This window comes from Capsicum annuum, chromosome 6, assembly GCF_002878395.1.
Source record: "Capsicum annuum cultivar UCD-10X-F1 chromosome 6, UCD10Xv1.1, whole genome shotgun sequence".
NCBI classification, from domain to species: Eukaryota; Viridiplantae; Streptophyta; class Magnoliopsida; order Solanales; family Solanaceae; genus Capsicum; species Capsicum annuum.
In genome coordinates, this window is record NC_061116.1 from 217,219,201 (window position 1) to 217,291,289 (window position 72,089).

At 32.6% G+C, this 72,089-nt stretch overlaps 3 protein-coding genes across 4 annotated transcripts; 2 read left to right on the forward strand and 1 right to left on the reverse strand.

Annotated features, from left to right (window-relative positions):
• Positions 1–3,385: 3,385 nt before the first annotated feature.
• On the forward strand, positions 3,386–8,051 carry LOC107875747 (succinate dehydrogenase subunit 7A, mitochondrial). Its single transcript, XM_016722572.2, has 4 exons — positions 3,386–3,626; positions 3,740–3,808; positions 5,585–5,687; positions 7,671–8,051. The coding sequence occupies exons 1-4, from the start codon at positions 3,573–3,575 to the stop codon at positions 7,742–7,744; spliced, it is 300 nt and encodes a 99-aa protein (XP_016578058.1). The 5' UTR covers positions 3,386–3,572; the 3' UTR covers positions 7,745–8,051.
• Positions 8,052–8,962: 911 nt separating this feature from the next.
• Positions 8,963–11,123, forward strand: LOC107875746 (40S ribosomal protein S18; the record flags this gene model as incomplete). The annotated part of the gene is given in 4 exon segments (XM_016722570.1): positions 8,963–9,044; positions 9,125–9,285; positions 10,449–10,637; positions 10,773–11,123. Coding segments are annotated over 4 exon segments (459 nt in total). The 3' UTR covers positions 10,879–11,123.
• Positions 11,124–16,097: 4,974 nt separating this feature from the next.
• Positions 16,098–26,458, reverse strand: LOC107875744 (histidine protein methyltransferase 1 homolog). 2 transcript variants are annotated; one of them, XM_016722568.2, is made up of 9 exons: positions 26,362–26,458; positions 26,230–26,270; positions 20,847–21,021; positions 20,700–20,762; positions 19,805–19,871; positions 19,575–19,675; positions 18,321–18,365; positions 16,614–17,084; positions 16,098–16,519 (listed from the first exon to the last, which is right to left on the reverse strand). In XM_016722568.2, the coding sequence occupies exons 3-9, from the start codon at positions 20,976–20,978 to the stop codon at positions 16,349–16,351; spliced, it is 1,050 nt and encodes a 349-aa protein (XP_016578054.1). In that variant the 5' UTR covers positions 20,979–21,021; positions 26,230–26,270; positions 26,362–26,458; the 3' UTR covers positions 16,098–16,348. The 2 variants fall into 2 exon arrangements, with proteins under 2 accessions (XP_016578054.1, XP_016578055.1); XM_016722569.2 differs by having other exon boundaries at positions 26,094–26,384.
• Between the last annotated feature and the right edge of the window lie 45,631 nt (positions 26,459–72,089).

Sequence of the window (72,089 nt, forward strand, 5' to 3'; positions counted from 1 at the left end):
CATCACAAACTCTTGGGCCAAGTTTGAAGTATCTAGATTTGCACTCTCAAAATTGAAGTGCACTTGCCAGTTTAGGCCGAGTTGACTGTTTGCTTAGGTATTATGCCTAATATCTATGCTGAAATGATTTGTGATTATTATTATTATTATTATTATTATTATTATTATTATTATTATTATTATTATTATGTGTTACATTGGTTAATTACAGTAGTCACTACATTAAAGGAGAAATTTGTTGGCATGATGATGAAAAATGATGTTAAACTATTGTTTTAGTTGGTATGGTAGGTGTCATTGTTTTCTGGGGAGACACTATTGGAGCTGTTCATATATGTTAAAGTCTTGAAAAGTGGTCAGAATTATATGGTAAATTCTTCAAGTCATCAAAATTCTTGAAGGAGAGAGAAGCAAAGTCCATTCCATTGGTAAGAATCAGCATGTATATACAATATACAGTTGATAGAACTATTGTTACTTTTAATATATTATTCACAAAATTAAAATTATAATGCATCATCCATAGTTATAAGCTTCAACTCTCAGCAAAGAATAGAAAATAGAGATATTAGTTTTGGCTTATTCTTACCATCATAGTAATTTAGTTCAGTTTGTGGGGACTCTTAGTTATAAGTACGGATCCAGTATTTCGACAATATGGTGCATTGTTATGAAGAGGTGGATCCAAGATATAAATTTGAACATTTTAATCTATAATTTAAAAAATGTAATGGTTGTAAGAGCGAAAAGATTAAACTGTTCAAATGAAACGCATGGAACGCATTAGTTGTTGCTCTTACTTTGGGAAGTCAGGGTCGGTGAAGGACAATGATTCATTGACTATATACTATGGGAAGTCAGGGTCAGCGAAGGACAATGACTCATTGACTATATACTGTATCATCAACTATTACTAATCTTGAGTTCTTTTGTGATAGTTCTTTATTGATTAATTTCATCACCATCTGTTCAACTTGGGACTACTTATAACTGTCTGTTGGCAATTGTGTGCACATTTTGAAGTCTGATAGCTTTCTGCTTGTTTGTTTGTTTTCGTAACTGAGAACATCATTTATTGTTGTTTTCTTTTATAATTTTTGTTGGTTATATTATTATCTGTCCTAAGTCGGAGGTATATCGAAAACAGTCTCTATACTTCATATGAGGTAGTGTTATGGACTACATACACTTTACCCTCCCCAAACCTCACTTTGTGAGAATATACTGGGTATATTGTTGTTGCAGAGTGCTCCTAGTTCTACATCATCAGCGTCAAGTGCACGCGTGTGAGTGATGCATTTGCAACTTTAGATACTGAGGAAACAATAACTTGATTGACCCTTGTGAATGAATCTCGCTAGGGGGTGCCCTTGTAAAGACTAAAACCGCGTAATACTGAAAATAGTAAGGGTGCGACAATTACTTATTTTGATATCAAAATTAACCTACCAACTTTAGGTATACCAAATTACGTAGCATATTTTGTGCAGTCATATATTCACCTCCAACCATCTTAATGCGTCCAACAGATTAGAGTACTTTTCTCTTTATTTTTATTCTATATTTCTATTGTTTAACTGAAAGACTTTGCATAAGAGTTCAAATAGTTAGAAGGTAATCTTAATGGTTATTGCCCTCTTTGAGTTAAAATGGAGTTATGAGATACTCTTTGAGGTGATCTCAGTTTGGTTGCAGGTGATGCTAAAACTGGAAAGTCTAGCTTGATTCTGACAGACGCTATTGAAGCTTCTCCACCCAGTGCTCATCCGGTGTTTCCACCTACCAGTCTTCCTGATGATATTTGTCCTGATAAAGTACCTGTAACTATTATTGATACATCTTCTAGGTGCTCAAACAAATTCCTTTCTTTTAACTATAGTTCTTTGAAAAAGTCTATCTTTTAACTACTGTGTCTTGTTAACTTGTATTTGTCTCTAACTATTATTGATACGTCTTTTAGGTGTGGTAACAGATTCCTTTTTTTTGAACTTCGTTATTGTTGGTTCGTTGGCTAGTAATTGTGCCTGTGATACTTGTTAACTTGCATAAACATTGTGTCTATAGTTTTGTGAAAAGATGTTTATTTTAACTGCTCAAAATATGTTCTTTTTATTTTTCATGGTTTTGTATATGTTATCCTTTGTTTTGATCCAGTTGTCGTCTATCAGACATGGCTAATTCAAGCCTCAAGCAGTAGCCATTAACTGAGAAAACTTGAGCAGTAGTCATTAACTGAGAAAATTTGATAAGGTGGTTATCAAAATAAAGAAAAAACAATTAACAACATCAATTGAAAAAAAAAATGAGGTCAATCAATAAATCAAAAGAAAATTCATCTGAAACCCTAGATCATCATCAATTGTAAAACATATAAAACTTTTCTGTGTATTGACAACTGTGTATCGGTGTGCTAACAGTGGTGAAATAATTTTTGAATTGCAATTAAGATAAAGATAAAGAGTTAGAATAACTTAATTTTAAATTCAAATTCAAATTAGATTAGGATAAATACTAAGAGATGAGATAACATTCCATTTCAATTTTCATTCAAATTCAAATAATATTTCAATTTGTTGAAAGAAGATAAGTTCTTCATTATCTTTAATTTTTAAAATATAATGCATATTTATCTTCTAATATTATATTTAAATTAAAAAATTATTTGAAATCAAATCATATTACTTACCATTTACGTATGTACTACTACTGCCATTTTTATTATTATTATTATTATTATTATTATTATTATTATTATTATTATTATTATCACAATTGTCAACACTACTACAACTAATTATTATTATAGATATAGATTCCCTAATATGTAAATAAATTATATTTAAATATATTTTATAACATTTAAATTTTATAAAAGATAAGTTTGAAATAGTATATATCTATTAGAACTCTTTAATTATTAATTTCTATTTTTAAGATAATGAAAATCTTTTTTGTAAAAGAATAATTTATTCAAATTCAAATACTTAATTTTTCAATTCAAATTTTTTATTACAGTATTTTTAACTTTGTTTTAAAATATTTTTTAATATTATCTTAAAAATTACCACATGGCTATTTTAATAGCTTGACACATGACATCTTGTCTTGCTTATGTTTTGCTTTTATATATATATATATATATATATTTTTATTTTTTTTTCTAAATTTTGCTAATGAGATATATCTAAATGCAACAATTTTTTTTTTCTAATGAAGGTATGGGAAGGGAAATAGAGGATGAAATTACGAATTAAATCTTCACCAATAAAATGAAATAGATAATCAATTAACTGAGCTACAAATATTATCGATAGTAATTACTTGCTTTGAGAAAAGAATCTAACTACATGAGTTACTTTCAGGATTATTCTGTACAAATTGAAACATCAAGGGTCTTAATAACCCTTTTATTAAAAGTCAAGTAGTTCTCCGTAAATTGCATTCTCCTCCAAAACCCCCAAATTCACAAAAAATACAGCAATTTCCTCTTTTGTGCTTGTATCGGGTGACCCGAATCATCATCTTCTTCATCTACATTTGCTCTCTAAGCTCTGTTCCATTCGTGAAGAACAATGGCGTTTTTGCTAAACAAGACATCCTTGTCTAAGCTTCGACTCAATGCTCAGGTATCTGTCATTTCTCATTTTGAGTTTTTTTTTTTGTATTTATTTTATGTGTTTATCAAGTGTTCGACGATTTGTGCCAATGAAATAAATCTCTGTTTTAAATCATACTGTAGAAGACTGATGAATCATTGATGCTGTCACGACGTGGGATCCATATCGAACCTGGCGCTCGCGAGAAGGCTGTGAGTACTTGCACTTTCCCAATCGACCTTGCTTTTTTTTTTTTTTTTTTTTTTTCACTTCAAATATCTAATTTCACATTTAATTTAGATTTGAATGAAGCCTTACTTCGGATGGACAATCTCTGTTTTTTTTAGTATGAACCTATCCAGGACAAGGTGGGTGGTAGTGGCTTTGATAGAGGACAAAATGTGGGAGGTGAGACTGAGATTGTTCAGTCATGTGAAGAGGAGGTTCATGGATGGCCCATTGTGTAGCTGTGAGAAGTTGGCCATGGATGGTTTCAGGAGAGGTTGAGGTAGAGGTAGACCGAAGAAGTATTGTGGAGAAGGGATTAGTCACGGCATAACCCAGCTGTAGATTACGTAGTACGTGACCTTAGTCAGAGATTATGAGGGAATGGGTTAGGGTAGAATGTTAGTGGGTAGTTAGAGTGTTGTGTAGCTTATCATGTCGTACTGGTAGTAGTATTCTTTAGTTTCATTTATTTGATTTTTTGTTTCTTGTACTTTGATTTTTGTCCTATTTATAGTTACTGTTCCTTTTAAGAATGCTTTGTCATGTTTTTGGTATTATACTATGGCTTCTTCCTTTTTGTTGAACTGTTTTGTTATGCTTTCTCTTGAATTGAGGGTCTATGGGAAATAGCTTCCCTACCTTCCAAGGTAAGGGTAAGGTCTGCATACATACTGTCCTCTCCAGACCCCACTTGTGGGATCAGACCGGGGTATGTTGTTGTTTGGGGAGCCCATGATTTTTTTTGGTAGGGTTTGAGTGCTTTTTGAAGATTATTGTATTTTGTTTAGGTTCTCCTTTTTCTGTGTAAACCACTTATATTGAAAATCTTTCCCACCACATCTAACTATAAAAAGAAAAAAAGGAATTCTGGGATAGCTGTGTGTGTTTTTTTTTAAGAAAGAAGCTGGACATATATTTATAGAAGATCTGAAAAAAATTTGAACCGATAAAGAGATAATGGGAGCTGTCTTCTAATTGTTCTATGTATAAGTAGAACCAGTCTAGCTGATTGATTGATACTTTGTTGTAGCCTCAAGGTTGATGGGGGGCACAGATTTACTGTATCCCAGTTAACACTGTGCTGATAACCATCAAAGTTCCAAAGTAGCTGATTTGTTCAAATCACCTTATCAGAAAATATCTGATCTGTTAAAATCGTTTGGTGTAGTTTCTGTTAAGTGAGATGCTTATGAATTTTAAATATCATTGTGAATCATTTTAAGATAAGAGGTTGTTTGTCTATTTATCAAGGGCACAAGGTGTTGCAATGGTAGTAATGAGAAAACTACAGTTACATTCTTTCTTAGTGTAGTGGAATGCTAAGAAGAAAAAAGAATGTGCAACATGACATTACACAGAATGTCTTCCATGTTACAGCATGTTAAAGAAGTATCAGGTGTATTTCCTATAGCATGGTCTACAATGTTTTCTTTTGGGGGGTTTTTCTCATAAATAGACTTTTCATGAGACAATCTATATTTTATCTACTCGTGTGTATGTTGCTTGTGATGGGGTTGTTTGTCAAATCCAACAGTGCATTAGTGCCTCCAGGCGTGCTTGAGAGGTGTACACACGTTAGAATGAGCATGAGCTTTAATATTTCCATGTGCATGATTTATCCTGGGCAAAATGTTGTAAGCTGCTGTTTCCATTAGTAGGATTTCCTTTATTTGAACTTGCTTAATTGTTTCCATCAGTATCTTTTTCTTTTGCTCATTCTGGTTTCCCCACCTGCTTTATCCATTCTTATATTTTGGCAGCTCTTGGCAGCGGATCCCTCCTTGAAACGCTTTAAATCTCATAAACAGAGTGTGCGAACTCTCAAAAGGGTGGGAGATGTTCTAACTATTGTTGTAGTAGCAGGTTTGCTAATCTCTTCACCAAATATGTATTCACTTTATTTATTTTCTGTGCATGTAGCTGTAAAGGGAGTAAAGGTATATACTGCAGAGTGGTGAATTTATTACAGTATTTTCTTCATGCCATCCCCTTGGCCGAGCATGCTCTTCAAATTGAGACATGCAGGCCAACATTGGCTTGAGTTCCCGTTTCTTTTGGGGTTGGGAGCATAGTATCCGTATTAATGTCACAGAATCTATTGCACATGCAGTAATCTGTCATCTCTGACAAATTTTGGTACTATGGAACCCAAAATTTATACCGTGATTATTTCATCCAATCGTCAAACCAAACGAGTTCTAAGAGCTATTTCATTTATTAAGTTTGTTCCTCCTGCACTATGTGCTGAACTTCCTTCTTTTTTGAAAATAATTTTTTTTGAAAGTTATGCTGGCTTCCCTTCTTTTATAAGATAGTAGAAAGATTGCTGTCTTCTCCTTGCCCTTTTGAGATGGCCTATGTGGCCTATACATGAATTTTGTGCTTGATAGGGACATAAATAAGAGAAGTGCAGGACAAGAATTTTGTGCTTGATAGGGACATAAATAAGAGAAGTGCAGGACATGATAATCTGGAAGCATCGTAAAGTTCCGACTCTAAATTATCAAAAGAAAAAAAATTAGGGAGACAACTCTGTCCTTCCAATTTAATTTCTGACTAGACTGTGCCTCGGGGGCTTGGGGCACTTTTCAAGGCACTGAATATATGAGACATAAAATGTGATTGTAAAGAAATAGTCAATGTAGGTTTTAGAAGCAGAAGAAGGTGGTTAAAATATATTCCATTTCAGTCCCATGGAATAACAGCTGGAGGATTTTGAAAAGCAGTGCAGCTTTCGGTCACCAGCTAGCGACTGTTGCTGCCTCTTTTTTTCCTTTTTCAAGAATATGGTGGTTGGAATGTTTGAATATAGTGCTTCAGATTCTAGTGTTTATTTTTCTTTTTTTCTGGAGAGGAGGAAGGAGGGAAACTTGGAAAGGAATGTGTGATTGTTCTGAAGGGCACAATGTATTTATCATGTCAATTCAATATGATTCTTTTCAAAAGACTGTGAATCTCCTTGTACATTTCTAATGAAGTAAGGTTTCTTATGCCCTTCTTTTCTCCAACTTCTAGAAATGAAAATATGAAATGATCGTAGGTGTTGGGATAACACAATGGGTTTTGCTTATTGTTAACTTGTGGCTTGTTATAGATGTCAGAGCCTCTAAACAAGTTGGCATGAGTATAATACCTGTCACTAATAGTTTTACTACTCTGCATTAGTCTTTAGTTGTTGAATGTCAACGATAATCAGATTCATCTCATTGGTTTCTCAGTCATATACGTGAAAGCCATCGAAAATGCTTTAGAACCTTCTGCTATTACCTATTATCCCCCAACAAAGGAAAAAAAGAAAACTTTAAAGCCTTCTGCTATGTTGAGTTTACATCCAGATCTTGTTCAGACTTCAAAGGCTGTATGGTCTATGCAACATCTGATAGCCGTCTCCCTTTGCTGCCCGTAAGGCTACATGATCAACGCTGTTCTTGATATAATTTGCTATGATCAGTATCCAGCCTTCATAAGTATTGGCTTCTCTTTCATATTTGAAGCTATTGATAGAATATTGGAAGCTTCTGCACTGTTGATTCATATCCAACTCGTGTTATTCACAGGCTATTAATTACGTTCTTTGCTGCATCTTTTTACTGTTTAATTTGCTGCTATTTTCTAACTTCTGAATCCGGAAAAAACGGTCGTACTTGCTTTTGTATTGAATACTATTATTATCTTTGGAGCAGGGTAATTCCTGCTTCGAGGGATGTCTTGTGTAACCTTATAACTTCCTGCTGGCTTATTTTGCCTGCAATTTATATATTCTTCTTCTTATAAGTTTCACCATTTTCTATTGATTGCAAATACTTCTGAAACCACCATTCTGATATTCCTAATCTATATTTTCAGGATGTTGTTATGAGATATATGTGAGAGCTGTTATGCGGGAAGAAGCAAGGAAGCAGGCAGAAGGAAGCGCATAATGCAAGATCATTCTGTTTTTGCTTATCTTCACTGCCTTCAATTCTTCGAAACATGGGAGAGAATGGGATAATGGTGGACTATCTAGATACTAAGTACATGAAACTTGTGTTTTGATTTTTGTTTGGGTTGGTGGTATGAAAATAAGATAGCTCCAAACAGTCGAGGCTGCATTCAACACCAAGAACTTTGCATGCAAATTTTGCTTATATTTTAACTTAGTGATCGAATGCTCTAAAATGTATGTGATTCCTGGTGAGATTTTCTCACCTTCAATTATGATGTTACTTTAATGTTTCTGTCACAAAAGATGGACCTTCAGATCCGGGAAGTAACTTTGGTTTTTAGATGCACTAAGGCAACTGCCATGTATTAGTTTTGTTCCGCTAATTGTAGTGTCCGTCACATCTATGCTGGTGAATGATGCTAAATACATGGTAGATCTCTGGGGGAGATAATCTGATTGCTAAATGAGATTGGTCCCAAATCAAGTAAATATTGGTGATGAGTATATGCCAACAAGTCCCTCTTGACATCCAACTAATCAAAGATTTATAGAGAAGCATATCTCAAGGATTAAATCTTTGATAATTGTTGGGAAGTGGATAGTAATTTCTTATCCTTAATAAGATTTTTCAAGTTTGAGCTTCTTTATCTCTAATGTGGGATTTCTTGGCATGACTCGGTTGGGAAAGTGAAAGAGTAGATGTGTCACTTGTGGAAAAATAACGATACTTGAAACTATATCTTTGTGAGCTCAATGTAAATGGCAGGAGGAAAATCTAATAAACGTTTTACATGTGATTGTTATAAAACTAAATGAATAACCTTATAGATCAGAAGCGGTATTTTATTCTGAGTGATTATATTTTCTAAAACTTTGAAGGTGAATTGAATATCATTCCATTGTTGTTACACAAAAATCTTTAAGTTTAACTCATTATTATTCTTATGATTTTCAGGTTTTTCGTTTAAGCATTTCCTAATTTTAGAAGGGAAATTACTCTCATCATTGCTAATTCATCCCATGAAGGATTTTAATGCCACCTCAATTTCTATGGTGCAAAAGTGAAATTCCTCGAACTTAAGAGACTCAACTGTCACTATTCCAAAACCTAATGCACTTAAAATGCAAATCACCAAATAGCATCACTAAATGTCAATTACCAAACTGTCCTTTTCCGCCTATATATAAGCTGAAACTGTTCTACCATCGCTAGGGTTTTCTTAGAAGTTCTGCATCTCTTCACCAGCGAACATAGCAGCCGCACCGCTGAGCAGGAATTTGAAACCCTTATCATGGTAAAATACATATGTATTCTCATTGAAATCTGTATGTTTGTGTGTTTAGTTTGTTGAATTGTTTTTGATTTTGTGTGCAGTCGCTGGTTGCAAATGAAGATTTTCAGCACATACTTCGTGTGCAAAACACGAATGTGGATGGTAAGCAGAAGATCATGTTCGCTATGACATCAATCAAAGGTATCGGCCGTCGTTTTGCTAACATTGCCTGTAAGAAAGCCGATATCGACATGAGCAAGAGGTTAATATTTTCTCCTTCCTTGATTTGTTCCTTATATATTATGTAGTATTCGCTCCTTATTTATTATGTAGTAACTCACTTTGAAGTTATACTTTCCAATTTGATAATGTAATGAAGCTCTAATTTTGATCTCATTGTATTTTTGGGGGTATATATTAGCTTTTAATCGTGATGTTTATGTATTATTGGTGTTTTCTGTATTGTTATTTTTTGTCTGTAATTTTGGATTGATCTGTCATTTTATCTCTCTCTTTGATTATATATTTTCATTATAGATGATGCTCCCCAAAGCTTTTGGTAATGCATTTTTTTCTCGCTATTTGTTGTTGCTACATTTGATCTGTTTATCTTTCTACTTTGTTGTTTGTCTACACTTATTTTGAGCTGAGGGTCGACCCTTCAAAGGTAGTGGTAATGTCTTACCCTGTTCGCACCCCCTACGTGTGGGATTACACTGGGTATGTTGTTGTAGGATGCTCCCTTCTTAAATGAAAGTGAAAGTGGATGCTTAAGGAATCTTGATTGTAATATGGTTCTGGATTCTGAAATTGATGATGAGGAAGATAGCTGATTGTCTTTTTGTTATGTATTTAGTGGAGGGAGCCATTCATCTACTGCGGGTAGACAGATAAATTACAACATAACCTGGAGGATGGATTCACTCGGTTGCCACTAAACCCTGGCACTGATATAGTAACTGGACTTTACGTTAGCCTAAGTAGACATATTAGGGATTTTGTTCTGTCCGGAGGACATTTATTATGCTGTCACTACTGCTTGTCAATTTGAATTGCATCAAAGCTCTCGTTCGAACTTCATCTACAAGAATTCTAAACAAGAATGCTATTATTTTACAGTGTTGAGGAAGGATGAGTATGCTTATTGTCTAGGAGAGAGCATGTTTTTATTAAGCAGTAGAAAAATTATGTTCACATATATAGATGTCTCGAGTAATGTACAGACCTATTAAACTAGTACACAGGTTTAAATGATACAGCAATAAGTTTAATCAGTAGTTGTGAATTCTAAGTGCCCTTTGAATCTTTTGTCACGTAATGTTTTGCAGCCAACTTTTTAAAATCTTTTGTGCTGTAATATATTTTCCTGCTTTGATATGGTAGTTGTTGAAAGTTTATCTTCTTCTACCACTCTCTTTTCTCTAGGGCTGGTGAACTTTCTGCTGCTGAACTCGACAGCTTGATGGTGGTTGTCGCTAATCCTCGTCAATTCAAGATCCCTGATTGGTTTTTGAATAGGCAGAAGGATTACAAGGATGGGAAGTTTTCCCAAGTCACATCGAATGCTCTGGACATGAAGCTTAGGGATGATCTGGAACGCCTGAAGAAGATCAGGTTTGTCTTCTCTACTTTTGTTGTTTTCATAGCATTCATTATATTTGAAATTCTTAATCAGCTACTTCAGTACAAGTATCGGAAAACGTTCTTTTCCGTGCTTATCCCTGATATCTTACTATCGTATGGTGGCAGGAATCATCGTGGTTTACGTCACTACTGGGGTCTTCGCGTGCGTGGTCAGCATACAAAGACCACTGGTCGCCGGGGAAAGACTGTTGGTGTCTCCAAGAAGCGATAATCACCTTCGCCTGAGCCAATTTTGCATGTTTTATGCATATTTCTATTTGATATGTGATGAGATGTGGTTTAAATGGAACTTAGCTTTATGATTTTGTTGAATGTAATGGATTTTTGAGTTCTATAGAGAGCAGCATAGCATTGCTTTTGTAAGAATGTATTGTCTGCACTTGTCCTTGTTGGCAACGAATGAAGTTCATTTTTCAGACATTTTAATCTTTTATTTGCTATGAATTTTTTCTTCCATCTGCTTGACTAGTTTTGCCATCGGATGTGCATTGTTGTGTGGAAAATTTTCAATTTTATGTACTCTATTTTATGTGAACCGCGGTGAAGACTTATAAGAATGAGGAGTTGGGAGGGTGCATACTGTGTATGATATGGATCAACTCCTTTTATTTTGGAAATATTATTTTTTTTAAAAAAAAATAATTTAGATTAATTTCCTTAAAAAGCTAGAAATCCCATTCAACTTTGCTGTTTCTATAATAGAATGGTGGGTTGAAAGCAACTCCAAAGTAATGCAGTTTTGTCATTCGAGAAGATTAGTTATTGAGACTATTCTATGCTTTTCCAGCCGAGGGCTAATCGGAACAACCTCTAGGTAGGTCTAAAATCTTCACACGCCTCCCCATACTGCATTTGTGGGAGTACACTTGACAATGCCATACTTGACCATGAAATAAAGGTCTTCTTTCGAACCAATCAAAGAAATTATAGAATATAGATTAGTGAGCCATTTCAATCAGGCAAAATTCAGAAATAGCATACTTATCCTCTTAATTATGAGATTTATAACAACAGTTTTATAATTATATAATATAGCAAGTTGTATTTTGTATTTTTGCAAACTGTTGCTACAAAAATACAAATACATATGATTTTTACTGCCCTTATGATTGATACGTATTTTGTATTTTTGCAAACTGTTGCTACAAAACTACAAATACATATGCTACAAAATGTAATTTGATAAAAATATCGTTATTTTTTGTAATTTAATACTTAAGTATGCTACTTTATGTATTTTTTCCAATTAAGTATACTATTTTTATAAGCCCATATAGCTTCTTGAGGGAGGACACTCAGTAGGGAGCACTCTAGATAACACCAATTTGGCATATTTTGTGTTAGAAATGCTACGAAGAGGACCATAAAAAGCAAACAAAGGAGACACTCTCTGATTTTGTTTTGTACCCAAAATTACGATGAAGAAACAATATGATTAAAATACCGTGCTAATTGAACTACATCAAAGATACTAGAACTGTAGCCGATGACATAACCATGTTGTCACTAATATGCAATAATTCTTTCCATATTTTACTTAAAAAAATACATGCTAAACTTTGTGCTAAAATACAAATTAGTGAAAAACCCAAGGTATGGCCTCTCCCCCACGTTGTACCCCACAATTTGGTGCTATCTAACTTTCTAGTCATCTTATTTATCCTCTTGATATCTGAGGCATTAGGCATATTACAGCTTATTAGTAAAGAAATAAAATTATCTTTACTCGTCTGTTGCTTGGAGACGTTATGAAGAGTTTTTGTTTTACCCGGCTTTCCTAGGAGTTTTCACTCTTTGCAATCGAAAGTGAGGGGAGCTTATCATCGAAGCAATCTTTTTTGTCTTATGAAGAGTATATATTTAGACAACATCAAAATATAAATATTAGTATGCACAATTTTATGTGTACACTACGTTTGATTTAATTGAGTACGCATATATCTTAGGACAAATCAATAATGTGCTTGTTTGATTGAATAGGTGAGCCAGATGGAAGCTGGACTTTTGACTGCTAACGTGAAAAATCACAATTTTGTTGGGGCCAAATTCTGAACCAAAAGGGGTCAAAGCTAACACTTGTCGTAGTTCCGTTTGCTAGCTAATAGATGTATCAAACTAGTAACATTATGTTTTTTTTACTTTTGCAGTAGTTGAGTTTTGGAAGCTTTAGAACTACAGAATTAGAAATGTAATGTAGAATAAAAGAAAAAGATTATTCAATTAGACCCAATAGGGGAAAAAAGTAAAATAATAAGTGAATGTCGAAAAAGATCATGCGAAATAGTTTAGTGTGTTGGGTACTAATATGTGGCAATTTGATTTATGTTTCAACAATTAGGGTTTTGACATGGAGCAACTCCAGTTTACTGAGGATATGATCCTGAATAGAAAGTTATAGAGGAGACGAATTAGGATAGAAGGTTGGTTTGAGTTTAGAATGTTGTATCTTTGGTTGTGTTAGTTACTTTGGAGAAACTTTTTTTTATGGAATTATTGGATATGTTAATTTCTAATGTATCTTGTTCTTTTGTTATTCCTTATATAGATTATTTTATTTTGAGTCGGAGGTCTATCGAAAACAACCTCTCTATCTCACATCTGAGGCAGTGATATGGACTGCTTACACTTACCCTCCTCAGACCCCATTTGATGAAAATATACTAAGTAAGTATGTTGTTCCTGTTGTTTTCTAACATATAGGGTTTGGGGTCCCTCTATTGTAATCATGAACTTTGCATTTTCTTCATCTTTTTCATATCACCATGATTACTGGCGTGTTCATGAATTACATACTATAAAAAAGGGATTTCCACTAGACACCCTTGTATGCACTTGCATTTGTCTAGCTAGCCTTTTCTTCGTTTTGATAGAATTTTTACTTCTTCATTTCCTTTTCAATGAAAACCAAAGCCAGTCTGATGTTGTTCTTGTTCCTTTTACTTTTGGGGGCTGAAGCTCGAGATGGGGCTTGGACTAGTCCTGTCACAAGAGGATTTAGAACAAAGTTAACTGAACAAATTTCAGGGGAAAGTAAGACAACTGAGGATTATGCTGGAAACCACAATGTTTTTGATGATGTCTATAGACAACATGAAGATATTCCAAGTCCTGGTGTGGGAAACTGATCAACTCTAATCATCCCAACCTTCAGACAACCTTTGGTCTTATTAGTACAACAACAGTAATAATATACCCAGTATATTCCTACCGTTTGGTCTTATTAGTACATATACATATATATACTTTTTTTGATGTTTGTTTCATGTACATTACATTAGTCCATATGGTGTATTGTACTTGGTGCTTGTTTTTTTTACTGGGCTAATCTATTATATTTGCCATGTATCACTTAATACATTTGAATGTTTTTCCTCTTATGTACATTTTTACAGAAATATATATTATATATATAATGGTACTCATGCTGATGGTTCATTTGAGCTCTTACATTATTCATCCTACTTTTATACTACTACTACTTCCTTGGGATCATTGAAAGATACACCATTTCTCTTTGCAACTCTATATTATGTTTTGGTTGAATGTAGGTTTGTTTAATATATACTTACTCCGTCTCATTTACTCGTCCCAAATTTTTTAATTTGATTTCTCATTTTACTTGTCATTTTTCATTAATCAAGACAAGATAAATTTTTTTTCCTTTTTTACCCTTAGTATTAATTGTTTTTTTCCTCAAATTAAAATGTAACCATCATTTAATAGGGATATATGATAAAATAACCATTAATTGTTTTTCTTAATCAATGTACAATGTCAAATTGGGACGAATAAAATGGGACGGAGGGAATATAATATTTGAAGCAAATCCAGATTTGAAGATAGGGGTGGCATTGTTATTTTTAACATAGTCATGTCAATTATTAACTACATAATTTGACATACAACTCTTTTAAACTTAAAAATTGTAAAAAAGAAATATGAGCAAAGTAAAAACTTCAAAATGATCAAATGACATTAATATGGTACCAATCTCTATATATAATAAAGGAGAATAGTCTAACATGAACTTATGTCAAGTGGCATTTTGAAAACTAGCATTTAACAACAAAAAATTATTTTTTGTTTATTTAGTTATTTTATGTTAATTCTATATTTATTACATCTCTCTATATTTAATAATGGAGAATAGTCTACCATGATGTCATGGGAAGTAACATCTTAAGAACTAATATTTTACAACAAAAAACTATTTCATAGATTATTTAATTATCTTATGTTAATTTTATATTTATTTCATATCTCTATATATAACAAAGAAGAATAGTCTAACATGCGCATATATATATATATATATATATATATATAATATTAAAAGTGTGAAGAACTTTAAAAAGGTGATTTAAATTTTTTACTCTTCATTAAAACACTTTACAATAGACAAAATCGTGTTTTCACATTTTTTCTCCAATTATTATTTAATTATATATATAATTTTGAATCCTAGAATATATAAGTTAGGACTTTAAAATATGGTAATGGATTAGGACTTTAAAATATGGTAAATTTTTTCTTAAATCAGGACTCCTATTTGTTTTGTAATTTATATAAGTTTAATTTTCAACATTTTTATATTAATATATATTGTCCCATCCCATGCATGTATTTTATGTTTTCTTCAACCATTGTAATTGTCATCCTCCAGGTTAGTATGTTATTCTCTCTCTTTAATTTTTTTTGAGTTGTTTTTTCTTTGTATAAATAACATAAATACCAACCTTTTAAAAGTAATTACACTCTCTCCCACTTTTTTAATTACTTTACTCACTCTCCCTATTAATATACATAACATAACCGACATATACGACATATACATAACATTGTGTGTATATGTTGGAATTTTTGTAATATGTTTAGGGAGTTGAGTGATTTTAAGTTTAATACATTATGCATTATCACATTTATTTTGTTTGTGGATTTTGATTTCTAGGTTTGATATTCTCATATGTTCGAATCTAACAACGTAATTATTTTTCTCATATACATATATATATATATGCTTATAATAAAATATCTATTTTAAAATTTTTACACTTTATTAAAAATCTTCTTAATAGATAAAATCGTTTAATTTTAAATAAGCAAAAATTACACGTGCAAGGCACATACAGCTAAACTAGTATATATATATATATATATAAAACAAAGGAGGAGAATAGTCTAAGAGCTCATGCGACATCTTAAGAACTAGTCTATAATAGAATGGTGGGTTCAAACTGTAATTTGAGAAAGTTAATTATTGAAACTATTATATGCTTTTCCATTCGAGGGCTAATCGGAAACAACCTCTAGGTAGGACTAAAATCTGCAAACACGCGATCACAGGAAGCTAAAGCTACATACTTGACCATGAAATAAAGGCATTCTTTCAAACCAATCAAAGAAATTATAGATTAATGAGCCATTTCAATCTAAAACCAAAATGCAGGATCATTACACCCATGTACAAACAACCAAGATATAATGTACATTTAATTTACACCTTCAAAATAAGGAAGAAAAGAAGGTCCACAAGCAAAATTAACTACACATAGGTAGACCAGCAGGACTCGAATCCACAGATAACTTGACTATCGTAAGTAACATAGTGCGTAAAAATAAACATTAGACAAATAAAATTTAGGCTGCTGAGGAAATGCACTGGTAGTGAAGTTGACGGTCCTTTATTTGAAAAAGAATTTCCAAATCTCTCTGTCTGTTAGCTCTTTCACTAAATGGGCACCAAAAACACCTTCCTCGTCGACCACACTTCTCAAATGCCGTGCTGCACTGTTAAAGCTCACATAATTCCTCTTCGCGGCAAGGTATATTACTCCATAGGGAGGCCTCAGACACTGGTAGGTTAAAGAAGTTGAGACCCGTTAAATGAACAAAATACAGGAAGCAGCAAGAAAATTCATTGGCATGTTTAAAGAGTTAAATGTATACCTTTTTTATAAGCCCATATAGCTTCTTGAGGGAGGACACTGAGTAGGGAAGTTCAGTTATTAAAATTACATCATACCCACCTTCGCCAGTGTCTGCATCATTAGCCCTCTCCCATGCTCTGCTTCCTGAGAGCTTCCTAGATCTCCTTAAGGAAGACTCCAGCCCCAGTATGCTCCCGTCTTGGCTACTACAACCATCCATGAAATCCTCCTCTGACAAGCTAAGGCTCTTTCCTGTTGGTACCTCAGATATATCAATCCTCACCACAGATAAGACTGTGGGGAGTTCCTCCCACTCCCCAGCATAGAATTGCACCACTGGAGCAAGAATTTGTCTTGAAGGAGTCAAAGGGCTCTCAGGTTGGCGGCTCTGCCTATCACGGGCTTGCTCAAGGTTTGCTAAAACATTAGGAATGGTGGTGCATCTTATAGTTTCTGCACTGAGGTCTTGAAAATGCACCGTTGAAGCTCCCTAACAAGAGGTTACGTTACATCAGTTTATTCGAGTTAAATTGAAAGCAAAGTTCCATGGAGCTATACCCATCAACGCTCACTAGAATTGAACTTGTGGTACCATGTCTGTATACAATAAATTTGTAAATGTTCCTCTAAGGTCCATATCTATGAGATGGATGTCACATAAATGTAAATGTTAAGATGGATGTACAGTTATAAATAATTATTCAACAAATGAAATAAACGCATTCTGCAGTAAGTGCAAGTAGCACATATAGAGAATAAAACATGAAAAGATTGCTCGACATGATTTGGTTAATTCCAACACCGCAGTATAAGTGTATAAATGTAACCATGATGATTGAAAGGCCTTATAAAGGAAGGAAACAGAACTAAAGTCTCTTAAAGGCCATGCAGAATAAACAGACGGTTGAATATAGAAAATAATACATATAGATGAGGAGAGTCAGCGATTTGTTTGCTTAAGTTAGGTTTATTAATTGCTATGAGTCTTCGAATCTTGTTAGAGATTCGTACCCAAATAGTAAAGTGGAGAAGTTGTAGTGTCAAGAGAACCTAAATTAATGATTATTAGAATCAAATGAGCGCAAATGGAGTATAATAGATAGTGATGATTCTTATAGCAGACTCTCCAACTAGCTTGAGATTCAGACTCATGATATGCTAGATTTGAACATATAGCCAAATTTCACCAAAGAAAAGAGGGGTCATAAAAGGAACAAGAAAGGAATAACAAGAAGGATCCCAGGATACTGACAAATGTGGGATTAAGAGATGAACATAACAACTAGTCCTGGTTTAAGAAAGGAATAATAAGTGAAATTTGGCCTGGTTTGAAGAAAGGAATAATAAGTGATATTTGTCCTGATTTGAAGAAAGGATTAAGAGATGAACATAGCAATTAGTCCTGGTTTCAATACACTCAAGAAAGGAATAATAAGAAGGATCCCGGGATATTCTATTGAGTTATGAAAATCCTGGTTTGAAGAGATGAACATAGTTTGGTGATGATTAGTGACGAATAGGATAATCAAGACACAACTTGTCAGAAATCAACTGATTTATTTCCAGCAGTTGACACCCTTCGTGCGCCTAGATTCAGTTTTAGAAATACTTCCTGAAAACTTTACACCAACACAACAACCTACCCAGCGCAAACACTTTATAACAATGAAATTCAAAATTATATTTGTCATAGATTTCTGCACAAAGACTACATTAAAGTTGTTACCTTCAAACAAGCGAAAATTCCAGGAAGCCCATAACTGCAACCAAGCTGAAAGAAAGAAGTCCATAAAAGAAAACAGAGTTAACTTCCACTATTTGAAGGGGGGGATACTGGGAATACAATTTTGAAGGGTTACTTTATCCTACAGCTATGAGGAGAGATGATGGACCGAATGACAAGCAAAGCTGCAATTTAAGCAAATGCTAAAGGCACAAACATGTCATTTAAACATCAAATCACCAAGAAATGTATCACAAGATCATAGATAAATATTTCAAGCAACACTAATGACGGTACCAAAATATATGATGGACTAAGACCCTATTCAGTACCAGCACTACCACCATTAACCAACAACAATCACCAGTTATTTCAACATGCTTTGGGGCTTTGTGGAAAAGTTTCGAAATGTTAGGCATGCAAGCCACATTGTAGGTGATTATGTGCAGAATATCACGTGCATAAATCTTTTGATGAAATAAGAACAATTCAAAAGGCACCAACTAAGTATGCAGTGCAGGGCCCCTAATATCTTGGAGGAAAATTATTATCTTTCCGAAAAGACTAATGCTAAGGTTCATTGGCACAAAAAGGATACCCTTGAACCAAGCTTTATGATCTTCTGCTTGCTCTAATCTTGTCCCATAATCAAGGTCCTCTAAGGTAATTTAAAACGCTTATACCAAATTCCAAAGGATCCACTTCTTTTGATAACCATGGTGTCCGGGCCAGCTTGCGCGCACCTCGACTAAATCCACAGGATACCTGCCACCTCCCACCAGCAACAGGTACCAGGTAACTCTGTCCATCAAGGCTAGAACAGATGGGAAGAAAACACCTAGTGTTTGTCTCTGCTAGGAATTGAACCTGAGACCTCATGGTGCTCATCCCAACTTCATTGAACAACTGCAAAAGATCCACTTTTGCAGTGACCATTTTGACGGAAGTCTGTGCAACAGTTAAGTTGATGGTATCCAAATGGAAACATAAAGATAATTTTCTTCTACTCTCTAACACATATTTCATAGAATATGTTGATACCAAGTCCAAAAACGTGCTACTAAACGATATTACATTTATCACATACTTCTTTGCTTAGCCACAATGCTCCCTGGATTTTGAACAGAACTCTTATGTAGATTGATCTAGATTCATCTAAATATGCATGCTAATTCATTGTTATACAACAATAGTGAAGTTGAGGTAATAAATGGTCAAAATGCATGTAAATCACACGAATAATTTCAGATGAAGTACCTCAAGTATCCTTTTGCCTCTTAAGCTTAATTGTCCATCCCGAATTTCATGCTTGAGAACATTAACAAGATCAATTGAGGTGTCCCAAGATTTCAAATGTCCTGTCGTGCAACAGATTCACTTTTGGTGTTAAACTAAATATCAATGCCCTTTTACAGGTTCTGACACCAAAACCTGTTATGAATTGTGTATAACATTTGGCCTATGCAGAAACCAGCAAGTGTACCTACCATCTGACTTTGAGGATGTTGTTTCTGAACCAGCGAATCCAATTATATCGGCGACACTGACTCTACCCTGCATAACATACAAACAAGTGCATTTCAAGTTACATATTAAAATCTTTTCGCAGCTGAACACTCAGGAAAAAATAGAAGAGATTTTATGCATATATATATTTAACCTCCTGATAGTGCAATAGCGATGCATGAATTTCTTGTCAAAAACAGATCCGACTATAGAACTATAATCTCTCAATTTCAAGAGAGACGGCCTATTTTGTAATATGAGGATCAAATTGACTGCATTTGAGATTCTTGGACATTGTTAATTCTTTTTTAAAAAAAGTGGTGTCTGGGACACCTTTTTCGCGTACCTCGACTAAATCCAAGGGATACCTGCCACCTGCCACCAGCAACAACAACAGCAACAACAACAACAACAGATGGCAAGCAACAACAACAGATGGCAAGTAATCTGTCCACCAAGGCTAGGACAAATGGGAAGAATCACCCAGTGTTTTTTTGTCTATGCTAGGATTTGAACCCGAGACCTCAGGTTCTTAATCCACTTCACTGACTACTAGGCCACACCCTTGGGTGCAATTCTTTTTCATAATTTGTTTTTACATATTTAGGAAACAATCAGGTATACAAAGACTTCCCAAAAGAAGATAACAATTTTTAGAACTACAAATTCCTAGATTGTTTCCTGTCATTTCACTATGTCAGACACCTTCTCAAAGACTAAGTACCGCTCTCGGAATTCAAATAAGGAAAGAGTTATGAGTCCTCATTTAAAGAGTAAGGAAAGAGTTAAGAATAGCCACCCATCCTTCAGACATATGGCCAAAAATTTCACTTGAAACAATTTGTATCGACAGAAAAATAAGTGAACCGTTTTTACCTTGAAGACATCGATTCCTTGCAAATCTGCAGTCTCGCTAACATATTTGTAGGGATGAGTGGCCTACCCAATTTAATGCACATGTTAGACTCAAGAAACCTGAAAAACAAAAAGGAAACTTTTTGAAACCATCTAAAGAAGGCATACCTTTGATGGAACTATCTCTACAGCCGGTGAGGGAAGATGGACATCTTTGTCGGATATGACTGACATGTGACACCCTCGGTCTTGAGCTATGAAACCAGGCAAGCATTGAGCAAGAAGTGATCGTGTACGCATTATAAACAATACTCGGTTTAATTAAACTCGCTGAAGAGAGAACCTGTAAATGGAGCCATCAAAATAAATAACAGTTCTAAACTTATCTTTTTTCTTTTCCAACTAAAGAGAATTCAATTTGGATTTGCTGGCCTATGGTAGAATTCATCCTGAATCCATGCATGGATAACAAAGCAAAGAGTGAAACTAGTACATTATATCATAAATCTTCTATAAGACTCTAGCTGTACGAGTATAGAGTGTTTGTATTTTTTTCAGAGAATTTCTTAGCCAGTAATACCTATCTTAAAAAGAAATGACACAATCTCAATGTGAAGAATGAAAATAAAATAAGTGTTTGCCTCTGCTGAGGATACTAGATAATAACATAAAGTCAAGGAAAAAGAAACCTTGTATGTTGATGATTTAGAACTTTTAACTAGAAACAATGGTGTTCTGGTTTATAAAGAAGAAGGATTGAGGATACAAGATCTTAGACTTCATAACAAATGTTGATAAGTCGCATTTATATGTGTATTTAGGCCTTTTCTCATGTTTGAGTTATTGAATTTTTAGTAAATTCCTTGCATATTTGTGTTGTTTTTGGTGATATATATATGCAATGGAGACGAAAAGAAATACACAAGATTTTAGCGATATATATGCAATAAATGAAGAAAAATTGCTGAAGAACAATTGGGTACGAAAAAGCCCCGACCATCGCAGTGGTCAAGTTTTGGTCGCTACGACGCTCCTTTAGAATTTGTTAGGCAGCCCTAACCATCACAGCGGTCAAATTTGACGGTGCAACTTCAGTACAAAATTCCAGCCCTTTTATTTTAGGGTGGCAGAAGGGGATATTAAAAGGGACTTTGGAGGCTACGAATTGGGGGAGGCCAAAAATATAAATAGACGCAACTTTAGGAAGAAAGAGGAGAGAAAAGAAGAGAAAACTCAAGATTTTCAAGGAGGATTCAAGAGATTTAGAGTTTCTTCTAAACCTTCTTCTTCTCTAAAACCTTCATTTATTTTAGGGTGAACATGATGATTTAACTTTTCTATGATTTTTCTGTGATGAAGAGGGGCGCGGATGCCCAGTGCGGACGTGTGAGAGGTGGGCTAGGTATGGATTCAAGCGAGGTAGAGGTAGACAGAAGAAATATTGGAGGGAGATGATTAGACATGACATGGAGCAACTTCAACTTACCGAGGACATGACCCTAGATAGGAAATTGTGGAGAAGGCCGATTAGATAGAAGGTTCACATTATTTCAGGATGTTGTATCCTTTGTTGTATTACTTGGTGAATCTTGTCTATGGTATTATTGGGTATGGTAATTTCTATTGTATCTTGTCCTTTTACAATTCCTTGTCTAGATTGTTTTATCTTGAGTCGGAGATCTATCAAAAACAGCCTCTCTATCTCACCTCTGAGGTAGTGGTCACCTCTGAAGTAGTGGTCTGAGGTAGTGGTATAGATTGCGAACACTTAACCTCCCTAGACCCCACTTGGTGGGAATATACTAGGTATGTTGTTGTAGCTGTTGTTTTCTTACTCCATTATGGAGTAACTTTCTCGTAGTGAATTTTGATGAAACCTATGATTTAATTAGTGAGTAATCTACATTTCATCTCATGTGTTTAATGGATTCCTTGAGCAGTTTATTGATTTATTAATCGCAAGAGATATATCAATTTCTTCATTGCTTTGATTGGGCTTAGGATAGTCCTTTATTGAATATTGATTCTATTCGTGCGAAGGGATTAGTATTTTGACTTTAGAATTGTCACATAGATATTCGAGAGAAATCTATTTTTCCTATCTATAGGGAATCGTTCAACACTACTTCGCATCTTTACACATCTTTTTCTTTCTATTAACTATATAACTGGAAGAATACAATGAATAGAAAGGATTAGAGGGATTGAATGTATTCACGCGGAACGTTCATACTTTAAAGAGGGTTGATGAAAGGTATTGAAACTCGTTAGTTTTTACATAGATGGATTCGTGACTCAACTCACTGATCTCCCTGATTTATAAACATTTTCTCTTATGGTGTCGGTACTTCTCTTTCCCGTCATTATTAAGTTTAAAATCAAATTTCCAAAATTATCAAATGTCTCAAAGAGTAACCAACCAATACTAGTTAGCATATTATAAGCCTAATCCTCATGAGAGCGACATTACCTAAAATATCTTTAACAAGCACGGGTTTTAGTGTTAATACACGTGTTTTGAGCTCGTCAAATGCCTTTTAAGTAAATGGTGGTGGAGATTAAATGGCAATAGGTAGGAGTTATAGAAGGAAATTATCATGACCAAGTATGGGAAAAAGGATCTTTGGGCCCCTGAAACAGTGATAACACCAAATAACATAGAATTTCACATTTAAGCTAGGAAATGGGAGAAGCATTGAAAATGGAAGACTGATGAATATCTTCCTTAGCCTACTCAACACCAGGTTATTCTTCCTATCTGTCCTAACCTTGGTGGTCAAAGTTACTTGATATTTGTTGTTAGTAGGGGGTGGTAGGTATCCTGTGGATTTAGTCAAGCTGCGCGAAAGCTAGCTCAGGCACAACGGTTATCTAAAAAAAATATGCGCTTAAATAAAGAGTCATGGCGGATGATTGCTTCACGTATATAGGATGGATTATGCGATTCAGAAGAGATATGATGATGGGGAGTTAGATGAAATTACTCAACCATTAAATTTTGTGCAGCCTATTTCCCTTGATGTTAAGGGGAAGAATTCTCAAATTTGGCTAGCGAACAAAATGGATACTCAACCGTGAAGAGTTACTACACTCTTCTAAAGTAGCAAGAAGAGAACTAGGAGTTCAATTGACCCTGGAAAATGCTTTGGAGAACAAGAGCACTAAGCAGTCTGTTTTGAATGGATAACTGCAAAGAGGATTGTCTAGCTCAAGCTGCTCTTCAAGAAAGAGGTTTATCTATCTGCAATAAATGTTTCTTATGTGAAGACTCATTGGAAACGAACAATCATCTTCTACTTCACTGTAAATTCCCTTGGCAGACATGGTCATGCATTCTTAACATTTTTGGAGTCAGCTGGGGAAAGCCCCTGAATGTGAAACCTTCTTATCTTGCTGGCAAGGAAAGTGGATTGAAAAGAGGAAGAAGAAGACTGCCAAAATATGCATCACGTGGACACTATGGTTGGAGAGAAACATTAGACGTTTTGAAGGCAAGAAATTGTATTCAGCCTTTGTGAAGTATAGATGCTTACAAACATTATATGTGTGGTGCAAGACTAGTCCAAAGGAAAGCCCCACTCTTATATTGGAGTATTTAGTCTTTGATGTTCTACCTGTGCCTGTGAACTTGTGGATTTCTTTGGTACTTTTTTATTGGATAACCGTGGTCGCATGGGATACCTGCCACCTCCCACCAACATCAGATATCAAGTAACTCTGTCTTAGGACAAATGGGAATAGTCACCTAGTGTTTTTTTGTCTCTACTGGGATTTGAAGCTGAGACCTCAAGTTCTCAACCCACTCCATAGACCACACCCTTGGGTGCAAATCTTTTCGGCACCTCTAGTTAGCTTATTGGTACTAGTTATCAATAAAATCCTTTATCTTATTAAAAAATGGTGTTCTAATTCATAAACTTGGCCATAAGATTCGAGATCAACGTATGGTTACATATGACTTCAATAGTATGGAATTCAAATGACACTAAAATTGAAGGATCACAAATAAAATAATGACAAAAAAGTTTAAAATTATAGAGGAACACTTAGAGATTAACAATTATAGTTGCAATTCATGTTAATTATATATGTAAAGTAAAATTTGTGCCTATGTATGGACTTGGTATTTTTTTTTTTGAATGACGTAAGTTGCTTCATTACCAGCATCAAGAAGATGCAAAGAGTACAAAAGTAGATACGCTAGCTCCAATACATGATAAAAGTTAAGACTCGGGAGCCCGCCACATGTATGGACTCAATTGTTTTGTTTCCAAATGAGCCATATTGTACCAATCAGAAGTATCCATTCCAATTCATTGTAATAATAGGAGAAAACAAAGAGTTGATAGGCGAAAAGGTTGCAAATGAGGACATTTCTGCTGTTCTACAGTAATAGTACATGTGCAGATATTAACAAATTAACTCAGCCCTTCTCTTGGATCGCAAGGACATAGAAGCAAAGTTGCAACCAAGTGTATCCTAGCAGTTAATGAAGTGGGTTGAGAACCATAAGATTTCAGTTCAAATCCCAAAAGAAGCAAAAACACAAATGGTGGGAGATAACAAGTACCACATAGAACTAGTCGAGGTACGTGCAACTGACCGATACACCACAGTTATCACAAGGAAAGAAAAAAATAAAGACTTAAAAGTAGAGTTGATTAAAGGCAAATGACAACATCTCCATCATACAAATCCTTAAGTTTCCAACACTTACCGAATTACACAATAAGTTCAAAGTCGAATCCAAAAAAAGAAGATCTTTTTCTTCTCTTTCTTTATCTTTTTCGAAAAGGTATATATTATCCTTTCTATCTTCCTTTCTAATTGCACAATGTACTATAGAGGAAACTTCTACAGCTCCTTAATTTTTTCCAATACTAAGAGATCATTTGGTACGAGGAGTAACGGTTAACTAATCTAGAATTAAATTTAGGATGAGCTCATCTCATGTTTGATTGGGTTAAAATTGTTGGGGTAACTTCTCCTGGATTAGTTAAATATCCCGGGAGTTGGATAACTTATCCGAGATCATTTGTTCCCCAACCAAACGAGCCATGAGAGGTAAAAACAAGCAACAACTGAAAGAACATAGCAAAACCAAGTCAAAACCAAAAATAGTTAAAGCCCTTTTTAGTCCTAATTGCACAATGCAAGACTACACAATTATACTATTCACCTCCAATAACACTAGGAACTCTATATGAAAACCCAAATGTAATCAAGAATCTACAAGGCACCAGCATATATGCTAACTACCCATATCTCCATTTTCATCCAATTTAGCGCAAAACTATTACCACCAAATAAAATTCCTAAAATTTCATTTCTAGAAAATTAAAAAAACTACAACAACATACACGATAAAATCCTACAAGTGAGGTCTAAGTAGGATAGAGTATACGCAGACCTTACCATTAGCTCGTAGATTTTGAAGCAACTACCAAACCCAAAAAAGCAAGAAACCCAAGACCCAAAATCCCAAACAACATCAAAATCAGCAAGCAAAAAAAAAAAAAGTAAATGCCGATTAAGAGAAATGGAAACATACCACAGTGAATTTCAAGAATAATCTGAATGAAGAAAAAAAATCTGAATAATCAAAGATCACAGTTCTGTTAAAATATATGAATCAAATAAAGGAAAAAAAAAAATACTAATACGGCAATTTCAGGGAATATACCATTAAGCTATAAATAAATAAATTTCCAAGTCAAAATAGGAGAAAATTCTATATATATAGTGTGTGAGAAAATAAAGAAGCTTCGATTTTCAGATTGAAGAGTCAGTGAAAGTGAATGTGCCGATTTAACCCTTGTTGATGTTTCTATTTACGGATATGACCCCTGGTCGGTGCTAATCTGTAACTGAAAGTTTTGGTAGTACAACGTGGCATTGAATTGAACACATGGATGACACGTGTGGGACTATTGTTTTAATGTTTTTTCCTTTTTCTCAAAAGATTTAATTTAAATTATTTTCTATAAAAGTAAGTGTAGGGGTCTAAATTTAATTTTAATATATATACTAATGGAACAAAATGTTTTTACCTAAAATAATTTAATCAACTATAATATCTCTCTTATTATCTTTTAGAGATTAACTTTTTATGCTTTTGATACTAAGGAAAAAAATTGTGTTCAGTTTGCAATTGAATTATAAGTGATTAAATATTGCAAAAAAAGAAAATGAAACTTTAAAAGTAAATATAAACAGATCAAATACTGTGAGTTATGGAATAGTAATTTTTTTTTACAACAAAAATATATTAGCGAAATTTTATGGATGAGTTTAAAGAAAATAGAGTAAGCATAAATTTTGCTAAAAATTACATAAATATACAACTTATGTTTTCAATATTACAAAAAATTCCAACTCCCTAAACATGTTACAAAAATTCCATCATATACATAGAATGTTATGTATATATCAGCTAAGTTATGTATATTAATAGGGAGAGAGAGTAAAGTAATTAAAAAAGTGAAAGAAAGTATAATTACTTCTAAAATAATTAATATTTATGTTATTTATATTAAATTGTGTCGTTTAGTCGAAGAAAAATTGTATCAATAATATATAGCATATGCAATGAAATTCCATAGATGAGACATAGGGAGGATTTGTAATCATCATGGTGTACTAATTTTTGTAAATTGTGATCCAAGCTTGTCGTATCAATGTTAGTTTCAGCTTCTTCTATTACCATGTTTTGTTGATTATTAATTTTTGTTCGTCCTTTAATGTCAATTACTTTTTACACCTTCAATTTCAAAATAAATGAATTATTAAACTATTTTTCAATATTTAAAATAAATGAATTGTTTATTCTTCTAGAGATATATTGAAAGTTTCTTTCAATTTTATCATTTTGATATAAAATTATATTCAAAGAAAGGAATAGAAATTATACGTGATATGAAATATATTATAAGAAAGGAATAGAAACTATGGGTAAGCCTTTTATTAATTTTTTCTTGTTTTCTGCACATTTTCATGCTTAACAAGGCTATTTATAGCCTAATTTACCTAATAAATTATTCAATAAGTGGAGAATTGAACCACTTAAAAAGGAGAACAAATGCATTCTGATTAGTTATCCATTTATAACAAAATGGATAGTGAGAGGGCATCCACTTTGCAACACTCCCCCTTGGATGACCATGTAAAGCAAAATTTCTTGAATACGCATTTAAGTGCTGTCTCATTAAAAACCTTACCAGGAAAAATTCAGTGAGATAAAAACCTTGGTTAAGGAAAAAAGAGTACAGCGCGTATTCTCACTCCCCCTAATGAAAACCCCGATTCAACTTATTCAGTCTTTGCATTCCAATCTTATGTACCATCTTCTCAAAGGTTGAAGTTGGTAAAGATTTGGTGAATAAATTTGTTGGATTGTTACAGGAACGGATGTGTTGTACATCAATATCACCATTCTTCTAAAGATCGTGTGTGAAGAATAACTTTGGTGAAATGTGTTTCGTTCTATCTCCCTTTATAAAGCCTCCTTTTAGTTAAGCTATGCAGCTGCATTATCTTCAAATATGACTGTAGGTACCTTGATATCAAACTTCAGGCCACATCTCTCTTTGATGGAATGTACCACTGATCTCAGCCATATGCATTCTCTACTTGCTTCATGGATAGCAATTATCTCAGCATGATTAGAAAAAGTAGCAACGATGGACTACTTTATCGATCGCCGTGATATTGCAGTACCTCCATATGTAAATACATAGCCTGTTTGAGATCGTGCTTTATGTGGGTCAGATAAATAACCTGCATCTGCATAACCAACAAGATCTGGACAAGCTTTGTTAGTATAAAACAGACACATATCAACAGTCCCCTTTAGGTACCTCAATATATGCTTAACTCCGTTCCAGTGTCTTCGCGTAGGGGAAGAATTATACCTCGCTAGCAAATTAACAGAAAATGCTATATCCTGCCTTGTAGCATTAGCGAGGTACATAAGTGCACCAATACCACTGAGATATGGTACTTCGAGACCAAGAATCTCTCCACCCTCTTCTAGAGGTCGGAATGGATCTTTACTTACATCAAGTGATCGAACAACCATTGGAGTACTTAATGGATATGCTTTGTCCATGTAAAAACGTTTTAATACCTTCTGGGTATAGACAGTTTGGTGGATGAATACTCTGTCTGCTAAATGTTCAATTTGCAGACCAAGACAAAGTTTTATCTTTCCAAGATCTTTTATTTCGAATTCTTTCTTTAGATATTCGATTGTCTTTTGGACCTCTTCTGGAGTCCCGATGAGATTTATATCATCCTCATAAACGGCGAGTATAACAAATCCCGACGCTATTTTCTTAATGAAAATACAAGGACAAATAACATCATTTATGTATCCTTCATTTTTCAAGTACTCACTTAGGCGATTATACCACATCCGCCTTGATTGTTTTAAACTGTACAACGATCTTTGTAATCTGATTGAATATAATTCCCGAGACTTTGAACTATATTTGAACTATATACTTCAGGCAATTTTAATCCTTCTGGAATTTTCATGTAAAGATCATTATCAAGTGAACCATAAAGATAAGCTGTAACCACATCCATTAGATGGATTTCAAGATTTTCGTGTAAAGCTATACCGATGAGGTATCTAAACATTATTCCATCCATGACAGGTGAATATGTTTCTTCATAGTCAATACAGGGTCTTTGAGAAAATCCTTGTGCAACAAGGTGTGCCTTGTATTTACAATTTTATTTTTCTTATTTCTTTTACGTACGAAGACCCATTTATAGCCAATTGGTTTTACACCATTTGGGGTTTGGACTATAGGTCCAAAAACCTCCCGTTTAGTAAGTGAGTTCAATTCAAATTGAATCGCCTCTTGCCATTTTGGCCAATCTTTTCTTTGTTGACATTCCTCGACAGATAGAGGTTCAAGGTCCTCATTGTCTTGCATAATATTTAGTGCAACATTATATGCAAAAACATTATTCACCATAATTTTTGATCGATCTAAATTTACCTCATTATTAGTAGAACTTATTAAAAGTTCTTCATTCACTTGAGTCTCGGGTTTATTGATTTCTTCAGGAATATCAGGATTAATCAGATTTTGAGTCTCTTCAGGTGAATCTTTTATAATACCATCTTTATCATTTTTCGCATTTCTTTTTCTAGGATTTTTATCCTTTGAACCCAATGGTCTGCCACGCTTTAGGTGTGCTTGGGATTCAAAAGCTATGACATTAGAAGATGGTTCTTTGGGAACTTCAATTCAAACAGGCTCATTCACTGCAGGGATATGTGACTTGGTTATCCTTTTCAAATCAGTAAATGCATCTGGCATTTGATTTGCTAATTTTTGTAAGTGAATGATCTTCCGAATCTCACTTTCACATATGGGGGTACGTGGATCAAAATGAGATAATTATGAAACTTTTCACGCAATTTCTCTTTTAAGTTCATGCTTTTCTCCTCCTAATTGAGGGAAATTTGTTTCATCAAATCGACAATCTGCAAATTGAGCAGTAAATAAATCTCCCATCAATGGTTCAAGATAGCGAATTATAGAGGGTGACTCAAACCCAACATATATTCCTAACCTTCTCTGGGGGCCCATCTTAGTACGCTAAGGTGGTGCAATTGACACATATACAGCACATCCAAAGATTCGTAAATGAAAAATATTTGGTTCATGGCCCAGAACCAATTAAAATGGGGAGTATTTATTATAATGAGTTGGCCTGAGACGAACAAGTGATGCAGCATGTAAAATAACATGACCCCAAATAGTAGTAGGCAATTTTGTTTTCATAAGCAGTGGTCTTGCTATCAATTGTAGGCGCTTAATAAATGACTCGGCAAGGTCATTTTGAGTATGAACAAGAGCAACAGGATGTTCAACTTTTATCCCAACTGACATACAATAATCATAAAAAACTTGGGAATGTAAATTCTCCAGCATTATCGAGGCGAATAACTTTAATAGGATAATCTGAAAATTGCGCCCTTAATCGTATTATTTGTGCCAATAATTTCGTAAACGCCAGGTTACGAGATGATAAGAGGCACACATGCGACCATCTTGAAGATGCGTCTAGGACTATAAAATATCTAAATATCCCACTAGGTGGGTGAATAGGCCCACTAGAAATTGAGGGGATTCGACGCTAACTTTCAATGGCAATGGCCTAGTTATCAATTTGCCTTAATAACAAGCAGCACATGAAAATTCATCTGGTTTAAGAATCTTCAGGTTCTTTAAAGGATGCCCTTTTGAATTTTCAATGATTCGTCTCATCATTATTGAGCCAGGATGGCCTACTCGATCATGCCAAAGCACAAATGTATTTATATTAGTAAACTTCTGGTTTACGATAGAGTGTGCTTCAATTGTACTAATTTCGGCATAGTATAAGCCGAAAGACAAAGCTGGTAATTTCTCCAACAGTTGTTTTTGACCTGAGAAATTCTTTGTAATGCCAAGATATTTGGCATTCATTTCATTTACTGTCTCAACATGATATCCATTTCTGCGAATATCTTTAAAACTCAATAAGTTTCTTGAGGATTTAGAAGTGAACAATGCATCTTCTATAATTAATTTTGTCCCCTTAGGCAGAAATATAATAGCTCTTCCGGAGCCTTCGATCAATTTTGAATTACCAGCAATTGTTGTAACATTTGCTCTTCTTCTGAGTAAGTGGGAAAAGTATTTCTCATCTTTAAATATTGCATGTGTTGTCCCACTATCAATTATACAGATATCGTCATGATCGATTATTAATCCAAATAAGATTTGAGGAGTATCCATATTTTCTTCAAAATAAAAATATAAATAAGATAAACATTATAATATAACTAGCACAAATTATATAATATCTCAATATATACCAAATTTTGATATGGCGAAAAATGGATTAGTACTATTATACTGTTAACTAGTGGGATATACAATATATGTACTTACATAACCTATAATTTATTAAAAATTAGTTAATTACCAGAAAATACACGTACTACAGGACTAATTACTACTACCCATGTTTGGAAAGAAATTTAATAAACAATATTTGAGGTTAAATTCTCTTTTCGAAATTAATTCGATCAATGTTACTTTTGTATATTAATCATAGTACTATACTATCACTAGCACATAATATATTATATAAATTTTATAAGATTAGTAAAATATTAATAGTAGAAACGTAAATTAATTTAACTTAAACAAACAAGAGAAAATAAACAAACTTAACAGAAAATTAACATAATCGGATTATATCATTATTGTCACCTATAGGGTGATTTACTTGTCCTTTAGGAATGAAATCTGAAACATCCAAGTCCATCGGTTCAATGTTATCTTCTAGGAGGAAGTTTGTTTCAACATCATTTTCTGGCCTTTTCAGGGACGCCTGATATAGTTTTACCAGATGCTTAGGCGTACGACAGGCACGCTCCCAGTGCCCCTTTCCTCTACATCGATAACATCTACTTTCAGGGTTCGTCCTTGGTGCTACTTCAGGAGCTTTACCCCTCTTTTTGCACAGTTGGTGCTGAGGGTTATTGTTTATTGCAAGACGATTACCCTGATTGAAATACCTGCCACGACCATGACCTCTCAGGATGTCTTTCACGCCAAGTCGGGTGAAAATTTGCAGCATTCACCTCTGGGAATGGAGCAATACCAGGAGATCGAGTTTCATTATTTTTAATTAAAAGATCATTGTATTGTTCAGCAACAAAAAGATAACCAATTAATTCAGAATATTTTTTGAAACCCATTTCTCGGTACAGCTGTTGCAGGATCATATTTGAGGAGTGAAAAGTAGAAAGTGTCTTTTCTATCATGTCGTGATCTGTGATCTTTTCCCCGCATAAGTCATACTTTAAATACATTCGGAAGGAAATTGCAGAGACTCGTGCTGATAATGTGTTATAAAAAAAAATTGGTTTAAACCATCCGGTATCCGGTACCCGCTTTTTAGGAGTCCGACTATATCCGGATTCGCCCCTCGTCGGGCCCCATTTGGGGGGAAGAGCTCCCAACATAGTGTTTGCCATGTGTTATAAAATTATATTCAAAGAAAGGAATAGAAACTATACATGATATGAAATATATTATAAGAAAGGAATAAAAACTATGGGTGAGCCTTTTATTAATCTTTTCTTATTTTTTGCACATTTTCATGCTTAACAAGAGAGGCTATTTATAGTCTAATTTACCTAATAAATTATTCAATAAGTGGAGAGTTGGTCCACTTAAAAAGGAGAACAAATGCATTCTAATTAGTTAATCATTTATAACAAAATGGATAGTGAGAGGGTATCCACTTTGCAACACATTTCATTTAATGAGGTTCTTAAGTACTTCATATTTTTTAGGAGAGTAATTTAAGAACAATTAAAAAGAAAATAGTGGGAAAGTAACCTACAATTATGTCCTAAAAGATTTTTCTTAAGGGCTATATAGTGTGTCATATCCCAATAATTTAATTATTTTGGAATAAAAGAGTAGTATTTTACCATTTGCTATCATGCTATTTTTGCGTGCAAAATCAATTTTTTTTGTCTCATACTTCTTCATTGCAATATTCCCCATTAAAATTAATTTTTTGACCATCATTTGATAACAATAGAAAAACTGGGATAGTAAACTCAATATAGTATCAGAGCCATAAAGGTTTATACTTCTGCATTCATCACTCAACTTTTCTCTATCAAAATTCACTCTTTATCACATGGTTCTTCATTTTTCTTGCAATTTCTCACAACAATTTGTTACTGTTTCATCCTTTCTCTGGTTTTTCTTATTTTGATTTCAAAATTATCACACCCACGTCTATGGCAGATAACAATTCAATTCCATCAATAAATTCTAGCGCATAAACTCACAAAGCTATCAATTCAACGAATCCCTTCTACATACACAGATCTAATAATACTGGAACATCAATCATTTTTGTAGTTTTCAACAACACCGACTATAGATCCTAGCATCATAGAGTTCTTATGGATTTATCAATGAAGAATAAAATTAGGTTTATCAGTCATCCACATTCAATTTTACCTCATTATAGTTAGGGGTGGGCATTCGATTTGTTTGGATTGATTATTTAATATCGATTCAATTTTTTGATTTTCAAATTTACGAAATTGACAACCATAATCAAACCAAAATAAATTCGATTTGGTTCAATTTCTACAAATTCAGTTCGGTTATTTCAAATTTTTATTTTAGTTTTGAAGAGTAAAGTAGTCGTTGAAATTTATCGAAAAATGATCAGTTGAACTGGCTAAATGATCACCCAACTGATTAGAAAAATGGTATTCGACGCCAAAATTTGTTGAAATTTATCAGAATACCTGATCAAAATTTCATCAAAAACTGACCTGGCAACTGATTGTCGGTTAGTTGAACCTTGTAAGACTGGTTGTCGTTCGCCGGATCGCCACCTTCACCCTTTGGTGGATTAACAGACTTCAATCGAGTGACTTGCACTCGTTATGTGGGTCCCTGGCGGTCATCATCTCCAATGTAGAGTTGTAGGGCTGACCACATTAGTCTGTCGTAGTGTTGTCGTCTCGTCTCCAAGACTCTAACAGCGGCAGTTGTGACTGAGTTGTTTATATAGTGTTGAATGAATAGATTAGGGTAATACTGTAGACACGTGATTTTGACCCTCCCCGAGTTTAATATATATATTTTTCGATATTAAATATTTATATTTGATCCGATATTATGTCAACTCTTATTTATTTTAATAAATTTTTAGTTAAAAATAAATGACTAAAATAAAGTTAATTTTGGAATATTTTCTTTTTATTTAATTTTTAAAAATAATACAAAAATTAAAAAATATTTTTCTTTTAAAATTTTAAACAAATAAGCTAGTAGTTTAGGCACTATCTTAATAATATTTATTTTTGGCTATTTTATAAAGTTTTATTGTATTTTCATAAATATAAAAATTAATTAGTTATTATTATATTATTTTTATTATTATTTTTATTTGTTATTATTAATTTTCTATATAAAAAAGAAGAAAAAGAAAAAGATTCAAAATTTAAAACAAATCCCATCCTATCAGACAGTAACTATTCCCCCTAAAAAATTCTATATTTAAGGATTTTCCCCACCCACATCCTACATAATTCTACTACATTCTATTCCTACAGACTATCATCATCAGATACTGCATAAAACAGAAAACCAGAGAAAAGAAAAAACAGTAGAAGAAAAGAAAGAGAGAAGGAAGAAAAGGAGAAAATAACGAGTGAAAAATTGAGTTTGGGTTCCTATTCGAGTTTTTGGACGACGCTAGAGGTTCTCTTTTAGTTAGTTTATCACACAGGTTCTAACTATGATCCTTTTTATTTATTTCAGTATAATTTATTATGAATGAAAGTATGAACCAATGTGTTTAAATAGTTTCGTGTAATCTTTGATGTAAACGAAGGTGTGACTTTGTTTTGCCCCTTGTTTCAGTCATAGTATTGTGTTGTTTTATTCAACATCATTCTCCATTTTTTTTATAGATATGTTTAGCTTTATCCTCTTAGAATTTCTCTCCATATAGGATTAAGATTTTGTTTGTATTTCCCCATTGTATATTGCATATAATAAGGAAAAATAATTTTTAATTTTTGATGAAGTTGGATGTCAAGCTAATGGTCTTGTATGCGATTTCAATTTTTCTGTGGCTTGGTTCAATTTAATTTTATGATAGAGATTTATTTAGTGGCTATTTAATTTGGATTTAAAATTATGAAAATAAATAAGATTTTTCTTTTTTTTTTAATATTTTCAGTAGCATAATAATCTTTCTAATTGTAAGGATCATGGTAATTTATTATATTTTAGAGTTAGATGATAAACTCTCTTCTCAAGAATTCGGGAAAGATATAGCAACATATTATACTTGTAGTTAGTTTAGAATTGTTTTATTATTACTTGATATAAGTGACTTAAAATTTTAATGAGCCTTAGATGTTTGAATTACGTGATAGATTTTTTATTTTTGTTAAATAATGAATCATCTTAAGATTGATTGACCATATTTTTAAAGTTGTTCGTTATTGATTTTATATCTTTAAAGCTTTGCAATCTGGAAATATTGTGGTTGATTTATTAAATCTGAAAAATGTTTTGGGCCTAAACACCATGTAGAGCCTATTATGTATAAATAACATAAATACCAACCCTTTTGAAAGTAAATACCTTATTAATGCAAGGTAAAATAAGATAGGTTACGAGAATTTATTCAAAATCCGTCTCAATAAAAAAAAAAAAAGAGGAGAAAAATTCATTTGTAATGGTGCGAGGCAAGTTACGGATTAATCCAAAACTTGTTATGATTTATTTTATTTTATTTTTTCTAAGAAAAAGTAAGTTTAGATGTCTTGAATTTATAATAGACTAACACTTTTAATGCTAGGCAAGTTTTAGGCGCGTTTAAAATATTCGTCTTAATAAAGAATGCGGTGTACGCATCTTTTTGAGACATTTAAAAATAATTCAAGGATGCAATAATGCACTTTGGTAAGGATTTTTAAAAAATTAATTTTCACCAATTTAATACAAAAAGTATAGACAGAAAATTTAGATATAAAAAAAATGAGTGATCCTAGGACCTAACATAATTTATCAAAATAGTTTAAGTCAAGATAAGTCAATGAAACCGACCGTGCTAGAACCACGGGACTCGAGGGGTGCCTCACACCTTCCCCTCGGTCAACAGAATTTCTTACCCGGTCTTCTGTTTCCGCAGACCATAATAAAGAGTCATTTTCTTTTGATTAGGGATTCAATAAGATGACTTGGAACACCGTAACTCAATTTCGAGTGGCGATTCTGAAAATGATGAAAACAATCCCTATTCAATACCGTCACTTTAATTGAAAAACCCTTTGAATCGGACCTCGGGCGGAAAAGGGATGTGATATCTCTGGCGACTCTGCTGGGGAATAATAAGAATTCGAGCTTTTTATATTGACTTATACTTACTTTAATTATTGTTGATATTGTGTTTGTTGGCCTTATGTGCTACTTGTTGCTTATTTACCGCTTTGATATTGATTGAACTGTATTATATACTGCTTTCTCTTGCATACCCTCTTTGAGTCTCTGAAATAGGATAGAAGGAATGCAACGCATGCATCCTACTTTCTTTTTTAGATAGCCGGAGTGTCAAGGCACCTGATGAAGAATTATAGTCACACATGTTAGGCAGGGTTCGGATCGGCAACGAAGGCGGTGTTGCCCTGCTACCAATCAAGTTGTCCCTCCCCGGCTCGAGTATCCGCTCGTGTAAGCCAGTCTAGACACCTATCCTTATTAGGCTTAAACTTAGAAGAACTGAAAACTCAGAATCTGGTTATCCTTATTAGGTGCCGCTTTATTTGCATCATACGCATTTGACTTAACGGGACTTGGCACAGGGGCCAGGTCTGTCTAGGACAGGTGACCTATTTTATAAAGACCAACATGAGCATCCTACGTGCTCTTTGACATTTGTTTGGAGGTTGTTTGTTTGTTGACCGGCTTTAGGCAACTTTAAAATGCAAGAAATTATATTATCCTCAAAGTTAGTGAATCATTTTTCAAAGAAAAAAATTATTTTTAAGAGAAAGGAAAATTTTAAAATATATAGTAACATAATTTTACGATCTTTAGGAACTACGAGGGTCTGATTCTCACTCTTTAGCGGGATACGTAGGAAGCCCTTTTCGGGGTACGACCCTATCTTTTGAAAAATTATTCATAGATTTATTGAAGAATATTTTGAAAATATGATTACTTTCATAATTATTTTTCTAATCCTCAAGTACAATTTTTATATATCTTAATAGCCCTAAATCTTTAGGGATCATGAGGCTAAGTTTTTATAAAATAAAAAAAAATATAAATTTTAATAGCCCTGAACCATTAAGGGTCTTAAGGCCGAGTTTTATGCGACATGTATTTCACGACCTACGCACACCTAATTCTCATCTTTAATGAGATACGTAGGCAGTCCTTCACGGATTCGGTGGTCTTAAAAAAAATTGAACTCTGACACATTAGTTTTCTCCAAAATCAAAATAATATTTAGTGGTTGGTTTATGGATAAATTGGCATCTCAACCATACAACACCATGTTCAAAGAACAAGCACGATGACCCACAAAAAATGATATAGGGTTTGAGATGAGTTGGTGTAGATTATTAGAAATGAGGAATAATAAGAAACGGTATGCAAAGTGAGAAATTTGGAACAAAATATTTGAAACATTCAACTACTGAGAGAGAAAAAGAGAGTTCTCATAAGGATTTTTATATGTTTCAATATTCACTTGCCTCTAAACTCCAAAACACCAAAGTTGGACATGTACGGGGGTCATGGTGATCCTTTGACTCATATGAAAAAGTTTTGTAATCAATTAAGAGGAGTAGAGGGAAAGAGAAACTGTTGATGACTTACTTTGAAGAGAGTTTAACGGTGATAAATTCAGAATGGTTGGGACAAAAAAAAAAAGAACAGATGATGTCACAATGATGGTGGAGACTCCATTAAGGCTGACGTGCAAATCAGTTGCTAAAATATTAAGTTCGGCAATTTGAAAGTCACTCTGCTCCCCATGAGAAAGGAGTTTTGATAGTCTGTTTTTTTCTTCGTTCTGCTACCCCAATTATTTGAAGGTTGTAGTTTAGAAGTTATCTTGTTTTATTTTATTATCATTTTTGTCCAAACCCTTCTATCTTTCTATCAACAAATGTGTGTCCCTTGTATTTTTATTTTTATTATTTTTCAATATATATTGTTTGATTGTCTTTCTTTTCTTTAGAGAGCTCTTCTATGATGATTCTAGTGATGTGATATGCTTGTTGAATTTATAGACTGATCTTAAAATCTAATCTAATTCTGTAACACTTGATCAAGAAGATGGAGTTGAAAGAAAAAACATATAAGAAAATAAGTAGAGTATTGAGATGTTTGGTGATCAAATCAAAGCCTCACTTAAATAGATTGAGGCAATCACTTTGCGAATCAAAAAATGACTTGGTCATCAAAGGAAAGGTCAATCTCAAGTACTTCAAATGGATCAATCAGAGGTTGTATAGTCTTCATTTTCAGGAGAAGCAAAAGGAAATTAACTTCAAAAATGTGTGAGTCCTTTAATGGGAGGAATGTGAAAACAATTGGACCTTTCTGTTTGACAAGTGCATGAGAAGTAGCGACATACATACTCAGTCAAGATCAATATTGAAAATATATATATGATCTTTATGTTCACTCTCAGATTGCATGTTAAGTGCTTGCATTTTTAAGTATTGATATGACGAAGGTATTTCATTCTGCTCTTCAAATGTTGTGTCATCCTTTGTTGCCCCTTTTGAGCTTTAGTTTTATTTTATTTTGTACCCCTCTTTTGGAATCAAAATAGAGTTTGAAAAATAAAAAGAGGTGTCAAGAAAAATAGAGTCAGAAAAATGCCAAAAAAAAAATGAAGTCAAAAAAAATGTCAAGAAGAAAATGGAGTCAGAATTATTTTTTTTAAAATGGAGTTGAAAAAAATCCCAAAAAGAGAAGAATCAAAGAAACGAAAAATAAGAGAGCCCAAGTTCAAAAAAAAAAAAAAGCAAAAGCGAAAAGCAAGAAAATGACTTGCCTGACTACGTTTGACCTGATTCTTACTATGACAAGATACGTAGGCAGCCCTACTCTGGGGTTCGGTCCAACCAAGTAAAAAATTTAATTTACCCAGTATGAAATAAAAATGGGGCAAAAAATTATTTTCTTAAGAGTCGATTTCAAAAGTTGTATGCTCCACCTAATGTCATGTATATTTTTTAGCCTCATGTCGTCCTTTCTTTCTTACCCTATCCAAAAGTCAAGTTTCAACCAAAAAAGACCTTCAGATCAATCTTTGAGAATGTCAAGGCTAAGCATATATGGATATATGAGGTTTAATATTGTGGGCACCATAATGTAATAGTAAGTTGTGAGTTCAATAAAAATGAGAGAGTCTTATGAGTCAAAACCCTCATGAGCACCATAAGGCAATAGTAAGTTGTGAGAACATTAAAAAATGAAAGAGTCTTATTGATGAAAATCCTCATAGATACCATAAAGTGATGGTGAGTTGGGAAAGAAATGAAAATAAGATAGGCTCTTTGGCGAAAATCCATTGAGGTGATACTAACCAAAATGAGGATTGTAATCTAGAGGGAGCATTTTCAAGAATGACTCCATTTCAAATTCAATAAGTGGTTAAAAGTTGATAGTGATTAGTTTGGGTAGATCGGGTTGTTTAATTCGAAATGCATGTCATAATTACTGAAATCATTTGCCATACCCAGATAAGTTTTCATTTTTGATGTTTTTGAAAAGAGATCCCTATTGTCTTTTTCTTTTCTTTTTATTATTATTTTTCTATTTGATTTTGTGTCTTTGTCGTCGAATGAAAAATCAATATCGTCATCTTCCACGTATTTTGAGTCAAATTTATGTCAAGACATGTGAGAAAGAACTTCAAAACTTGCTACCAACTTCCTCAATTGCACAAAGCATGACAAAGGGCTGATGCACCAAGTTAACATGATTAAGTAAGATATTCAAGAATGCTTGTCACCCGACAGTTTTTGGACTCATAAAAGTATAAGAGGTGGATTTGAAGTTGAACCTAGAGGCATCATGCAAGAGAAATTTGATTTGAGTCAAAAGGTTTTAGTAGTCAAAATTTGGGGTCATTACTACAACAAGTAAACAATACCTATCAATGATTTGCAATGGAGCTGAGCATGACAAGTGCAAGAGATCGTCTCAATAGCCAAATGCCAAAAATCAACCACCGTATTTTTAAATTAAAAAATTTTCTTTATATGAAACAGAAACATGTGTTACCTTCATATCAAAGGTTTCAAAACTTAAATATTAAAAACTGCAATTTCTCACTTCTGCAAATGCAAGAGACAGTGCTGTTACACAGATTTGGTAATCAATAATGGTAAAAACTCATCATTTTAACTCCTAGGAGACGCACTTCCTAGTCTGGATAATGCAAGTTTCATTTATTAGGTGAAGCACTTCCTAACTTGAACCTTCACTCTTAGAAGACACACTTTCTAGTCGAGTCCTTCAATTTAACTCTTAGGATATACACTTTCTAATTTTGGTCATCATTTTTACTCTGAAGAGATGCATTTATTTAGAAGGACTTTGATTCACACTCTTTACTGTACTTTTCAAAAATTGTAATCTGATGACACTCACAAAATTTTCAAGTGCAAACTGGGGAAACTATATTGTTCGTATTTATCAAAATTTATTTTATGTTCAGGACCTTCCTGAAGAATGAAAATTTATTTTATGTTTAGGACCCTCCTGAAGAATGGGAATTTATTTTTTGCTCAGGACCCTCCTGAAGAATGAGAATTTATTTTATGCTCAGGACCCTCCTGAAGAATAGAAATTTATTTATGTTCAGGACCCTCCTGAAGAATGAAAATTTATTTTATTGACACGAACCTCCTGAAGAATGAGGATTTATTTTATGCTCAGGCCCCTCCTAAAGAATGGAAATTTATTTTATGCTCAGGACCCTCCTGAAGAATGGGGCAGGGCCCTCCTAAAGAATGGAAATTTACTTTTTGCACAGGACCCTCCTGAAGAATGAAAATTTATTTTATGCTCAGGACCCTCCTGAAGAATGGGATATTATTTTTCTGTTTCACCTTTTATTTTTGAGTTCAGGAACATATTTGAAAAGTTAGAAATAACAAGTCAGGAGCCCGCCTGAAAAATAGGGTGAAAATTTTCAAGTCCAAGTTAAAATTTCAGAAAGCAGCATAGATAGGATCTCTCTCTTGTATATTCATTTTTTTATTCATTTCAATGTAAAAGCAAAAAGTTGAAAACCGAAAACTCAATGGAACCTCACTCGGTCTTTAACTCGTTCTCTCATCATTTTACTTTTGAACTACACGTGACCTTATTTCCTTATAATCCGGGATATGTAGCTGGTCTAAAATCAGAATTCGATCACATCTTTTATTTTATTTTACTTTATTTTATCTTCACTTTTTGAATAATCAGAGGGTCAAAAATCATCTCTTTGTCTACTTCTTTGTATGAAAACTCTTTGAGATTTCAAACAAAGAGGGGCAAAATGTAGACACATGATTTTGACCCTCCCCGAGTTTAATATATATATTTTTCGATATTAAATATTTATATTTGATCCGATATTATGTCAACTCTTATATATTTTTAATAAAATTTTTAGTTAAAAATAAATAACTAAAATAAATTTAATTTTGGGATATTTTCTTTTTATTCTAATTTTAAAAATTAATACAAAAATAAAATAAAAAATTCTTTTAAAATTTTAAACAAATAAGCTAGTAGTTTAGGCACTATCTTAATTATATTTATTTTTGGCTATTTTGTAAACCTTTATTGTATTTTCATAAATATAAAAATTAATTAGTTATTATTAGATTATTATTATTATTATTTTTATTTATTATTATTAATTATCTTCTATATAAAAAAAAGAAAAAAAAAGATTCGAAATTTAAAAGAAATCCTATCCTATCAAACAGTAACTGTTCTCCTTAAAAAATCTTGTATTTAAGGATTCCCCCACCTATATCTTACAGAATTTTGCGTACATTCTATTCCTACAGACTATCATCATCAGATACTGCATAAAACAGAAAACCAGAGAAAAGAAAAAGCAGTAGAAAAAAAGAAAGGGAGAATGAAGCAAAGGAGAAAATAAAGAGTGAAAAATTGAGTTTGAGCTCCTATTCGGGTTTCTGGACGATGCTAGAGGTTCTCTTTTAGTTAGCTCATCACACAGGTTCTAACTATGATCCTTTTTATTTATTTTGATATAATTTATTATGAATGAAAGTATGAACCAATGTGTTTAAATGGTTTCGTGTAATCTTTGATGTAAACGAAGGTGTGACTTTGTTTTGCCCCTTGTTTCAGTCACAGTATTGTGTTGTTTTATTCAACATCATTCTCTATTTTTTTTTGTAGATATGTTTAGCTTTATCCTCTTAGAGTTTCTCTCCATATAGGATTAAGATTTTGTTTGTATTTCCCCATTGTATATTGCATATAATAAGGAAAAATAATTTTAAATTTTTGATGAAGTTGGATGTTAAGCAAATGGTCTTGTATGCGATTTCAATTTTTCTGTGGCTTGGGTCAATTTAATTTTATGATAGAGATTTATTTAGTGGCTATTTAATTTGGATTTAAAATTATGAAAATAAATAAGATTTTTCTTTTTTTTAATATTTTCTGTATCATAATAATCTTTCTAATTGTAAGGATCATGGTAATTTATTATATGTTAGAGTTAGATGATAAACTCTCTTCTCAAGAATTCGGGAAAGATATAGCAACATATTATACTTGTAGTTAGTTTAGAATTGTTTTATTATTACTTGATATAAGTGACTTAAAATTTTAATGAGCCTTAGATGTTTGAATTACGTGATAGATTTTTTATTTTTGTTAAATAATGAATCATCTTAAGATTGATTGGTCATATTTTTAAATTAGTTTGTTATTGATTTCATATCTCTAAAGCTTTGCAATCTGGAAATATTGTGGTTGACTTATTAAATCTGAAAAAAGTTTTGGGCCTAAACACCATCTAGAGCCTAATTTATTTATTAATGCAAGGTAAAATAAGATAGGTTACGAGAATTTATTCAAAATCCTTCTCAATAAAAAAAAGAGGAGATAAATTCATTTGTAAGGGTGCGAGGCAAGTTACGGATTAATCCAAAACTTGTTATGATTTATTTTATTTTATTTTATTTTTTTAAAGAAAAAGTAAGGTTAGATGTCTTGAATTTATAATAGACTAACGCTTTTAATGCTAGGTAAGTTTTAGGCGCGTTTAAAATATTCGTCTTAATAAAGAGTGACATCTTTTTGAGACATTTAAAAATAATTCAAGGATGCAATAATGCACTTTGGTAAGGATTTTCTAAAAATTAATTTTCACCAATTTAATACAAAAAGTATAGACAGAATATTTAGATTTAAAAAAAAATGAGCGACCCTAGGACCTAACATAATTTATCAAAATAGTTTAAGTCAAGATAAGTCAATGAAAGAGACCGTGCTAAAATCACGGGACTCGAGGGGTGCCTCACACCTTTCCTTCGGTCAACAGAATTTTTTACCCAGTCTTCCGTTTCTGCAGACCATAATAAAGAATCATTTTCTTTTGATTAGGGATTCAATAAGGTGACTTGGAACACCATAACTCAATTCCAAATGGCGATTCTTAAAACGATGAAAATAATCCCTATTCAATACCGTCACGTTAATTGAAAAATCCTTTGACTCGGACCTCTAGCGGAAAAGGGGTGTGACAAATACTTACTTATTAATTATTATATATATAAATATATATCAAGAAAAATATGTTTGTGAGGTTTCAAGTTCAAATTCTAAAATCATTTACTCCATAGTAACAAGACAAAAGTCATCAACAAGAAAAAACCCATGGCCAACCCCCATGATGCAGAACCACCTTCCCTACCTCCAACACCGCCTGATCCACTAGACCCCATGGAAACTATTGAATTAATTCAAGATTTGGATCGAGACCCAGAGCAAATAAAGAATTCTTTCAAATTTGTTCTCCTAAATAAAGTGAGCATACTAAACGGCCAATACCTAAATAACTACAATGGTAAATCGCTGCTGAATTCAATTGAATCGGAGGACACAATTGTCCTAAGTGATGACGACAGGGAGAGAATTTATGCACCTTGGAAATTCTCAGTAATTGTCAAGTTGTTAAAAAAAAGGCTTGCCCACAACTACTTGAAGACTAAACTAGTGGAGTTGTGGAAACCAACGAAAGCACCAACTTTGGTTGACCTTGGGAATGACTGCTACATTTCCAAGTTCATCAACCCAGATAATAAGCAAAAAGTTTTTCATGGCGGACCATGATTTGTTACAGGGAGATTTCTCTCAATAAAACATTGGAAATCGAACTTTGTTCCTGGGGAAGCCACACATACACACACAACCATTTGTATTAGGCTAACCCAACTCCCAACTGAATTCTACGATAAAGCTATTTTGGAAAGAATTGGGTACTCTGCTCAAAATTGATACTTGCACCTCGATAGTCTTACAGGGACGATACACAAGAATATGCATACAAGTACCCTTGGACAAGCCGGTGAAGACCTGTCAACATTGGAAGCCATAGACAAAAAGTGATCTACGAGGGTGAAGGGGTCTTGTGCACTGGGCGTGGAAGGCTTAGACACATCCACAAAAAATGCCCAAGACAACCCTTTACACACTCTGGAGAAAAAGATAAGACAATGTCGTCAAGTAGAAAATCTCCAATTACATCAGGTGAATGGCAAACAATCACTTTTACCAAGAGAAAAGTTGGGACTAAACTTCATCAATCCCCTAAAGAGGGTGAAAGATTAACAAGAGGGGATCCAACATAGGTAAAAGTATATTATGCGGCATCAGGTAAGTTTCTAAATCCAAATTCATTCATGCCCATTGCTAATAATGCAGACAATGAAAATTGCAGTAACAACCATGCTAACACTATGCCAAATTTCATTGGCACTGAAAAAAACTGATAAAAATGTTAAAGAAAAGGAAAAGGAAAATTAACTATAGGCCACCTAGGACTACCTCCCTTCAAAATCCCTGAGCCAACTGGCCTGCAAAAGGTCAACTCTGGAACTGGCTCGGGAGGGGTGGGGGTTAATTCCCAACCACTAAGTTCCTATTACCCCAAAATCCCTCTCTTTAATTTTTGATAAGCCCAACGGGATTCGTAACCCCACCCCCTTGGGGGAAACTCCCATGAACTCCTTCATTTCTACGTATTCTGGGAGGAGTAACTTCATCGCCACTGGGATAATCATCACCCTAGGACGATTGACATGACCAAAATAGTCATGTTAATTAACACATCTAATACTTGTCCCACCCTTTTGAAGCCCCAAACCTTCGGCTAAGGAAAGTCTGCTACTCTTCATCTCTCTAATGGCGAACCATCCTCCCAACAACCCCATTTTCCTAAAGGAACCCCTCATTTTCACCACTGCTCTACCTACACCAAACCGATCCCCAAAGTCTTAGGCGGAGCTAGCACTGGATGGGAAAACCATCTCTCATTGCATCATCATATAGGGCCAACCAATAGTCTTGATCATTCTGGACCCGGTTTGGATGGCACAGATAGTGAAATAAGGGGTAGACCAAATATCAACAGGACTCGGCTACCAAGTCTGTTACTAGACCCTTCTGCAAGCGTGCATGCTGGGAACTCTAAGCATGATAAACTCGAGTGAACTCAACTCGCTCATGGTCCACATGTTCAAGAGCCTCCTTTTTTACCCAACAACCTCTTACCTCTCAGAGATGAAAATATTAAACTTCATCCCTTAGAATTTATTGGAAGAGCACACTATAGCTCCGAGCACACTGTAGCTCTAAGCCCCCAACCGCCTCTAATGGAAGTTGACCAAAGAGAAGTGACCACCTCAGCACTATAAGAGCTAAGATGCTTCAATGTGGAGATGGAGTAGCTCCTAGTGGAGCTTGGGGAGCCCGATATCAAAAGCTTTACTCCAGATAAACCACTTCAGAAAGAGTTCAAAGAGTCCTCAAACTCAACTATTATTGCACATTGTTCCCCAGCAACGAAAGTTCTTAGCTTAACCCCGAGGAATGCTATGGAACAACTCACACCGACAGTTTTTCTAATCCCTCACCTGAATCTGAGGAAGACTCCACAAAAGGACAAGGGAAAGCAACGAATGACCAACTCCTTATCCAATATCTCTGAGACCATGAAGTTCATCATCTGGAACACTAGTGGGGCCAACAGTACAAACTTCAAGCGTAGATGTCATGCTCTCATTAAGACCCACAATCCTGCCATGGTAGCCTTGCTAGAAACAAAAATTACTGATCACAATCACATCACTGAAACTCTTCGTTTTAAAGCTTATCTAGATTCAAGTGTAGTAGGGAGGAAGAGTGACATTGTTATCACGTGAAAAGAAGACCTGCTCCACCTTCAACACTTCTCTTACCCCCTCCAAGGCATCTACACTACTGTTAAGGTTAGTAATGACCCCAACACTTTTCTCTTCTCAGCTATTTATGCTAGTCCTGAACCCAGTATGCGATTGTTGCTTTGGGAAGAGTTATGTAATATTGCTAATACTTTTACTGGGGATTAGCTGATGGAAGAGGACTTTAACGAGGTCATACAGGCCAATGAGAAACTAGGAGGAGCCCCCATTAGTAATAATAGATCCAACACTTTGGCGAATGCTTAAATTATTACAACATGGTGGACCTAGGTTATAGGGAATGTAAATACACTTGGGCCAATAGGAGATATCAAAATATGATGTGCCTTTTACAGGAGAGGCTAGACAAATGTGTCGATAATACCTCTTGGATAAATCACTACCCTGACTTTCTTATCACTTATTTACATAGAACCAAATATGATTCTATCCCTCTCTAAAGAATCTACTAGACATAGGAACAAACCCTTTAGATTTGAGCCCATGTAGTGCAACCACCAGTATTTTCATAGTTTGGTAAAGGACTATTTTATAGGCTCATCCACTCTTCAATATTCCTTATCCAAGTTCCATACTACTGTTACCTATTGGAACACCAATGTCTTTGGTAGTCTATTCCACAGGCTTAGAACTATCCCGTCCAGGCTGGATGTCATCCAAAAATCCCTCAACTACCATACTAGCTTCTTCTTCCACAACCTAGAGAGTGAGTTTCTCAATGAAGATGATAGCATGCTTAAATATAAGATAGACTTCTGGAAAACCAAGTCCAAAATCTCTTGGCTCACTGAAGAGAATGTCAACACTTTCTTCTTTCATACCTCTACCATCAATATGAGAAGAAGGAACAAGATCACTAAGCTTAGAGATGAAGTTGGCAACCCCATCAATGGAGAAACAACTATCCAAGCTCACATTCTCAACCATTTTAGGAATTTTTCAGCTCCAACCACTCTAGTAGCCCCAATAGCTACTTTGCTCCTACCAATAACTCTTACACTCTCTCCCAAGGCATTGGAGAGATCTTAGACTCCCCTCTTAGGGTTACTGAAGTCCTGATAGCCCACAAATCCTTCAAGCCCCTCAAATCCCCTGGCTCTGATAGCCTCCCCCCACCTCCTTCTTCTAAAAATTCTGGAACATAGTGGTAACAAATACCATGGACTTTTGTAAGCAAGTCTTCACTAACCTCCCCATGCCCTCTGACAGTAATGCTACCCTGATATGCCTCATCCCTAAATGTAGAAATGTCGTGACCTTAAAAAACTTCAGTCCCATTGGTCTATGCAAAACCTACAAAATTGTGACTAAACTCATAGTCAACGTGATCAAGCCTCTTCTTCCCTCTATCATTGGGCCCAGTCAAGCTAGCATCTTAACTAATAGAACAACTTCTGATTATGCCATCATCATACATGAATACATCCATCATTTCAGTAAAATGAGAGGGCAAACTTCCAATATGATTCTGAAAATTAATCTTGAGAAGACCTTTGACAAAATTGAATGGTCCTTTATTCAGGAAACTCTTCTCTTTTTTGGCTTTTCGGATAACCTCAGCAAGCTTATCGTGTACTTTGTCACTACCTATTCCATTTTTGTGCTTGTAAATGGGAATAAAACCAAGTTCTTCAACCCTTCCAAAGGCATCAGGCAGGGAGACCCCTTGTCTCTTTATCTCTTCATTCTTTGCATGGAGAGACTCTCTAAAGGCATTGAATTAGAGGTTAATGCCAAGAGATGGGACCCCATCAGCATTACCAAGGGAGGACCTAGACTCTCACACCTTTTCTTTGCTGATGACCTCACCATATTGGCAAAAGAAACCCCTAGCAACTGCTACACCATTGCAATATCTTGAGGATTTTTAGCCTCTTTTCTGGACAAACCATCAGCAATGCTAACTACAAAGTCCTTTTTTCCAAAAACTGCCCTCTTGGAACTGCTGTTTTGTATGCTCAAACCCTTAACATCCAGACCTGTCAAAGTTTGGGTAAGTAACTGACTACCCCATTTTTCCATAATAAGCCTAAGATTAGTAACTTTCAATTCATTTTGGACAACATGAAGAATAGGCTAGCTGGATGAAAAACTAAGTTCCTGAATATGACCGGTAGAATTGTGTTTGTTAAGGACTTTGAGTAGTATTCCAACCCACATCATGCACTACATCAAAATCCCCAGCAAAGTGTATAAACACATTAACAAAATTCCCAACAAAGTTTATAAACACATTAACAAAATCCAGAGAGATTTTCTTTGGGGTAATTGTGCTGAGAAAAGAAAGCTCCATCTACTAAGCTGGGATACTCTTACTACTCCAAAGGACAATGGAGGTCTAGGGCTTCACAAAAGTGAAATTAGATATAGAGGCCTTTATGCCAGCTTAGCCTGGACGCTTTTCATGGGCCCTACCAGTTTGTGGGGTCAAATCCTCCTTACTAAATACAAGAAGAACAACACTGGTCTCAACTTTAAAACTTGAAAGAATATTCCTAGGGGCTGGACTGACTGTACTAGAGGTACCAAATAGAGGGTTAACAAGGGAAATAGAGTCAGGTTCTTCCTGGATAATTGGATCCCCCACTTAGGAACCATAGAAGTCTCATCCATGGCCCCCTCACTCACACTGATACTAACATTACCATCCACCAACTCCACAATAATGGTAACTAGAACTTCAGTCCTCTCTCTATCGTATTGCCCCAACAGCTAAGAAATATTATTACTAGCACCCTACCCCCCACTGCTCCACTGAAGAAAATAATCCCATTTGGGGCCTGACCAACAATGCCCTCTTTAGCACTGGTAGCGTGTATAATCTACTAAAAGACTTGGGGGAAAGCCACACCAACCATAGGAACTTCAAATTGGTGTAGAAATCAACCACCCCTAACAAAACCAAAACTTTTCTCTAGTTATTGCTCCACAATAAGATACCCGCCAATGCATACCTGAGCCACATTGGTCTTTTCACCACCACCACCATCATTACCACTGCCATCTATGCGTCTCTTATCCTCCTCTTTTCCCCCCTCACACAATGCTATGATCAAGAAGAAACCACCAACCACATATTCTTCAAATGCCCTAATGCCACCCTATTTTGGACTGAAGTCTTCCACAGAGCTCAGTTCAAACCCACTCAAATTTGGTCAAACTTGTTTGATACCAACTGAGAAATTATTTGGCAGAACCTTAAAGGGAAAGCATTTAATAGTTGGCTTACCTGGGATGCCCACTTCCCACAGTATCTCTAGGTCATTTGGCTAAATAAAAATGACAATAACTTCAATAAAAAAAATCAATCATATTTCTAATGACATGGCCATCTTCCTGGTCACTGAGTTCAGTATGTTAGCTACTAAGACCCTCTCCAAAACCTCTAACTATATCACCATCACCACCAGGTGGAACCCCCAACTAATGGCTACTTAAAGCTGAACATTGATGGTTTAGCTCATGCTAATCCAGGCAAGGGTGGGATAGGGGGAGTCTTCAGGGATCAAAATGGACATTGGATTCTTGGCTTCTACATGCACCTACCTTATACTACCCCTACCATGGTTGATTTATTAGCATTAAGGCATGGTATAGACATCACTAAAGCCAACAACTTCAACCATTTCAGCATTGAAACTGACTCCAGTGTTGTTATCTATATGCTTACTAACAACCATCCCTCCTATCAAAACTTGCTTGATGAATGCAGGTCACTAATGAAAGAGACACAGGCAGCAACACTGGTAAAGATCTTCAGGGAGCAGAATGTCGTGGCGGACATGCTTGCGAAGGAAGGAGTTAGAAGTCAGGTCACGGTATCCCCGAAGTTGTTTTAGCAAGTACCTCATTTTGTAACTGGTTGTGTACAAACGTATTGTGATGGGACCTTAACCCATAGTAGAATTAACATTTCTTTTTCTATCCTACAGGGCCGGGATGTGGCCCCGAACGATCTATTTTTGATTCATTCGCCTGTAAGGAGCACAATTCTCGTCCCACCTTAATCCTTAATGAATGAACTTCTTTTCAACCAAAAAAAAATATACATATAAATATAATATATATATATATATATATTATATAATTATATATACATATATTATTTATATAATTTTGTCTTAACCTTTTAAAAAAAATGAACCGTTTAACCGAATTTTAAAAATGAAAATCGAAATCGATCCCGATCCGAAAATCAAAAAACCGAAACCAAAATTAAATTTTGATTTGATTTTTTGATTTTTTCGGTTTGAACCAAAATATGCCCACCTCTAATTATAGTTGGCCTAATCCATTTCACTAATTTGATTTCTAGCTTTGATTTGATGTGATCTATGAGGTATGTAAGAGATGTTGGTAATAGAAGATAAAATAGTATCTTTGTTTCGTTATTTTGGAAATAAATGTATCGAGTTAATTCAAACTTTACTGACAAATATTTGAATATCTTCTTCTAGTATTTAATTATAATTAATTAATATTCATTTTTGCCGTATTAAATCACTTAATAATAGTAAGTTAACACAACTTAGTATAAATATTGGATACAAATAAATATTTATGGACAATTCTTATATATTTTATATTTTTGAGGCCTAAAGTAGAATTCAACTATATATACACAATTGAGGACTTAAGGTAAACCCATAAATTTCATTTTCACCATATTAAATCACTTAATAATAGTAAGTTAACATAATTTAGTATAAATATTAAATACAAACAAATATTTATCTACAATTTTTATATATTTTATATTTTTAAGGTCTAAAGTAGAATTCACATATATATACACAACTGAGGACTTGAGGTAAATATATAAATTTCAGCATTACCAAGTATTAACATTTTTATTTTTTTTAAATTTTCTATTATTTTCAATATTTGAAGAGGAGCTCTTCAAATTTTTAACAGAGATTATTAGTTTTCTCTCCTTTTCGAAAAAATGGAAGAGGAATACACCACAAAACTAAAAAGAAAAGCATTAATATTTGATTTTCGAAAGAATAAAATCCAACAAAGTGAATATCTCAACATAAGTTATGGTGAAATACCCTAAATCCTTAATTAGAGATCTTGTGTTTGAGCTTCTAAAATAGAAAAAATCTGTTGAGAGTTTCACCTTTAAAAATGAATCTCATAATGTGCGAATTCAATTTTTTTCGAGTTACAATGTGAATACCGATTATGAGAAATCAAACTTAAAGTGCCAAAATTCATCTTTTGCAATTTAGCTGATATATAATACAACCATATGGACCCCATAAAAAGGTTCCAAAATTCATCAATGAAGTGAATAAAACTTATAAAATATCCTATGGATTTACATTTCCTTATCCAACTGCAGGAATATTCGTAACAATACCATTACCACCTGCTTTATCAACAAGGATATAAACTCTATTGCAACATTTTTGTGTGATGGGAACTTGTTTGTCAACGACTACAGGAGTAACAAAAGGATTGCCTTTTTTGACTCGTGCCACAGCATCTTTCTCATGTAAAACTATTGAAAAAAAGAAGAAGATAATAATTAGAAAGCATGAAAAACTCAAGAATCAATGTTTAAACATTAAAAAATTGAAGCCAAAAATAAAAGCGGCAAGGTGAACTAAAATTTCCACTATGCACGGAATTCGGAAAAGGATCGGACCACAGGGGTCTATTGTACGCAGCCTCACCCTACATTTTTGCAAGGGCTGCTCCCACGACTTAAACCAGTGAATTTCTGATCACATAGCAACAACTTTATCAGTTACTGTAAGATTCTCCTTCTTAAAGGTTAAAATTGATTTATATATACATACATGTCAGTTCGGAAAATTCCAGTTGAGCCCAGTTAGGAAACAACCCTTTTCCAAAACATTCATTGCCAATACAATCACATGATGAACATGGAGGATAAGCAGGGAGACTATGCACTACATTAATTGCATAAAGAAAAGTTATAACATATGCTATTTTCTTAAACATCTTCTCTTGCTTGATGAATTTTCATGGTAATTTTTACATCTTTTTATAGTGTTGCAATGAACAACTCATCAATTTATTGTATTGATGTAATTTCTATAAAAGCTAAAATCTAATATGTTTAGATAATTATTGTTTGGGTTCTCACCAAATGAAGAAAAAATATTAATTTTAAGATAGGGATAATGATCCCATCAATAAGAAGGATTCTACGTTATAAGTCTCTTTTAGAAAGGCTTTTATATTTATACTTCTAAATGTCGATCCAGATTTTAGTTTGATTTCTTTCTTTTTCGAGAGTAATCAACTAAACATACTTTATAATTTTATGCATCATACAATTCTGGAAATTTTTTAAAATTCACAAAATATTGAAATAAGTTCACGCTAATTATTTAAATTTAAATATGACAATTTTACTATAAGTCTAATTTCACCGGGATATCAAATAAAATAATTCTCTTAAAATAGAAAATTAAAATCAAATCGTGATTTATTTGGTTAAGATAAAACAATTCTCATTTTAGCTCGAATTGATCTTGATTGAAAATTTCCAAACAGATCCTCTAGAATAATATAACTTTATGATTATATAATGTAATTATTCCCGGAAAAAGGAAAAAACATAAGCAATTGTACTTTTATAGATACAAATTTAACTAATTATATTGACAATTTCTATTCGATTATTTCAATTCTGATTTGTATTAAATTATTAACCTTTATTAGTAGGATATAGACACGAGATTAGCTAGCAAAGGTGAGCTACGATGGAGTAAGGATGACGCACGAAAAGCTGAAAATATAAGCCACTAAGAAAAGTCAAATTAATTCTGAAAAACTATGATAAAATGCATTATTGAGGGCTTATTAATTTTATTTTTTTAAAATAAAAGGAGAAAAAACATTATTGATGCCCTCACTCTTTCAAATTTAAGTAAAACTCTGTGTATTTTTCCATATTGGCGTTTATGAGACACATTTTAACTTTTAACTGTCCGAATAAAAATTTTCAGCAAATATAAGAGGTCGCATCTATAATTTATAATACAACAACAACAGTTCTAGTGTATTCCCATAAAGATAATCTATAATAATAATAATAATAATAATAATAATAATAATAATAATAATAAAAGTGTGAAGACCTTAGAAAAGTGATTTAAACTTTTTGCCCTTCGTTAAAAAGTCTGTACTTTAGATAAAATCGTCTTTTTACTATTTTTCTTCATTTATTATATCATTATATTATAATATTTAAATTAAAAATTTCTATAACATATGGCAAAAGAAAAATATCCTTCGAAAATATTTTCTTAAAAAACACAAAAACCAAAAAAATACCCTAAAGTTCCAAAAAACACACACACACAAAAAGAAAACAGGTTATTTTAATTTTTTAAGGAAAAAAAAATGAAAACACGTTATTAGATTTTTGAGGAATTTTTTTTTCTAATTTCCTAAAGTTGTGTTGTAGTATTAATTTGATACCATAATTAAATTTTTTTCTTTTCGCAACAAATTTTTTTTTTTGCATATTTTGATAATTCTTTTTTGTAGGAAAAGGTATTGGAGAATTCTTTTTCCTTTTCATTAATTTAATACCATAATTAAATTTTTCCATTTTGCAACATAAAAATAAAAATCTTTCATATTTTAATTTGATACCATAATTAACTTTTTCCTTTTCGCAACATAAAAATAAATATCTTTCATAGTTAGATGATTCTTTTTTGTAGGAAAAGGTATTAGAGAATTCTTTTTTCCTATAATAATATAATAACATCCACAATGTAAAATTTATTGACGGAGATATTCTAATAACTATTTTATATGAGTTTTAAAGGTGTCATCTACAATCACAAAAGGTTGAGTTTAATTGTATTATTCTAGTATTTTAATTATCGTATTATGTTATTGTAGTTTCTGTTATGTTGAAGTCTATGTTGCATATGAATATTTGGTCGTACTTTAAAATTCTTGCGTTAAGGTTATTTGATGATATTGTTGTAATATTCTCGAATATAGTAGTCTCTGTTTTGTTATTATTTGTTGTTTTTTCAAGTGATAGATTAACGTGTGATCGGGCTTTGAGAATTTTTCTTAAGGTTAGGATTTAATCTCATTGTTATGATATCTTGATTATCGTATTGTTTTATTGAGTTTATAGTGGTAGATGAATATTCGGCTAGGCTTCGAGAAATTTTTGTGTAAAGGTTAGATTTAATCAATTTATTTTGTTACAATTTCTAATATATTACTATTTGTTGTTTTTGTTATTATCCGTGATGTGATAGTTCACATCATAGGAGACGATCAAGAAATTAATACTTCACATATGACTTGACATGAAGCACACGGGCAAAACATGTACATTTGACTAGTATATATAAAAAAGAGAGAGGGGAAGAAGTATTAATTTTTTTGAATATATCAATTGGACTATATTTTTAGGCAATACACAACCAAAACAAACGATCAAATAGTATTGATCATGTAAAATAATTTTATACTTTATTGGATAAAGCTTAAAAAAACTTCAATCAAGGCAATTTGATCTTACATATTTTCTTATTCAATTCCTTTGAGAAAAACTTGTTTTCACTTTGTCTTCTCTTCTTTTGTTTCGGATACAAAGACGATGAGTAGTGCTAAGTGCTAACCTATTCATCCAACCCAATAGGTCAAGGACAGGGACAAGCCGGTTGTAGATTCAAATCCTGCCACCCACTGTTTTATAAAGGGAAAATTTCAGAAATAGCAATTATAGAGCCTTAATTGTAACTTTTATAACAACAGTTTCATAATTACGAAAAATAGCAAATTGTATTTTGTATTTAAGTAAACTATTGTTATACAAATACATATACAACAAGATTTAGTACCCTTGTTTTACTCATATTAGTTGAGTTAAATAAGGAATAATTATCTCATCTAGTTAAATTCTCATAAATTACTCTTATTTAAATTAGTAGATTCTTTTTCCAAATCAAACTCAAATATGAAGATTATTATTTTCATGATTTTCAAAATTTCAACATATCATTCTCTTATATCTCTAACTATTTTTTCTTGTTAGTTTTTTCATTTTTTTAATTTTAATTTCTTTTTCTTTTCCATTTTTTCTTTCCACTTTATTTTCTCTCTTCTATTTCTATTCTCTTTTTTCCTTTTTTATTTATTTTTTTCTTTTTTCATTTTCTCTTTTTCTTTTTCTCATAATTTTTTTTTGTTTTCTTCATCTTCTTTTTTTAAATTTTTTTCGCTTTTGTTTTTACACTTCTATTTCTAGTTTCTATTTCTCTTTCTTTTTTTTCCTTTTTCATTTCTTTTTTTTTTGAATTTTTATTTTTCGTTTTTGTTTTTTCTATTTTTTTATTTTTTTTTATTTTTTTACTCTTCCATCTCTACCTTTTATTTTTAAAAGACAAATATCTATATCATATATACATATTCAAAAAATCTACAAAATAAATAAACATACAAATCTGCATATGTATTTACGGTAAAAAGCATACATATATATCTGCATATGTATTTACAAAAATACATATCTGACTCACATGTATTTACAAACATATAGGACACAAAATCTCTATAACAAAAATGATTATTATATACATATACATATAGGTAATAAAAAAATACATGATACATATCTTAAACAGTAAAAGAAAACAAATACGTACATGTGTTACCCTCTAAAATGACATAGTATGTACAATTCAAAGATAAATCCAACACCGTATAAAATACATATAGCTCTGCATATGTATTCACAGAATACATACCTGATCCATATGTATATTCTTATTTTATACGAGCCACCTTTGTATCTTACAAATACATATGAAAATATATAGTATAGTTATGTTTATTACTGTTTAATATGAACATGATAAGTATTTCATAAATACATATGTATGTTTTATACTATAAATACATATCCAGATCTATATGGCTATGTATTTTGTATGTTTTTTGAATATGTGTATGTGATATACATATTTGTATTTTTTCAAAAATAAAAGTTAGAGATGGAAGAGTAAAAAACGGAAAAAAATAAAAAGAAAAAAAACAAAAAATAAAAAAAAGAGACGTGAAAAAGAAAAAAAAAAGGAAGAAAGAAAAATAGAAGTGTAAAAATAAAAGATAAAAATAAACAAAATAAAAAAGAAGAAGAAGAAGAAAACAAAAATAGAAAAAGAAAAAAATATGAGAAAGGAAAAAAAAATCAAAATAAAAAAGAGAGAAATAGAAGAGAGAAAATAAAGTGGAAAGAAAAAAAAATCAAAATAAAAAAATACAATGATAAAAAAAATAAAATGAAAAAAACTAACAAGAAAAAAAGGCAAAGATATAAGAGAATGAAAAACAGTAATGATGTTTTATTTTAAAATTTTGAAGCTTATGGAGATAATTATCTTCAAATATAAAAAAAGAAAAAAAAGTGAAAAAGGAAAAAAAGAGAAGAGAAATAGAAGAGAGAAAATAAAGTGAAAATAAAAAAATAAAATTAAAAAATGATTAAAAAAAAAATAAGATGAATAAAAGTGGATAAAAGATATGGCTATATTTGGGGGAGGTGAAATTGTGAAGTGAAAATAGGAAAATATAAAGTAGTGAAAGTAAAATATGCACTTGGCTAGTTAATGAGTAAAATAATGCTACTCTTGCTATAAACTGTAATTTTATAAAAGTGTTGCTATTTATTTTAATTATAGTCTTAAGTATGTTAGTCTCTAATTTTTTCTTTTATAAAAGACAATGGGATCAGTAAACATAAGCCGAAACATGCGGTAGGTCAATAAGCCTGCTTTGGCCCATTTTATTAGTCATTTGACTTCTTTTAATTGTTTTTCTATTTTAATTTGTTTATCTTATTTTTTTTTTTAATATATCATGTAGTTTAAAAAATTTATAAAAAAAATATTGTAAATCATAATAATTAAAAATTTAAAATATTTAAAAGATAAAAATTTATTAATTTTTAAAATTTTATCAATGCATATGACTTGGGACAGAATAAAAAATATTATAAATAACAATAATTAATAGTTTAAAATATTTTAAAATTTTAATTGAATCTCAAAATTATATTAATAATAAAAAATTAAAACAAATAAAGTAACACATATTATTTAAAAATACGTAAAAATATTATAAATTATAATAGTTAATGATTTAAAATATCTAAAAATCATATAAAAATATAATTGAATATTTAAATTACAAGAAGAAGTAATATATACTGATATGTATCTGCACGATTTCCTTGAGATTTAGGGTGTGTTTGGTATGACGGAAAATGTTTTCCATAGAAAATATTTTCGTAAAAAATATTTTCATGGAAAATAAGTTAATTTCTTACTTATTTTCTCATGTTTGATTGGTGAGAGGAAAATGTTTGGTTGGTGAATGGGAAATTATTTTTAAAAAATATATTTTAGTATTTAGCTAAAGAGTAGAAAATAATTTTTTATTTTTTTAGGTTGGGGGGAGGAGAGAGGGGGTTGGGGGGGGGGGGGGGGGCTAGAGTGTGGAGTAAGAGAAAAGTTTGAATTTTTTAATAAAATATAGATATCGGAAAAGGTTCTAATATACCCTTCAACTATTAGAAATGGGTCAAAAATACCTCCTTCCACCTTTAGGCTCAAAAATACCCTTTCATCTATCTATTTGGCTCAAAAATACCCTTAATGTATTAGAAATTGCTCAAAAATGCCATTCTTTATCTATTGGTTCAAAAATACCCCTTCTCCTTTATATTATATATTTTTTTGTTTTCACGTAGGAGTATTTTTTTTGTAATTACAATTTTTTAATTAAGATATTATATATTTTTTGATGAAATAGATATGCATTAATTAGTATATTTTTTTTTTTTGGTTTCACGTAGTGATGGAATTTTTTTAGTTACAATTTATTTTATTATATTATTATTTTGGAGTTTTTTCAATATAACTTTTTATTATTATGTTATCTCTGGGTTTTTTTAATTATAATTTTTTATCATTATATAGCTTTTGTGTGTTTCATGTCAGGGGTGTTTTTTTTTTAGTTATTATTTTTTAGTTTTAGGTTGGTACCAAGTTATCAGGTGATTTACGGTATATCATAATAGCTATATTTATGGTTAAAAAAATTCAAGAAATATATTTTTTCTTTTTATTATTACTATTTTTATGGTTTCATGTTGGAGAAGGATATGGAAGGAAATTAAGTCCTAAAATAGAAAAAATATATTTCTTGAATTTTTTTAACCATAAATATAGCTATTATGATATACCGTAAATCACCTGATAACTTGGTACCAACCTAAAACTAAAAAATAATAACTAAAAAAAAAACACCCCTGACATGAAACACACAAAAGCTATATAATGATAAAAAATTATAATTAAAAAAACCAAGAGATAACATAATAATAAAAAGTTATACTAAAAAACCCCCAAAATAATATAATAATAAAATAAATTGTAACTAAAAAAAGTCCATCACTACGTGAAACCAAAAAAATAATATACTGATTAATACATATCTATTCCCCAAAAAAATATATAATATCATAATTAAAAAAATTTAATTACAAAAAAATACCCATACGTGAAACCAAAAAAAAAAATATAAAGGAGGAGATATTTTTGGACTTAAGTTTAATGTTAAGGGTATTTTTCATCCAAATAGATGAATTGAGGGGTATTTTTGAACCAATAGATGAAGAGTGGCATTTTTGAGTCATTTCTAATACATTGAGGGCATTTTTGAACCAAATAGATAGATGAAATGGTATTTTTGAGCCTAAAGATGGAAGGAGGGCATTTTTGACCCATTTCTAATAGTTGAAGGGTATATTAGACCATTTTCCATATAGATATTATTTTTGGAAGGGGGGCTCGTAGGAGTAGTGGTGGGGTGGGGTAAGGGATGGACTAAGAAAAAAATTTGAAATACTTTTTAAAACAATTGAATTTTGGGGGTAGGGGTGGGGGTAGGGGTAGGGGTAGCATCCAGTCTAGCCCACTTGCATTAAAATTGACGGGCTTCAATGTAATTCAAGAAGATACTTATGATGAAAGAAAAACCCAAGAACGAGCCCAAGAATTATGGAGAAGTATGGGCTAAGTACTATACATATTTCACGATTCGAGTCCATGTCCAAACAGAAGAAGATTGGGCCATATGAGTTTTGATTAAATTCGGGGATTTATTTTTTATATTATTTTCCTAGTTTAAAGTTTCCTAATTTTAAAGTTTCCTAGATCTATTTATTTCCATAAAAAGTAGAATTCCAATCCCATGCTATTTGGGATAGTTTTTTTTTCCTATATATAGGGATGAGTTTTGTTATTTTCAATTAGACAAAATTATTATTAATTGAGAATTTCTCTTATTTACACCTTTGTGTGTGGCTAATTGGAATTTATCTTGCAACCCTATAAGAACGATTCTTTAGGAGGTAAGATTAATTCTTAATTTTGATATCTTTGGTTTCTATTAAAGTTAATTAACGAAGGTGATTAGTCTTATACTAATGGAAAATTTACATAAACTAGCAACCTTAAGATATTAATTACAAGAAATAACAATAGTTTGCCAAAATTATAACTAAGAGAAAATAGCCAAAAGCCCCTCCGACCTTTACCCCAAATCTCAACTACACACCTATACTTTGCAGGGGTTCTATGAAATCCCCCTGAACATTTTTAAAGTAGAATATTTACACCCCTAAAGGCTTATGTGGCAAAGAGAGTGTATTTCACTCTCTCAAAGAGAGTGAGTAATCCAAAAATATTAAAAAACATATTTTTTACATTTCTTTTTAAAATAAATACACACACACACACACACACACACACACACACACACACATATATATATATATATATATATATATATAATTTTTATTTTATTTCTTCTTCATCACCATCCTCAAAATACTCTCTCTTTATCTTTCTCATCTCTATTTATGTCGGAATCTAAATCACATTTTCAATACTTCTACCAATTTCATCTTCTCACCATTAATTTCTCAATTACCATTTTTGTCTCTACCAATTTCATTTTTGTTTTAAATTTCAAAATGAAAATCAACATTCAACACAACAATCAATACTTACAACAATTATCACCAAAAGAAATAAAACAAAAGATAATATGACGACCGACGAGCTCATCGACGATCGAAAGATCTTAGTCAATTTTCCAGTGAGTTCACAGACGAATTTCGGTTGGTTCGTTTTCAGGAAAAAGAAATGAAGAAAGGATATCCATTTGTCGAAACCAACAAGAAAATCAACACTTTTTCTATTAAAAAAAATGGTTGGAGAAGTTCACCAAAAATGGTTGGAGTAGTCCACAAAAAATGATGTTTGTGAGTTTCCAACCGACGAGTTCACCAACGAATTTGATGTTTGTGTGTGTTTCTTGATTTTTAAGGTGGGGAGGTTGGAGCAGACAAGAAAACCAATACTTTTTACACTTTTTGGTTTCATTTTTTTTCTTGAAGATGTTAGCTTCTTTCTTTCTTTCTTTCTTTTTGTTTTTGTACAATTCATCAAAAAAATTTTTTTGCTGGAAAACTGAAAGCAACGACAAGAATTACGGAGGAGGAAAAATAGAAAAAGAGAATATATATATATATATATATATATATATATATATATATTAAAGAATAAAGAGAAAAGTAAAATATATAAAGTAAAATAATTAATTTTTTAGAGTAAAAAAAGATTAAGAAAATGACGTGGCAGCGAGTGAGCTCACTGCCTGAAACAATGTCTGGACATGAGCTTTTAGGGGTGTAAATATTCCACTTTAAAAATGTTCGGGGGGTTATAGGACCCTCCCGCAAAGTACAAGTGTGTAGTTGAGATTTGGGGTAAAGGTTGGGGAGGCTTTTGGCCATTTTCTCTTACAACTAATAAACAAACTAGCAATATTTTACCCTTTTTTTCTTAAAAGCGCGTGAAATCTACTCTTTAATTTTCAGATTCCTATTTTTACTCTACTTTACCAATTTCACTTCTCCCCAACTTTCATTTTTTTTTTCAAATTCCCCCAAATTCCGCGTGAAATCCCACGATCTTGATAAAGATCATCTCCACTTCTTAAGGTAAGTTTTTATTCAGTTAATGCATGTTTTTTTTTTCATTTAATTTCTGCTAAGGTGTTTTAGTGTCGCCATTTTTCAAAATTAGTCTGCGAAACTTGTCTTTTTGAGTTTTTTTTTTCTGTTGAAATTGTACTAGTTAATTTATAATGGCTTAACATGCAAATCGTAGTAGTTCAGTTAGAGGAAATCAATCGAAGAATTTAGTTTCCGATGAACTACCATCGTTTAGTCTTGGTTTAACACAAGACAAAGATTTTAACTTGGGTTCTACTAATATTATGTCTGACGAAGGTGTTACCGTTGAAGAGTTGAGATCGAAGCACCATAACGATCCCAAAAAAATTGTGGAAATAATGAAAAGGAAAGCATTGACAAAATCTTTATCCCCAAAACCCACAAAATTTCAAAAATTAATGAAAAGGAGAAAATCGGATGAAAAAGGAGAATGTCGTAAAATTGCAAGTCCTGTTGCATTAGATTGTGAATTTGAACAAGAGAAAGTGGAGGAGGTATGGTGCTATTCGAAAATTTTGTTATTTATATGAATTGTATATGTTATATACAATATATTTCAAATATGTATTTGATATCTAAAATTTGTATAAGATATTTGTATTTATCAATGGCAAGGTTTTTGAATATATATTTTTATATAGAAGTGTATTATGTATTTTGAAAATACATTTGTTATATAATTTATATATGTGTTGTTATATTCTGTTCTTGTAAATTAAATCTGTACAATTCATGTATTCACAAAATACATATGTGTTTGTTGAAATATAATTCTAATATGTATTCTGAAAATACAATCAGTTTAGATATGTGTTTCTATGTTTACCTCTAAGAATTTTATTCGATGTTAAGTTGTATTTGGTAGTCATTACATTTTGAATGTGATATGTAGTTCTTGTTTGTTGAAATGTATTTTTTACATACATCAAGTGAGGACAATTTCTGTGTTTTGATAACTTATATTTTGACTAGTAATGTATTTTAAAAATACATATGATACATTTATATATAGAATGTATAAACTAACTATAAGATGTATTTCATAAATACATATAAGACACTGTTTGTATAAACTAGTTTTAAGATGTATTTCATAAATACATATAAGACACTGTTTTATCATATAATTGTATTTTTTGGTTGTATAGGTCATGCATGATCAAATATACATGACACGAGTATTGCCCAAATTTTCTCCTCATACAGGATGTCATATGATCAACGACATTGACGACCGTATCAAGTCAATGTTAACGAAGAATCAGTACAAGATGTTTTGTACTAAAAATATATTTGATTTTTTCATGAAGAAGAAAGATTGTGTCGTCCAAACGCAATTAGGGAGATGCATTATGTCACCTGAAACTAGAGAAAGTTCTATAAGTGCCACAGTCATTCTTGCAAAGGGCACAATTCTTCATTTCACTCCTAGAGAGTTTGCTTTGGTGACTGGTTTGAATTATGTTTCAAATAAGGATGATTTTGTGTTTGATGAGGAGCGTCCAAATAGAATTATTGATCAATATTTTGATGGTGAGAGTTTTGTACAGAAAAAGAGTTATTTGCGGCTGTTTCTAACAAAATTTGGGGGGGGGGGGTTGATAACGATGAAGATGCGCTAAAGTTTGCCAATTTATATTTTATTCACGCATTCTTACTATCGTTAGTTGATACCGTAGCTATTCCATGCCTACACTTTGATTTGATTGAGAGTGATCGCTACAGTGATTATCCCTGGGGATCGGTTGCATTTAAAGGATTAGCTAGAAGTTTGCATAAAAATTTAAAGCCGAAAGGAAAGTTCTATATGCTTCTTAGAATGCCACTGGCCATCTAAATTTGGTTGTACGAGTGTTGTTCAAATGTGCCTCGTAATGTTGCTTCCAAGATGGACTCTCAAATTCCACGTCTTTTGAATTGGAAGACAAATTCTCCTCGCCCACGATATGAAACTCTTATGGAAAGTATGTTTGATGATACAGATGAAAAGGTTAGTTTTACTTTTTATCTTTTTATGTGATGTTGATTATTTTGTAAATATATTTTATGATCTGGTATATGTATATATACAAAATATAGAATTGTCATTGTTTATTCATTATTGAGTTTGGATCACGGTTAACTATTTTATAATGTAATTATTTTCAGCATCTGAATTATTTTTTACATTATTTAATTTAAATTGTAGGTTGTTTTTAAGAATATCGAGCGAACAAGAAAGGAGATTTCAGCTTTTCAAACACCGAAGAAGATTGTTCCTGGAGTTGCTAGTAATAATGTAGATGACATTGATTCGGATGATATTTTCAGGATCCTCCATAAAGACAAAAACAGTTAACCACAAAAAAAAGAACCATGTTGATCCATCAGCTTCACCTGCAAAGAAAAAATTGAAGCCACATCCTAAAGGTGTAGATGAGCAAACACCAAAAAGGACCCCTCAACACCGCGCTGCAAAGATGCCTTCTGTGAAGACTCCAATTAACAAATCAATTCTAACAAAAACTACGCTACGTGAAAATAGAAAAAAAATAAACCGGCCTGATAGTAAAAAATCTATTCCGATTCAGTCCCTTGCTCCGTCTTCGTTCAGTTCCGAAGATGAAGACGTCGTAGTTTCAAAGAAGGTCTTTGATAAGTTTCGCGAAAAGGTAATTTATTTTTAAGTTTTCAATTAATTTATTTTTGCATTTCTAATTATTGTATTTGAATTCAGGTTTGGCAAGAGTTTGATGATATCCGTGGCCTACTATCATCCAGGTTTGATCAGATGATGAATGCAATTAATAAAAATAAGGTACAACTATTCTAATTTACACGATTTTTATAAAATATACACTTGCCATGTTAAATACATATTCAACATTTATATATATATATATATATATATATATATATATATAGTAGTTGAATACAAATACAACATATATACATATACAACATATGTATTTTTAATGTCTGAAAATACATATACAGTTTGCTGAGTCTATTTGATTTGCTAAAATGTATTTTTATAAATGACAATATGTATAATAATAAATACATAGTCATATGTTACATTAGTTATGTTAAATAAAAATACAGCGTGCATATTATGTATTTTGAATAAATTCAAATGTAGGATTCATTGTCTTAGTCATATATTTAATATGTATTTTTTAGTTTGTGATATGTATAATCAAATATACATATGCAGAGCTGTACCAAACAGTTAGTTTACTATTTATTTTTTATTTGTATTTTCATGTTTAAAACATGAAGAAACAACCAAAAAGCAGAGAATCTAATCAGCCACCAACGGATGAGAATGTTAAGAATACCTCACCCCATCAAACGACTTCAAAGTTTGTTCATGAGTTTAATTACAATCCTGAAGGCACATTGGTAATTTAATTGCGTACATTTATATGCAACTTATTTTCTATATACACTTCTAATTTATCATTACAAAAAATAACATTAAAACAGGTTACCGAAGAGATGGCAGGATATCAAAGCAACAACATGAATGATGTGTACAATGATATTGATGGGTATAATGAGCATAATGACGATGTTATGGTAGAGCATTTTTTTCTTGGGGTTAGGTATACTTATATTGATGAATATTAATTGTTTTAATTTTTTATTGTTTCTTCTTTGAAAGGAAAAAACTGATATAGATGTGCATGAGGCAAAAGATGTATGTGTCTCTCCGGTATGTTGAATATATCTTGATTAGTTGTTTAGTTATTTAAAAAAATTATTTAATTTAATTTATATGAACATGTTGTGTAGAAAAAAAAACTGGTTGATGACAGTTTCGGGGAAGCACAAATGTAATACCCCGCATTTTTGGGCTAGTCTATGAACCATCATTCTTACGCGTATAAGCTATAATCCAAGTGATTCCCATGTAATTACAAGTTTCAAAATCTTTATCCTTATGTTTGATTTTCTTTTGAGGTTAAAAATGTTCATAGAAATTACTTAGAGCCAAGTTGAACTAAGATCTTTTGATTCGCCCAAAATTCGATATTCGATTCTACAAGGGTCTACTTCAAATGTATATAACTCTTTATATACATGGAATTTTTCATCCCAAGACCCACCAAATTGTATATATTAATTAGCTTTCCAACGATACCAATTTCTCCAAAATCTGATACCCGGGCGAAAAGTTATGGCCATTTTCGTGACTGAGGCAGTAGCATCGCGCGATTAGCGTGCGACACACGCCCTATCGCACACACCCAATTTCCAGGTGCTTCTTTCACGTTTTTAAGGGCAAAAAGGTCCTTTCCTTCACTCAAACTTGTCCATAAAAGATAATTAAAGCCCCCAAAACATTATTTACATCATTATTCAGCCTTTTCTCTCCAAAGAAAGTCCTAGCCCCCTCAAGAACACCAAGAAACTCCATCAAAATTTCTTCAAGATAGTCAAGAATCTAAGTTTTCTTATTCAAGAACTTCAAGAAGAAGCTTTAAGAACACCATTAGAGATTCAAAAGGTTCAAGCTTTCACATTCAAAGCATCATAGGAATCCAAGATTCAAGCTTTCTCTTCTAAGATCATCAATTAAGGTATGTGGGGTTTCAACAAGGACAATCATTTCGTCCTTGTGCCCAAAACTTATTTTAACTTATAAATTACTGAATTTTATGTGATTTTTCATGAAATTTGAAGTTAGGGTTTATACCCAATTTATATTGTTTGAAGATTATGAGTTTACAAGTGATTGAATATTGAATTGCATGACTATTTTTATGCATTTATACGCGTAACGGTATTTCTAAATTTTTGAAAGTGAGTTTAAGTATGATATTGAGATTCTTGATCTTATTATTTTGATGGTGTTGAAGTATTTTCAAGAAGCATATTGAGTTGGATGTTTTTCTATGATTTTGAATGTTTATATATGAGTTCTAAATTGGGATTCATACACATTATCACTATTTACAAGATTTTGAGTTTTGAGAGCTGTTGAAGATAAATTTCATGAGTTTGTTTATATTTTCATGAGCATTGCTGAAATTTCCAGATTTTAATATGATTTACGAATGCTTATGTTATCAAGCATAAATTCTGAGATGTTTTGACATGAGTTTGAAGCATGAGCTTTAATCCCTCATGATTAAGACTTCCTTATGTTCAAGTTATGAATTTTACATGTTTTGATGAAAACCCATATCCTATTTCACGTGAATTCCATGTAAATCCTCAAATCATGATTTTAGTTATGTAAGCATGCTATGCTCCTATGTTTTTAAGATATTCCCATATCCATGTATAAATCTCCATGTGCTTGATAGAATGCCCATGTAAATTGAATATAGCAATCATGACATGTTACCATGTGTTCTCATTAATGTACAAGTCCATAACCTCCAAATGTTTGAAAAAATGTCTAAATGGAAGCATAGTTGACAATTGACTATTGTAATGCTATTATGATAACTATGTGCTTCATGAAATCCCCAACTTATTGTATTATGGACTATTGACGTTGGTCATGTATTCAAGAATATCATGCCTTGTCAGTTTATTTCTATCGAGTCCTGGGGGTACTTGTAACCGAAAATATAGCTGTGTACCTAGAGCCAGTGTCATGTTTTCAAGATACTCTCAGTCAAGCCATGATCCATAGAATTCAGCCAATCTCATGACTCAGGAAAACTCAGTAAACTCAGTAGTTCCAGTAATCTCAGAGATCTTAGAAATTTAGTAATCTCAGTAGTATTTCTTCAGTCAATAGAACTCAGTTAACTCAGTTCAGTTAATCATGTTCAGTGTCTATTCAGATGGGAGTAGGATTTAGCACCGGGTGAACCCAAGGATGGGAACTCACCTGTCAGTTTAGGGTATGATTCTTAGAAGCAATCCTTGTGTTCCAGAACTACATGGCCAGCTTAGGTTGAGACATCTAACCTGTTAGGTTAGGGTTGATGAGGTGGCTTAACCTATCAGTTTAGGGTTCCCACCATTCTCATTTTGAGTACCTGCCAGTATAGGGTTCTCAAGTGTCCTTACCAGTAGTGGGGTATTGACACCCTTCCAATTGGGGTTATAGATTGGACCCCAATTCAGCATTATTCACCTAATTGGGGCATGTCGGTTAGATGACTACTTCCCATAATTTTAGTTTCAGACTCAGTTGTAGAACTCAATTCAGTTCTACAGATTCAGGACTGTCAGATACAGTCACTCAGCTCAGTACGGAACACAGTATAGTTCCATAGAAATAGGACCGTCAGATATAGTCCCCTATTTATTAGTAATACAGTTATCAGTAATCCTAAATATCAGTCACACAGTTATTAGAACACAATATTCAGTTCCAGTATGAGTCTCAGTTACAGTATTAGTCATAGTCTCAGTTTAGTAATCAGATCAGTAACTCAGTTCAGTTTCAGGTTTGCTTGACCATAGTGTACTTTTATCAGTTATCCAGTTATCAGTATTTCAGTACCTTAGTTTACGGACTATTTTAGAATCATATTATACGCTTGATCTTGCATTCTCAGATAATACAGTCTTCACAAATTCATGCTCAGTTACCTCATGTTACTCAGTCAATCCCTTTCTCATATGCATAATACTCTATAGTTTCAATCTAGTTATTAAGATTAAATACACTCTAGTTTTACATACCCAGTATTCAGTTTCAGTTATACTTATATCATTAAAGTAAGTTTTACAGAAACTAAGTGTAGAAATTCACCAGCTTATCAGATCATGTTTATTACTCATGTTTTAAGATATGTCAGCTTTCAGTTTATTCCAGCCTATTGGTGAGTCTACTTACACTTAACATGCATATTTTACTATTACGTATGAAATTAGTTTTACTTATTACATTCACCCCTGCATACTCAGTATATTCCAGAAGTACTGATCCACATATACACCTGTGTGGCTACATTTTCTCATAATGTAGGTACCAGTTATAGCCTACGCATCACGATCAAACAGTTGCAGATTCCAGTCAGCAGGTGATGAGTTCTCCTACTTCGAAAACTCCAGACAATTTTAGTTCATGTACAGTTCATTTACTTTTATATGTATTAATTAGTGATAGTTGGAGGCATGCCCCAACTATCTATAGTCAGTATAGTATAGGCTTCATAGATGTCAGTAGAAATCAGTTATGTAAATTTCAGTTTCATCCTTAAGATTTATCAGATTGTAAAGCTTCATCAATATTGTATCTATTTTAGGTCTTTAGTATGACTATGTTTCCGCACAGTAAACAGTTATTTATTATGCCATAATTCAGCTGCTTAACAGTATGCCAGTTCATGGGTTATCTTGAGATCACTTGTGGTTCCAAGCGTCGTGTGACCTCTCGAGATAGATTTTTGAGGTGTTACAATAAATATCAGAATCTCAATTCACATTTCCAGATGAGTTCCTTAGAAGCATTGATCTTTACCACATAAAAAAATCCAATGTTTAAGTTGAAGATGAGTTCAAGGTATCTTGAAAACGTGCATTGTTGCTTTTATTTATTGTTTGAAAATGCAACCTTACTAGGTCTTTATACAATTTTTACAGAACAAAGAAACTATTGTCGAGATGAATTTAAATAAACCAGTAGAAGATGAGTTAGAGGTTAATGATGTGGATAAATCAAAGTTAGATCAGCAACATATGACTCCGGTCCACATTTCTGATGGAGCAAATGATGAAAGCAATGCTGATCAAGATTTACCCGACTTTCAGATCACTCTTCCTAATGAGCTTCTTCCCAGTCTTAATGCATATGTCAATCTTGAACAAAGTATTATCGTATATCCATCGGCAAATGAAGCACAACAAACACCAATGCATGTTTCAAGGGTTAGGCGACCATTTAGATATAAGGAGTCACCATTCACAATGAATTTTGGTTCAGCAGATGGTTAGTACTCGTACCATAATTTTTTAAGTTAACAAATTTGTTTACTATATATATTACTTTTTTTTTTTGTAATGGATGATGAAGTATGAATTTGTATTTTGATGTTTAGTTGTATTTTTGGATCAGTTGTATATGTTTTTAATTAGATACAATTATATTTTGAAGACAACTTTATTATTTTGAAGTTTGACAACATAGATATGTAAAACTGAAGTAGTAAAAAATAAGTTTGTTAATATGTATTTCATAAATACATATGTGAAAGTTTTAACACATAATTGAACTTTTCATTCATCAATATACTAATTTATAGTAATACTACATCATCTTATGTAATTGATTATGTTTACATAATTTGAATGTCTTAATAATAAAGGAAGCACAGAAGTACAACGGAGAACATTCGATCAGAAGCGTCCCTTCATATCTCATTCAGTTAATGATATAGAAGACACCAAGGTCACCAATAAGTTCATGACGTAGCTTTCATTGTATCTTCTTAAATATCATTGAAAGAGGTATATAGGTTACAACTTAATTGTACTATATTTTATAATTTAAGCATTTTGTAAATTATCTACTAATATGTATAATGAATAAACAGAAACAACAAAGAAGAACATTATTTGAAGGGCAAGGCAAAAATATCAGTTATCAATTTTGGAATTTTATCTATTGAAGACAAGAATTGGTTCTACGTTATGAATACTCCTAGCCAGACATGGTCAGATGAGGTAAGTGATGTATTATTACGTTGGTGAGTTGTATATTGGTATAAATATTAGTTCTGTGTTACATATGAATATTTGTAACTGCTTATATTGTTATACTTGAAAATGTATATTTGTATATACATATGAAGTATATTATATGTTCACTAATATGTACATGATATTTACTTATGTAGTGTTGGATTCTTTGTATCTTTTTTTTTTTTTTACTATTAAGTATGAAATTTAATTATAATGCAGCAAATTGATGTATGCTTCTACTATCTACGAAAGAAGTTCAAGTATGATCCCAATAGCTCATATAAGTTCAGCACTGTAGACTACAATTTCATGAACATTGTTAGCAGGCTGTTTGATGTGTATAAAGTGGATGATGCATCTCTTAATGCTGGTGGAAAGGAATACCATCTAAATGAGTACATAAGTGGATTCCGCATGCATACTACAGTGCCATGGCATATGATTGATCATATGTTCATTTCTGTTCACGTAAAGGCCAAACATCATTGGGTTCTTGTGGTTATATCTTTCAATCATAGGTGCATATATGTATATGATTCTTTGTTAGCTGCTGGTCATGATGCTGTGGTGCTTAGTAAAATTGAAAAGTTAGCGGAGGTTATATCTATATGTCTCATTGCATGTAAATTCTACGAGAATAAGGGTATTGACATCCAATTACAAATTAAATGATAAGATGGATCCATTTGGTGTTTCAGTTGTGGAGAATGTGCCTCAACAACCAAGTGGCAGCTTGTAAGTAATGATATACATATTACTTGTATATATACATATGCATTAAAGTTGTAACAACTTTTTACTTATTTATGTATGTATTTGCAGGGACTGTGGCTTATATATGATTACGTATGCCGAGTGCCTTACTTTTGGTGAAGGTGTTCCATTAGTTGATTTTGATCCAGACCTTATTCGTATAAGATACGCTTCACTTGTGTGGGATTATGGTACTAGGAAAGCAGAAGCGGAGGCACAAAGTGATGATGAAGCACCAATGAGGCCTCTTTGGGAAATTGAGTTAACAGAAGGCACTGAAGTGCATGATATTTGATCTGTATTTTATTTTTTGAAGTTAAAAACATTTAAGATTAGGTGGATAAATAGTGTTTTTAAAAAAATTTCATGGGATTTATATGTTACTTTAATGGTCGAACATGGTATGTTAATGTTCCTTTATTGTTATATTAAGTTTATGATGTTTAATCGTTTAATCTCCTATTTTTAATAGTTAGTATATGTCTTTATAAACTGTTCTACGCAGTTTTTCATATGTATTTTTTTTAATGAATGTGAATATTTATGATAATACGTATGTTTATTCCAGTTAACATATGTATTTTTAACATACATATGCTTATTCCAGTGAACATTTGTAGTTTAACATTCATATGCACTTACTTTCACTTAACAAAGCAATTGTTAACACATGCATATTTCAGTGAAAATATGTATTTTTTCAATACATATTAACATTACATTGAACAAATATATTCTTAACATGAATATGTCATTTCAGTCAACAAATGTATTTTTTTTTTTTACATATATATGATCATTACAGTGAGAAATTGTATTTTAAAAATACATATGA

Bases quoted from the DNA above. Each gene is read 5' to 3' on its own strand.
- LOC107875747 (XM_016722572.2), top strand. From the start codon at position 3,573: ATGGCGTTTTTGCTAAACAAGACATCCTTGTCTAAGCTTCGACTCAAT. The intron at 3,627-3,739 runs GTATCTGTCATT...ATCATACTGTAG, and splicing joins AGCTTCGACTCAATGCTCAG to AAGACTGATGAATCATTGAT. The intron at 5,688-7,670 runs GTTTGCTAATCT...CTATATTTTCAG, and splicing joins AACTATTGTTGTAGTAGCAG to GATGTTGTTATGAGATATAT.
- LOC107875744 (XM_016722568.2), bottom strand. From the start codon at position 20,978: ATGCGTACACGATCACTTCTTGCTCAATGCTTGCCTGGTTTCATAGCT. The intron at 19,872-20,699 runs GTAAAAACGGTT...TATGTTATGCAG, and splicing joins AAGGAATCGATGTCTTCAAG to GGTAGAGTCAGTGTCGCCGA. The intron at 18,366-19,574 runs GTACTTCATCTG...TCTTTCTTTCAG, and splicing joins GAGGCAAAAGGATACTTGAG to CTTGGTTGCAGTTATGGGCT.